General features: G+C 41.4%; 5 protein-coding genes, 1 long non-coding RNA gene and 1 pseudogene across 7 annotated transcripts; 1 reads left to right on the forward strand and 6 right to left on the reverse strand.

Moving 5' to 3' along the window:
- Window positions 1-3,092: 3,092 nt before the first annotated feature.
- On the reverse strand, window positions 3,093-12,405 carry LOC140715560 (uncharacterized). Of its 2 annotated transcripts, XR_012096158.1 has the most exons (5): window positions 10,461-12,405; window positions 9,019-9,321; window positions 4,467-4,753; window positions 3,488-3,581; window positions 3,093-3,371 (listed from the first exon to the last, which is right to left on the reverse strand). It is a non-coding gene; the product is annotated as an uncharacterized lncRNA (long non-coding RNA). The 2 variants fall into 2 exon arrangements; XR_012096159.1 differs by lacking the exon at window positions 9,019-9,321.
- An 11,951-nt stretch (window positions 12,406-24,356) lies between these two features.
- Window positions 24,357-24,723, reverse strand: LOC140715561 (histone H2B 1/2-like; annotated as a pseudogene).
- A 2,389-nt stretch (window positions 24,724-27,112) lies between these two features.
- Window positions 27,113-27,926, reverse strand: LOC140715562 (histone H2B 1/2-like). The gene has a single exon (XM_073027916.1). It carries the CDS (start codon window positions 27,899-27,901, stop codon window positions 27,530-27,532), a length of 372 nt encoding a protein of 123 aa, XP_072884017.1. The 5' UTR covers window positions 27,902-27,926; the 3' UTR covers window positions 27,113-27,529.
- Window positions 27,927-33,559: 5,633 nt separating this feature from the next.
- On the forward strand, window positions 33,560-34,866 carry LOC140715806 (histone H4). The gene has a single exon (XM_073028198.1). The coding sequence runs from the start codon at window positions 33,562-33,564 to the stop codon at window positions 33,871-33,873; it is 312 nt and encodes a 103-aa protein (XP_072884299.1). The 5' UTR covers window positions 33,560-33,561; the 3' UTR covers window positions 33,874-34,866.
- LOC140715540 (histone H2A-like) lies at window positions 34,299-34,904 on the reverse strand. Its single transcript, XM_073027894.1, has 2 exons — window positions 34,893-34,904; window positions 34,299-34,809 (listed from the first exon to the last, which is right to left on the reverse strand). Exons 1-2 carry the CDS (start codon window positions 34,902-34,904, stop codon window positions 34,432-34,434), a joined length of 390 nt encoding a protein of 129 aa, XP_072883995.1. The 3' UTR covers window positions 34,299-34,431.
- Window positions 34,905-38,198: 3,294 nt separating this feature from the next.
- LOC140715563 (histone H3) lies at window positions 38,199-38,687 on the reverse strand. Its single transcript, XM_073027917.1, has one exon. The coding sequence runs from the start codon at window positions 38,644-38,646 to the stop codon at window positions 38,236-38,238; it is 411 nt and encodes a 136-aa protein (XP_072884018.1). The 5' UTR covers window positions 38,647-38,687; the 3' UTR covers window positions 38,199-38,235.
- A 598-nt stretch (window positions 38,688-39,285) lies between these two features.
- LOC140715564 (histone H1.2-like) lies at window positions 39,286-40,200 on the reverse strand. The gene has a single exon (XM_073027918.1). It carries the CDS (start codon window positions 40,152-40,154, stop codon window positions 39,522-39,524), a length of 633 nt encoding a protein of 210 aa, XP_072884019.1. The 5' UTR covers window positions 40,155-40,200; the 3' UTR covers window positions 39,286-39,521.
- Window positions 40,201-69,871: the final 29,671 nt, after the last annotated feature.

The following is a 69,871-nucleotide window of genomic DNA, read 5'->3' on the forward strand; positions in this document are numbered from 1 at the left end:
TATGGTCGAGTTCACTTTGAAATTTGTGGAGAAGAAACTCAATTCCAATGTGTAGGTCTTTCAGTAAATTACAAGAAATCACAATGACATAAGAGTGGAACTGGCAAAGTTGACTGGAAAGGGACACTAGCAGGAATGTCAGCAGAGCAGCAATGGCTGGAGTTTTTGCAAGAAATGAGGTAAGTGATAGACAGATATATTCCAAAGAAGAAGAAACTTTCATTTGGAAGGACACTATCGTGGCTGACAATTAAGGTCAGAGCCAAAGTAAAAGCAAAAGTGGGGACATAGAGGTTTGAAAAGCTTTTAAAAACACGCAGAAGGAAAATAAGAAGGTCATGAGGAAAGAAAATATGAATTATGAAAGGAATCTGGTGACAAATATCAAAGAAGATACTAAAAACTTTTTAAGCATATAAAGGTAAAAGAGAGATGAAGGTAGATATAGGATCAAGAGAAAATAGTGCTAGAGATAGTGTAATGAGAGACGCAGAGATGGCAGAGGAACTGAATGCATCTTTTGCATCAGTCATCACAGTGGAAGACATCTGCAGTATAGCGGACTTCCAAGAATGTCAGGGAAGTGAAATATGTGCAGTGAAAATTACGACTCAGAATGTGCTCAAGAAGCTTAATGGTCTGATGGTGGATAAATCTCCTGGACCTCCTGGGAGTCCCCGTGCAGGATACCTGAAAAGTTAACCTGCAGCTTGTGTCAGTGGTGAAGGCGGCGAATGCAATATTGGCATTGCTTTCTAGAGGTATAGAATATAAAAGCAGGGATTTGATGTTGAGGCTCTGTAAGGCACTCGTGAGACCACACTTCCACACTTGGAGTATTATGTGGAGTTTTGGGCCCCCTATTTTTGAAATGTTATACTGGTATTGGAAAGGGTTGAGGGAAGATTTACAGGAATAATTCCAGGATAGAAAGGGTTATCATATGAGTGAAGTCTGGCAGATCTTGGGCTGTATTCCTTTTCTTTTTCTGAGAGGTTCTGTATTCCTTACAGTATAGAAAAATGGGGGGGGGGGATTTCATAGAACCATTCCGAATATTAAAAATACTGAACAAAATAGATTTGGCAAAGATATTTGCCATGGTAGGAGAGTCTAGGATAACAGGACATGACTTCAGGATTGAAGAACATCCATTTAGAACAGAGATGGGGTGAAATTACTTTAGTCAGAGTCTGGTAAATCTGTGCAATTTGTTGCCACAAGCAGCTGTGGAGGTCATGTCATTGGGTGCATGTAAAGCAGAGATAGATAGGCTTTTGATTAGCCAATGCTTGAAAGGCTATGGGGATAAGACAGCGAGTGGGGAATACTGGAGGAATTAGACCAGCCCATGACTGAATGGTGGAGCAGACTCATGGGACGAATGACATACTTCTGCTGCTGTATCTTATTGTCTTACTGTCTAATCACTCTATGGGCAGGATATCACAGTTGCTTCTACGGTGTATCTTTTGAATTGTTTATTTATTTATTTCTTATTTACTTATCCATCCATTCAGCATTCGTTCATTTACTTATTTGTTTGTTTATTTATTCATCTTTGCTTTATTTGTTTGGTTCTTGATGTGTGTTGTATTTTCTTTTCTGTGGCACATGGTCCGGAGTAACAATCATTTTGTTCTCCTTGACAGTCATGTCCTAAAAAATTACGACAATCTTGCATCTTGAATCCTCAATCATTCAATCTTGGAGCAGTGTCTCTTCATGTCCTGTAAAGGGTTGGTCTGTTTCTGCATCTTCCCATAATCTAGTTTGATTAAAAATATACAGAGTGTAATTTCTCCTCACTTGAGCTCATTAATACTGCACATGTGAACACTAAAACATTGCCGACTGAGAATCAGAAGCAAAATACCCTAATCTAAATTGGATTATTACGTTGCTTAATCTATTCGATGTTTCTCCTGCCTCTCGGAAAGCGCAGAGATATAACCATATACAACCCTGAACAATCTCAGTAAAAACAAGGGGGAAAAAAATCAAAATAATGAATGAAAGACTGCACCCAACAGGACTGGCAGCAACTAAGGTGGACAAATGAAGTAAACTGTGCAAATACAAAAAGAAAGTGAATTGATCATAATATTAACTATAATAATGATAGAACAAAGTTCACACTACCAAAGCTAAATAATAACACAAACCAGAAAAATGGTATCATCAGTATAGTTGACCAATGACCAAAAGTTGACCAATGGAAGTGTATAACCCTCCATGCAATACATCACCACGGTCTGAACAGACTAGATGTCAACAAGAACGCGTCGAATGCCCAGTCCACAGATGGAGACCTTGTCACAGAAAGAGAATGGTTTCTTATGAGCAATACAGGACCAGTAGTAACACACACACCAAAGGAATATACACAATTAAAGACCAACACATTGAAGGTGATAAATGCAGAAAATGTCAAGGTAAACTAGAAACAATTCGACACACGATATGTTCCTGCATCAATTTATTTCAATCTGATTAATTACGCAGACACAATCAAATGGTAAGCGTCATCAACGAAAAGCTTACTTTAAAATACAAACTCAAAAAAGAAATTAAATTTTGATACTGAGCTATGCAGGTATGAAAGGTATCAATGGTTGAATTTAATATAGGGAATATAGAGATTATACAACTTGAAATCCCTACTCTTTGCAGTCATCCACAAAATAGAGGACAATGCAAAGAATGAGGGACAGAAAACATTACAACCCCAAAACACCCCTCCCTGCTACCATATACAAGCAGCAGCATAAGATTCAACCCTCCCGCTTCCCTCCACTTGCTCTAGATAAAGCATCAACCGTAGACGACCAACCATGAAAGCAAATCTTCCGGAGAGCATGATCTAGAGTACCTGAACAGCTATCATCCATTGAAACACTTCAACTTCACTAACAAGCGCTGTCCCTCTTGCACTCACTAGCGATGGAGGTGGGGGGAGAGAGAGACGGAAGAGAGAGAGGGGGTAAGAGAGAGGGTGGAGGGAGAGGGTGGAGGGAGAGGGTAGAGGGAGAGGGGGAGGGAGAGGGGGGTGGGAGAGGGAGGGGGAAGAGAGGGGGAGAGAGGGTGGGGGAGAGAGAGAGGGGAGAGAGAGAAAGAGGGGAGAGGGGAGTGAGGGAGAGATATCTCGTTCCAATCTCCCGCGATGCTTCAGTCGGCGACATCGGCGAGTAATCGTGTCGGCCTCAAGGCCGTACCCCTATGGCGCAAATCTTGCATACCTTCCAGGCTGCATCTGGCGACATCAAAAAGTCAGGCTGATCTGAGAGATCCGAAAGCCAGAACGCACTACCCATGAGGTAGAAGCTTGATTTGGAGCTATAGATATCCGACTCCAGATCCGACGGCATCAGCTACCTTGAAAAGGAAGAAAAAAACTTGAGAAGAGATGACCATTTGAAGGGATTAAAGTGAAAAAACTATCTTCGTCTTGCTTGCTGTGCAGTTGGTTCTCATTTGCTGGTGTCACCTACCTTTTTTCCAGCAGTAAACGCCCAATACTGGAAGCATCAAGACTAGGGTCACGACGGGTAAAACTGGAATCCACGGCAGAATTGACTTTACTAAAATAGATAAATAGCCAAGATTATGTCAGAGTAGTTATTGCAGATAAATGCTTTCTGCAAGAATACAGAATAAGGTGAGGCATTGGTTAAATAAAATTCAACATTTTCTACAATCCTATCCGAGGTTGACTGTTAGTGCCGGTCTTCACAGGGTTCTGTAGTTTTCAAAGAATATGCTGAAATATTTGACAAATAGAAAGATAACCTTCTATTTTTCGGGCCATAGTTCATTCCTAAAGGAGGCAAGATCTCAGATCATTCTATTATGGCTCACATGTGTCCAGTCATTTCTTTAAAGCATTTTTGTTCACTTAAGGGAAAATAGGTTGGAATGCTTGGTAACACTTTCTAGACTGCTGACACGCTTGTCGGTATCGATAATATTTTGATTTAAAAGGAACCTTGTTATCAACCAAACCACAGCGCACTTGAGGGAAACACGCGTGACAATCCAATATAGGCATCACAGATACAGTGCAGAATAGGCCCCAAGTTGCCATAGCGTCAATCTAACCGCTACGCTACTGTGGCGTGAACGTGAAAAATAGTGGCGTGTTTGGATAGCAGATGAAAACGAGAGAGGGGAAAGTAGAGGGCAAGACAACAGTTAAAAGTATAGGTTGAAAGTCATTTAACCCTATGAAGAGTTAACTTCCCAGTAAGTTGAAGACCCATATGTTCAAGATGATGCCAGAATATCTGCCCAGATAGACCAATGGAAGTGTTGTCCTTTCTGGTTGGTGCTTGTGGAACGATTTGACTGATTTCACTGGACCAGATTAAGTCATTTACAAAAAGAAACTGGAAGTTGTTTTTTTTTTTGAATTTACGCCTTTCTGAAAGATAAAGTTTAGCTGCATGGTTGGCTTTGAATAAACTTACCGTTTACGGAGAGAAGCACAGGATTATTCGGTGCCGTTGTTTGATTATTGTCTCCTTGCAATAATTTATAGACACGTGTAATTTCCGCTAGTTCCTGGATCTACATTCTGGATGGTGAAAGTGGCTGATTTGTTCTGTGCATCTGCACCCTGGGGAACCGAGTCGAACGCCGTTCTTATATAAGAATGTTCCGACCGAGATGCTTTTCGTGGATGTGCAGGTAAATGTAACATCTTCACCTTGAACAGCATGACTGGAGGCTAGTGATATGCTTGGTCTGGACAGATCTGTCACAGAAAGAGAAAACACAGGGAAGTCAAATTTAAAGATTATCAATGAATATATACATTATACAACTTTGAGATTCGTCTTTTAATATACCGCTAAACACAAAAGAATGCATTAAAAATACCGTAAACATCCAATGTGCAGAGAGCAAAAAAAAAATGAAATGAATACACAAGCATATAGCCCTGGCATGCAACTATTTTCGTGAAACTAGATATAAGAACTTAAGACATAGGAGCAAAATGAGATCATTCGGCCCATAAAGTCTGCTCCGCCATTCCATATTGTTTATCCTTCTCAGCCTTATTTGCCTGGTTCTCCACCACAATCTTTGACTCCCATACAGATCAAATTTCTCTGTCAATACACCCAATGACTTGGCTTCCATTGACGACTATGGAAATGAATACCAGAGATACATCACTCTCTAGAAGAAGATATTCCTCCTCATATCTGTTCTACAGGCCAGTCCCTCTAGTCTAAGACTGTGCACTCTAGTCGAAGACTCTTGTATTATGGGGAACATTCTCTCCATGTCCACTCTATGCAGACCTTTCATAGTTCAAAAGCTTTCAATGAGACCGTAAACACTCATTCTTTTTAACTCCAGTGAGTAGGTCCTAGAGCCTCAAACGTTAACCCATTCATTTGCTGAATCTTTTACGTGAAATGCCATTGGGCCATCCCCAAAACCAGCACATAGATCCATAGAACATTACAGCATAGAAACATTCTTGGCTGTTCTGAACCATTTTGCTGCCTGGTCCCACTGACCTGCCTGTCAACCATATCCCTCCATACAACTCTCATCCATGTACCTGTCCAAGTTCTTTCTTAAATGTTAAAAGTGAGCCCGCATTTACCACTTCATCTGGCAGCTCAATCCACACTCCCACCACGCTCAGTGTGAAGAAGCCCCCCTCCCCCCCATGCTCCCTTTAAAAATTCCTTCTTCCACCCTTAATCCATATCCTTTCTCTTATTTGCCATCCAGTCCCAGGCTGCACCAGTATAGGAAATGTCATCTCCGTATCCAGTGTACCATAATGTGCTTGTGGTCATAGGGGGTAAATACTATGGATTACTAAAGAAAATTGGATTTAATGTGGCTTGTGATGGAAGAAAACACGATTATGAGGACTGAAGCACCTAAACAGAAAACTGCAAATGGCAGTTAACGCAAACTATTATGCATATTAGGTTTGAATTCGGAGCGTGAGGGAGATTAAATATGAATAGTCCATAAAGGAGAAATGCAGCTCAAGAATAGTGACAGCAGTTTCTTCACAGTTATTTCAACAACCTGAAATTAGCTCAAAGTGGCTGTGCCAGAAAACATAGAGAAGGCTTGACCCAAAATCAGAGCCGGGGAGACGGTTTAGCAATAAATGAAATCTTCAGCAATAGACCAGCTACCAGGGGGCACAAAACAGACTTGAACAGAATCTAAATATAACAGCTAACAGGGTAAATTTAGGCAGCAAGAGTGAAGACAACAAATGGTTGAAGTTGGACAGATCGCTGAGTGAACAAAGACTGTGAGTGAAAAGGGATTAAATAGCCTGCAGGTGATGAGCTTGGAAAGAGTGGCGGGTGAATACTATGGCTGGGTGGAGACTGAGAGGGGTCTGAATTCTTAGACTGGAAAATGCCAGCCAGAACAGACCTGATAGATATGGCATGGAAGCACATGAAAACAATCTGTGTAAACCTTTGACAGTCTTGGATTTCACATGCTTTTATCAGACTCCAGAAAAAAAAAACGGTGTATAATGAAGTTTGGATCTTACAGCATTTCGCACAAGACGTCATCTTCTACAACAATAAATGCAACAAGAAATCAGAGATGGTGTAGAGATGTGATGATCTTCTGCAACTGTCTATTTATTCTAACATTGGTCCGAATTTTCCTACCGGAGCAGCAGATCCCATGTCATTGGCTCTTCACGCAACCCAGGAACATCTGAACAGCAAAGTTGCACACATCAGTATGTTCCCTGTTGGCCTGAATACCGTTTGTGCATTTGGACCCTCAATTTCCTGACTTGCAGATCCCAATTAGTTCAGATTGGCAACAGTAACCCCCACTGCTCTACTCAGTTTACATGTATGACTGTACGGCTAAATTCAGCTTCAATACCACATTCAAGTTTGCTGATGATACAATTGTCGTAGGCCGAATCAAAAGTGGTTAGGATTCAGCATATAGGGCAGAAGTTGAAAATTTGCCTGAGGCGTACCACAACAACAAATTCTTAAACAATGTGATTAACATTAAGAAGCTGAGTATTGACTTTAGGAGGTGGACTCCAGAGGTCCATGAGCCAGTCCTTATCAGACAATCATAGGTGGAGAGGGTCAGCAATTATATATAGCTCAGTTTTATCCTTTCGAAGGACGTGTCCAGGGTCGAACAGGTAACTTTAGTTACGAAGAAAGTACTGCAGGGCCTCTACTTCATTTGCGGTCCACAACAATTCACACAACATCTTGTGTCTAGTGAGGATTTATGGATGAAACTGAATAAGAAACACATGACGACATTAAGGGGACTATAATCCAAACCATCCAACAGTCCAAGTGATTTAGAGGAACATATTTGTAGACAGATTGCAGACTGTAGCAAGAAACAAAGTTGTAATGGTGTTGTCGGACATGATGTTAACTTTCCATATATTGACTGGGAACCCCATTCTGCAAAACGACTGGATCGAAGAGAGGTTGTGAAATGTGTTCATGAATGCTATCTAAATCAGTACTTACAAATCTGAAGGGAAGACTGCACAATGCTTGCTCTGCTATAAGGAAATGAAATATGGTAGGTGACAGAAGTTTGTGTAGGGGAACACTTTGCATGTAGTGATCACAATGCATTAGATTTAGAGTAAATCTCAAACGCAGTCAGTGGGTTGAGATTCTGATTTAGATAGAGGCCAATTTTGAATGTATCAGTAAAAATCTGGCAAGAGTGGATTGGCAGAGGCTGCTTTCTGGCAAAGGTGTACTTGGTTAGTGGGCCGTCTTCAGAATTGAAAACTTGAGAGCTCAAAGCCTGTCTGTGTCTGGCAGAATAAAAGATAACGATAACAGGCACAGGTAAAGAAAACCTGTGTGGGTAAACAAAATATATTTTGATCCTGGTTAAGGAACAGCAGATGTGCATGGTAGGTATAGACAGATAGGAAGAAACAAGTTGCTTACAGAGCATAAGAAATGTAAGAGACACTTAAAAATATCAGAAACGCTAAAAGAAGACATGATGTTGCTTAAGCAGACAAGGTGAAGAAGAATACTAAGGGCTTACAGGGCAAAATGATAAGGGCCAAAATTGATTCTCCAGAAGATCAGAATAGTAATCAATGTGTGGCGCAAGAAGTGATATGGGAAATCTCAAATGATTATTTTTTTGCATCTGTATTTACTCAGGAGAGGGATACAGAGTCTGCAGAAGAGAGGCAGAATGGCACCAACATACTGGACCTTGTACAGTAGCAGAGCACGAGGTGTTTGCTGTCTTGAAGCAAATTAGAAATGATAGATCTCCAGGGACTGACAATGTGTTCACTTGGACACTTGACAGTTTTGGTAACTTGCATGCAGTAAATATATAAGTAACTTTGCAAGAGTATAGAGAACTTTGGAAGGATGTTGCCGGGGCTAAGTGATTGATATAGATGGAAAGGTTGAGGAGATCAGGCCTTTATTCCTTGGAAGGTAGAAGATTGAGAGAAGATTTGATAGAAATATGCAAAAATATCAGGGGTATAGACAGCGCAAATGTGAGCATGCTGTTTCCACTGAGGTGTGGAAGGACTATGACTAGAGTTCATGTTTTAAGAGTGAAACGTAGATGTTTAATTGGAACATGAGGGCAAACCTTTTCTCTCGCAGGGTAATGAGAGTATGGAATGAACAGCCAGAGCAAGAGCTGCATGCGAGTTCAATTTCAATGATTAAGAGAAGCTTCGAAAAGCACATGAAAGATAGGGGTATGGAGCGCTATGGACCCTGTGAAGGTCGGTGGAGGTAAACCGTTGAAATCTTCCAGCATGGAGTAGAGAGACTTAAGTTCATGTTTCTGTGCTGTAATTGTTCTGTGACTGTGTGTCTCTGATAACAACATGACCATCCCAAAGACAGGAAGGAGTATGAGAGGGCAGGAGTGAAAGTAAATTTTAGTCTGCTCTTTATCACCCATCTGTTTTCCATGACACGCAGGTATCAATACATACAACACCCTTCAATCAAGAAACTTTAAACTCACCCACAACAGTTATTTGCACCGTTTCACTTCTCTTGGACATTACAGTTCTCCCAAGCATTGTGCGTGAATAAACCCAGCAGTAGACATTTATGCCGGTCCTTGTGTTTGTGATGGTAAAATTCATACTACTTTGCCATGAATTGTATCGGGTTTTTACTGGTGTTTGTTGTCAGACTTCATAGAGCAGATAGTTCGAAATCGGATGTAGGCCTTTAGCTGTTGTACAAGTGAAAGTGATCAATTCATCTGACACAGAGACTTTTCCCGCTCGGTCAGGAGACAGTCTGGGCTTCTATGGACGAGCTACAAGCATTAAAACTGAGTGGGATTAGATTGTAGGAAGCCGACAAGTAAGAGAACATTCTGTTTCATATGGTACAGCAATCATTCAGTAAAACTGCATATTTTTCATTTCTATGTCCTTCTAGTTTGAAATATTATGTACAAAAATAGTCTTCCCTGGAGACAAGATGTGACATACATCTGGATGAATGCAGAGGGGTTGTACGTATGCAATCTGACCTCTAGGCGAATGCAGAAGGAGTCAAAAGACTGTGATAGCAATTATATTTTATTATACTTCTACATCGCACATTATATCTGCCCTTTCAATTTTTCTTTACATTCGTGTCCATCATAGCGTACTATACATATGACATTTATCAATACCATTGAACTTTTATCTGATTCTACAGTTATGCCATGCACATTGCATGTGTAAACACAGTTGTAATATTCTGAGACTGTCAATGTTGCCATGATAGTAAACGGGGCGCTGTCATGCTCAGAAGTGTATCTGGGTTCAATGGATACATGTTCCCCTTCTTAGTACAGGAGAAACCTACTGTTGAAATCTAGACTCTCCATTGTTTAAACAAGTGAAAGGGATCACTTCACCAGATACATAGACTCCATCAGCATGTGTGGGTAATTGAAATATACTGAGATCCAGGTTCAGGACTAGAGGAGTTGTATTGCAGGTATAGGCAGATGAAAAGAAAGTTTCTTCCGGAGCATAAGAACTGCAAGAGAATATGGTGGAAGTTTAAGGGGAACATGAGGGAAAACTTGATCTCTCACAGTTTCTTTGGAGTATCGAACAAGCAGCAGCGCAAATGGTGGATGTGAGTTTGGATTCAATGATTAAGAGAAGTTTTGATGGGTACATGAATGATAGGGGAATGGAAAGCCATGGTCGACAGGAGTAAGCCGTTAAAATCGTTCGGCACCCTCAAGATAGGTCGAAGGTCCTGTTTCTGTGCTGTATGGTCCTGCGACTCTATCACTCTGGGGAAGACACGCCCATACCAAAGACAGAAAGGAGAATGAGAGGTGGGAGGGAAAGTAACTTTTAATCTGCTCCTTATGTCTAAGTACCTTTCCATAACTCGTAATCATCAACACATGCAACATATCCTTGAATTTACAAATATTAAACTCACCCTTTATTGGCACTGTTTCAGTTTGCTTGGACATTACAATTCTTCCAAACATTGAGCGCGAGTAAACCCAGTAGTAGTCATTTATGCTGGTCCCTGTGTTTGTGATGGTATAAGTTGGATGACTTTGCAATGAATAGTATCGGCTATTTACTGGTATCACTTCTCCGACTTTGTACAGCAGATAGCTTGAAATCGGATGTAGGCCGTTAGATGGTGTACAAGTCAAAATAATCAATTCATTTGACACATAAACATTGACCGCTTGGCCAGGACACAGTCGGGATCTCTCTGGAGGAGCTGGAAACAGAAGAAATAAGTCAATTTAGACTGCTGTAAGCTGACATGTAAGAGCACATTCTTTCCGAAGAGTTGCAATTTTTTTTCCATGTTTGTTTCCTTCCACTTTGAAATATTATGTACAACAATAGGCTTCCCTGGAGACAAGATGTGACATACATCTGGATGTGAGCAGATGGGTTGTACTTATGCATATTGCCCTTTTGGCAAAGGCAGAAGTGGTCAATAGACTGTGGTAGATAGTATATTGTACATCTGCAGATTATATCTGTCCTGTCAAATATTTCTTCTACAAACCGCATGCGTCATTGCGTACTATTCATACTGAAGTCCATAAACATTAAACTCATTGACGACATTTATTCATACTGTTGTATTGTTATCCGATTCTACATTTCTCCCAAGCACATTGCATGTGTAAGCACAGTTGCAATATTTCTAGCCGTTCAATGTTGTCATCATAGTAAAATTGGAACTGTCTTGCTCAGTATTAGTGGGTTCAATTGATACATCTTCCCCCCTTCTTTGTACAGGGGAAATCTATTGTTCAGATCTAGACTATTTGCTGTTTTACAACTGAAAGTAATCACTTCACTGGACATATAGACTCTGTCCTCACGGTCAGCTGACAGAATAGGTTTCTCCAGATGAACTGCAAATACAGAGAAAAAAAATCAATTCAAACCGCGCAATACTGACTCAGGGAAATCTTTACATGTGTTTAGCTAATATTAATATGTTATTTAATGTCTCTTCTGAATTTTCTACAGACCCGTTATTTCCAACGCATTGTCACATTTAGTAAGCTTTCCCCGCGGTGAACATAATGTAAATGCGTCTATCGAAGATAGCTGATTAACTGTTGTAGCAAAGTGTAACCATTCTGTTGTGTTCGAATGGAATATTATCATAACGTTACTTGTTCTGTTTTCATAATTATCCAAACTGATGGTGTGAACATGATTACTTCAACTTCCAGTAACATTTTGCTCACCATTCCCCTTCTCCCTTCCTCAATTCTTCAACCTGGCCTCTTACCTCTTGTCTTTACATGTCTGTCATCAATCCTTGATGCCTCTTCCCCTCCCCTTGATCCTATAGTCCACTCTCTTCACCTATCAGAATCCTCTTTCTCTGGCCATTTACTTTTCCCATCTGTCTATAACTTATTTAGGGATTGGCAAGGAATAAGTCTTTTGGGTCCCTTCGAGCAGCTAGCTATGTTATTGTCACACACATCGGTTCTGTGATTGATTCTGCTTAGGACTTTTAAAAGCTGATCATGAACTCTACCTTGTGGATAGTAAACACCACATCTTTTAAAGCAATTTCAGTACCTTCTAGAGATCGGAAATTACATAGTGGATGTCTGTTTTCTTTCACAAGCCTGCAACAATTCAGTTTCCTTTGGGTTGGCATAAAACAGATATGCTGAAAATGTAGACTGCACAGGTCCCAATGGACCTTATACATTTCTCTTCGTGTGACGTTGATCGATTCCATATCAGCACTTACGTTGGTTGCCCTGTTATGTATAGAATGAAACTTATTGCAGCAATTCCTTTACCTGTAACTGTGGAAATATAACCTCTGAATTTGAAAGTTGATAAAAATTTGCACCCAATTTCATACTTTGAGTCGACTTTTATTAACAATCTCTCCTTAAGAAATGCACTCTGGATCTATACAATCTTATAATCTTTCCTTCCTGAAATCTATCTCCATAAAATATAATTTCTGTGAACTCAGCCAAGGAATGACAGTTGTCTCTGTTGTTTACTCTTGATAGCGGTAGGTTTATATCAATCATATCAGAGCTGTAGAAAAAGTAAAGACAACAGATAATGTTGGTTCGATCACAAAACACATCGATCAAACAGCAAGATACAACAGCAGCATTCAAGAACAATCAAAATTTATCACTGACCTTGAACATTTTCACTCTGGGCCATCACGGCCACTGTGTAGAGAAAATTATAGCAAGTTACAACAATTCTACATACTACCCCCCTCCATATTTCGTTCAAAGTAGCTTCGCAGATGAACCCTCGTCATTATTCCATGACTTCCTATTGGCAGCGCTGTCTTCCCACAAATGCCATTCCCAGTCCTTCCCAACTGTTCAAGCATCAATCAGCTTTGTAACTTCTATTTCTGTCAATCAGGCACTCTCTCCACTAGACATTATTCGTACATAGAACATATGACAAAACATTTGGAACCTAACCTCCTGGCTCAGCATAGAAAACTACAAAACTCCCTACCCTAGCTCCCAAACTTCCCTTTCATACATCTACCTGTCTGTGTATCTATCTATCCAACAATTTCTCTCTCTCCCTCTTCCATCCCCTCCCTCTCTCCCTCTCCTTCTCTCTGTCTCTCTACAATTTATCAAATTGAATAGATAGCTTGAAAATCCCTATCAAGATGATTAACTGAATGAGTTCTATAAAGAAAAGAAAATCATATTTGCAGGAAGAGAAAGGAATATTTACTTCAGTTTCTTCAGAATAATCATTTTGATTGGGATGTGAGGGTAAACACTTTTGTTCTGTGCAGTCTTATAGCCAGACAGTTTTAGACTTCTGCATATATCTCACTCGGTCTGTACCCAACCGCCAACCTTCCTTGCAGTGTGCTTAAACATGCTGGGTAATGTTGTGCACCGATCTGTTTGCTCTTTCGGAGAGCTGAAGCAAGTGAAATGGCACAGTGAGGAGAAGAAAGCAAAGTGTTAACCAAATTGACAGTTACATGGCAAATTGGTTGAATCTGAGTTGGGAGCTTGTACTTGCTGAAAACTTACTATTCTTAGAAACATCAAGTGGGCATTTTAGTCAGTCCCACGTTCCTCAACAAATGTTAAATGCAGAAGATTAACAAATAGCTATTGTGGAGGTTCAGCATTGTCTGTGTTAACTACATTTGCCTTGTCTGTGCTGATAGATTCTCTTCCAACTAATTACGTCAGATATACTTGAATAGGTTGTGTACCAATATTTAGAACAGTCTCTTTGTGCAAGAGGCTGTTGTGCAGTACCTTTCCTAGTATTGAGCCTCCTCTCAGAAGTGCAGGAACCTGTGAGTCATCTACAGGGAAGAGGGAAGTGAAAGCAGAAATTGACATTGAAATTAGAAAAAAAATTGATATGTTATGGCCCTGCGAGTAAATTTTGCCTCTCTTGAAATTGTTGTGTGTCTGAAAATGATAGAACTAAACACTGAGGGTAAATAAATTTTCTCTAACCGCGATATGTTCGCACAAAGTTTCTGCTCTCCACTGCATATATCAACCTGCCTTACTTTCTTCTATTTCTTCCTCTTTTTCTGCCTGTCTCCCTCTCTTTCTTCCTTTTATTGTTTTTTCCTCATTTTCATTCTTTCTTTTGCACTTCACTTCTTTCTCTCTTCTTTTGATATTCCTTTCTTTCACTATTTTCATCCTTCTCTCATTCTTTGTTTTCTTTTCTTTTCATCCCTCTCCAGAAAAAAACCTTTCCCCATTAATCCAAATAAGCACACACACAGAAAATGCTGCAGGAACTCAGCAGCCCAGGCAGCATTTATGGGAAAGAGTACAGTCGACGTTTCAGGCCGAGACTCTTCATCGGGACTGGTGAGGGAAAACAAATCCTTTAGAATAAGCATTTTGTTTTGTTAAAAATTACAGCAGCATCTGGAATTATGAGTAGAAATAATTTGTTCATTGTCAAGAGATAACTGCTGATTTCAGAGGTGGTGCAGCACTGTGTTTTCTGAAGGATCCTGTCCTCACACCTCTCTGCAGATCTGTAGCTCGACGTGTCACTCTTGAAGACACAGAAAGTAAGTGAAGTTTAGATGCATTTTAGGATGCACCAACTTTATTAGAAATACTCCACATGTTCTGAATTATCACACAAGTCCTCTGGACGGTAAATAGGAAATGAAAAAGCAACAGTAAAATTTTAAGGAAGAAATAAAACTTTAAACCGACAGTTTATCTGTAAAGTTAATTCAGAATGGCATGATAACGGAAATCAGTGGCTTTATCTCAGTCAATGTCTAATACAAAGATGTCAGCGCCACAGCAGCAAGATTTCACTGAGGAAACAACTGAAAACTATTTTTTAGAAATATCTTTGTCTTTAATGTATATTCGTCACGGTATAAATTGCTAGATACAAGGAAAAATTGTTCCATAGAATATTTCACAGAACTGAACATGGGAATAGTATTTGTGTCTGACATTTTTTCCAGTAAATTTGGCCTCTTCGATGATGTAAACACTGCTCCAGTTAATGAGATCTGCTGTTTGCTGGACTTTATTTCTATGCATTTCTGGCCTCCGCCTATGAACCACAGACCATTACTTCTTCATTGATCTGTGAAAGGAAGGTGTTGAAACGGAAATGTGGTTTCAGCTCAGAGACACAACATGACTGCTGGAATTGAGCAATACGTGTATTTCAACACTTAATTTGCAAAGTAAAACAAATACACACACTTCATAGTATAATTTTCTGAAAGCAATTTTATGTGTTCTTTTTTAACCAAATTTGCTTGTTATAAGATGCAGATTTACCCGCCAAATTTGTATTCATTACTTTATCGATGTGATAAAATGTCTGAATATGTGCATTTGGTGACAACGTGCTAACAGAATAATATGGGGGGGGGGAGGGTGAGCCCAGGTGAGGGGGGGCATGCACTGGGCGAAGATGAATTTGTAAGAGTCGAAGTAGCAGTAATGCAATAAGTTTAAATCGAACCACGTGATTAAGTTTTTAAGGAATACCCCCAAATATATATTTTTTTAATAATACATAATTTGAGAAAATGATTACTTCTTATAGAGCATTAAAAGAGCTGGCTGTCATAAAGTAAGAGGCAGTTTTAAACAAAAGGAACAGTTATTCAGAGAAAGAGGAACTTGTCCCCACCAGGCACGAATTTACACAGAAGAACACAGATAAATATTGAGTAAACAATCCATCCATTTCGGGGAACATCTTGTACCCTTACTTGCTGTTTGAATTGAATTAACTTTATTTCTTACATCCTTCACATACGTAAGGAGTAAAAAATTTTACGTTACATCTCCATCTAAATGGGCAATGTGCACTCATAGTAATTTATAATAAATAGAATGTACAATGTAAGAAAGAGTACACTCAAGTCAGCTTCAGTCTGATAGCCTAGTGGAAGAAGCTGTCCCAGAGCCTGTTGGTCCTGGCTTTTATTCTGCAGTACCGCCTCCCGGATGGTAACAGCTGGAATAGATTGTGTTTGGGAAGGCTTGGGTCCCTATTGATCCTACAGGCCCTTTTTACACACCTGTCCTTGTAAATGTCCTGAATCATAGGAATTTCACAACTACAGATGCGCTAGGCTGTCCACACCATTCACTGCAGAGCCCTGCGATTAAGGGAGATACAGTTCCTATATCATGCAGTGATGCAGCCAGTCAGGATGCTCTCAATTATGCCCCTGTAGAACATTGTTAGAATTTGCGGGCCTGTATCAAACTACCTCAACCGTCTAAGGTGAAGTGCTCTCCACATGCACATCTTCTGCCGTCATTGACCAGTGGTAAATTTTAACAGTGTTTTATGAACCATATTTTGGAATTTAGATTCACCACTAGGCATCCCTCAGTATTTTATCTTGCAGTAAAAAAAGTAGTGTTTTTTAAATTCAGTACAGCATATATGTCAAACTCAAGGCCCGTGGGCCAAATCTGGCCTGCGGTGGAATTATCTTTGGCCCGCGAGATAATATCTAATTACTATTAAAGCTGGCCCCAGTAATCGAAGCGCCTATGGCGTATGATATGGCTAATGCTGAGTTTATTCAGGTACCAGGTTTTCAGGGTTTTTAGTGTTTATTCAGCAGTCTTGCTCGGCAGTCTTCTTCATAAGAAACGGAATTTGTAAAGTGAAACACTTTGTAGTTATAGCAGAGACTGAGACACATGAGAGCAGGCTGAAAAAATGGAGGCAACGAAAGCTGCGTTCACACGCGTCCGACTGATCCGGCCTGCATGAAGCTGCATTTTGCTCAATCCGGCCCGTGACCTAAAATGAGTTTGACACCCCTGTGTACAGAAACACAAATAGCAGAAGACGGCAACGCGGTTGTGAGACGAACACAATAAAACTGAAACAGCTAAACGTTTCTATATTACAGAAAAGCCTAACAGCATTAAAATGCCTGTTGGCAGAACAGCAGGAGGAGGAATTCCATAAATCTGTTCTGAAATGTTGGTTATTTCCCTACCTACATGAACTACCATAGTTTACACGGAGATTTAACTCTACACAAGCTGACGATCCGGGCAATTTGCTGGTACTGAGTACAGCCGTCCGATTATAGAATAATTTCATGAATCACTAAGTAACAGAAACAAAGCGGTGGTGCTTTTGATTGCGTCTGTACTGTTGTTCTGTGCAGAGAAGATTCTGAGACTGTTGTTATTACCAGGAATTGTTAAGAATAGGATTGCAGGAGGGAGGAGCTGAAAGAAACACTTGACATATTAGTATTTGAGTCTGCTCCACCATTCCATCATGGCTAATTTATATCTTTCAAACCCATTCTCCCCGTAACCTTTGACACTGTTACTAGGGAAGGAGCGATCAACATCCAATTTAAATATACCGAACATCTGAGCCATGACAGCTGTGTGAATCAATTAATTCCATAGATTCACCACACTCTGGCTAAATAATTTCCTCGTCATCTCTGTTCTAATGTATTCCGAGGCCACGCCCTGTGCTCTAAGTATTCCTGACTATATGCAAATATCTTCTCCACGTCCACTCTACCAATGTCTTTCTGTATTAGAGATGTATTAGAATGAGATCCCCCTCATTCTTTTAAACTCCACCCAATATAGCCCGAGAAGCAGCTCACGCACCTTTCTTTCCCGGAATCATCCTCCTAAAACTCCTCTGAACCCTTTCTAAAGCCAAAACAGTTTTTCTTAGATAAGGGGCCAAAGTTGCTCAAAATACTCCAAGTATGATCTGGCCAATGCTTTACATTCTTGTTTCATTCCATTTGGCTTCCTTCCAAGCAACTCAACCTGCAAGTTAACTTCAAGAATTCTGCACGAAGACTTCAAAGTCTCTGTCTCTCTGATTTGTGTATGTGATTCCCATTTAGAAGATTGTCTACTCCTTCAAAACTACAAACACCACTGAACAGATGACGCCATTGCTATCACAGTCCATCTGGCCCTAACCCACCTGGACAAAAAAAAGACACATACGTTCGAATGCTGTTCATAGACTTCAGTTCAGCATTCAACACAATCATCCCTCAGAAACTGATTGGAAAGCTGAGCCTACTGGGCCTGAACACCTCCCTCTACAACATGGATACTGGACTTCCATACTGGGAGACCTCAGCCAGTCCGGATCAGAGGCAGCATCTCCAACACCATCACACTGAGCATGGGGGCCCCCCAGGGCTGTATGCTCAGTCAACTGCTGTTCACTCTGCTGACCCATGACTGTGCTGTAACACCCAGCTCAAACCACATCATCAAGTTCGCTGATGACACGACTGTGGTGGGTCTCATCAGCAAGAACAATGAGTCAGCTTACAGAGAGGAGGTGCAGCAGCTAACAGACTGGTGCAAAGCCAACAACTTGTCTCTGAATGTGAACAAAACAAACGAGATGGTTGTTGACTTCAGAAGGGCATGGTGCGACCATTCCTCACTGAACATCGACGGCTCCTCGGTAGAGATTGTTAAGAGCACCAAATTTCTTGGCGTTTACCTGGCGGAGAATCTCACCTGCTCCCTCAATGCCAGCTCCAGAGCAAAGAAAGCCCAGCTGCATCTCTACTTTCTGCGAAGGCTCTGGAAAGTCCATCTCCCAACCCCCGCCCCCATCCTCATCACATTCTACAGGGGTTGTATTGAGAGCATGCTGAGCAGCTGCATCACTGACTGGTTTGAAAACTGGACTATTTCAGATGTTACAGATTCAGCAACAATAAATATATAAGTGAGGCAGGGATTTTTATAACAAATAAAACATTTATTAAACACTGAAAAACAAACCCCCAAAAGTAAAAAAAACCACTAACGTAACCGGAAATCAGCTGCTGTGCGGCAGCTTAAACAGTTCTTAAAGCAATGAAGCTTAAACAGTTCTTAAAGCGATGTTGCAAAAACAGTTCTTAAAGCGATGTTGCAAAAACAGTTCTTAAAGCGATGTTGCAAAAACAGTTCTTCAAAGTAGTATTGCAAAAGTTCAAAATGCTTACAGTCCATTTAAGGGAGAGACTTTTTAAGACGATTTAAATTCTCTTTCATGTCGTGTTGTTGCGATTCCCAGTTGAACTACTTTTCCCACGAAGAGTTTACAAAGATGGAAATTGAAACGGCTTAAAGGCACTGACCTTTCCTTTACAAAACTGTACTCAATCCTTTCTGCTATTTCACAGGCATTAACATGAGCACAGTCAACGAATTCCTTCCGAATGAGGATCAAACAAGGTCGAACCTGTTTCACCGTCGAAATCGACTTTCCTCGATCTTTTAACTCCCGAACTCCGATCTCCACTGTTTTTTAACTAGCAGTATCATAAAGAAACTGCTGGCAATGACCTTTTAAACTTTAGGCATTAAATAAAACTCCATCTTTCAACTAAACTGCGTCATAACATTAAATCACGCAGTGGCATGAAGCTAACATGGCAAATCCAGCCACGAACTGCCCCTCCTCACAGGGAGGGGTCCTCCTTTTATACCCTGTAAAAAAAACCTGTCACATGACCTCTACTGGCGGGAAAAATGATGTCACTCCACCATCACAAGACCATTACCAAAAGTCCAGTATAGCTTCAACACCTGTCACGTGACACGGGTACGTAACACAGATCACAAGACCCTGCAGCGGATAGTGAGGTCAGCTGAGAAGATCATCGGGATCTCTCTTCCCGCCATTATGGAAATTTACACTACACGCTGCGTCTTCAAAACAAACAGCATTATGAAGGACCCCACACACCCCTCATACAAACTCTTCTCTCTCCTGCCATCTGGGAAAAGGCAACAGAGCATTTTGACTCTCATGACCAGTGCATGTAACAGTTTCTTCCCCCAAGCTATCAGACTCCTCAATACCCAGATTCTGGACTGACACCAACTTACTGCCCTCTACCTATTGTCTTGTTTATTATTTATTGTAATGCCTGCACTGTTTTGTGTACTTTATTCAGTCCTGGGAAAGTCTGTAGTCTGGTGTAGTTTTTTTTCTGTGTTGCTTTCACGCAGTTCAGTGTAGTTTTTGTACTGTTTCATGTAGCACTATGGTCCTGAAAAATGTCTTGTTTTTACTGTGTACTGTACCAACAGTTATGGTCAAAATGATAATAAAGTGACTTGACTTGACTTATGTTCTGAGGCAAATCAGTGTGGAGAAATCCACAGAGACTGACAAAGTTTGGACCCTATGGGAGGCAAGTGCAGAAATTGCCAGGGCTCTGGCAAAGATATTTTGGGAACAGGAGAGGTACCAGAGGACTGGTGGTTAGCCAAAGTTGTTCTGCTGTTTAATAAAGGCTCTAAACATAATAAACATAATCCAGGAAATTATAGGCTGGAGAATTTGATATCTGTAGTGTGAAAGCTATTGGAAAGTATTCTAAGAGACTAGATAGAAACATAGAAAATAGGTGCAGGAATATGCCATTCGGCCCTTCGAGCCTGCACTGCCATTCAGTATGATCATGGCTGATCATCCAACTCAGAACTCTGTACCTGCTTTCTCTCCATACCCCCGATCCCTTTAGCCACAAGGGCCATATCTAACTTCCTCTTAAATATAGCCAATGAACTGGCCTCAACTGTTTCCTGTGGCAGAGAATTCCACAGATTCACCATTCTCTGTGTGAAGAAGTTTTTCCTTATCACGGTCCTAAAAGGCTTCCCCTTTATCCTTAAACTGTGACCCCTTGTTCTGGACTTCCCCAACATCGGAAACAATCTTCCTGCATCTAGCCTGTCCAATCCCTTTAGAATTTTATACGTTTCAATAAGATTCCCCCTCAATCTTCTAAATTCCAATTGTATATCTTCTAGATATACAAGCATTGTGACAGACATGGACTCATTAAGGATAGTCTGCATGGCATCATGCATGGTAGGTCATATCTAACCAATCTTATAGAATTTTCTGAGGAGGTTACAAGGAAAATGGAAGAAGGTAAGATAGTGGATGTTGTCTACATGGACTTTAACAACACACTTCTCAGGTCCACCTTGGAAAGTTGGTCAAAATGTTTCAGTTACTCAGCATTCAAGATGAAGTATTAAATTAGATTTGACATTGGCTTTGTGGGAGAAGCCAGGGAGTGGTAATATATGGTTGCCTCTCTGACTGGAGACCTGCCGCAGGGATTGGTGCTGTTTCCATTGTTGTTTGTTATTTATATCAACAATCTGCATAAAAATGTGGTTAACCAGATCAGCAAATTTGCAGATGACACCAAAATTTGTGCTGCAGTGGACAGCAAGGAAGGCCATCATGGCTTGCAGAAGTATCTGGATTTGTGAAAAAAATGCTGATAAATGGCAGATGGAACTTAATGCAAACATTAAAGATACAGGACATGACTGCCAGCACAGAGCAGACACATATCTAGGGTGTGGAATGGTAGTGGTTGTGTTTTATAGGTCTGTGTACATAAAGTACAGTGAGTGGGTTGTCTTAGACTATAAGACCTTAAGACATATCAGTAGAATTCAACCATGTTATGATTGTAATGGGAGATTCTAACATGCAAGTCAATTGGAAAATCAGTTTGGTGAGTAAGTTTGTTGAATGACTGTGAGATGGCTTTTTAGAGCAGTTTGTCATTGAACATACTAGGGGATCAGTTATTTGCAGAATATTGTGTGTTATGTAGTGAACCGGAGGAGATTAGGGAGAATAAGGTAAAACTGCCCTTGGAGCCAGTGATCACAATATGATTGAGTTCAACTTGAAATTTGAAAGGGAGAAAGTAGATTCTGACATAGCAGTATTTCAGTGGAGTAATGGAAATTACAGTGGTATGAGAGAGGAGCTGGCCAAAGTAAATTGGAAGGAGCTGCTGACAGGGATGACAGCAGAGAAGCAATGGTGTGAGTTTCCTGGGGAAAAAATGAGGCAGGACAGATCTATTCAAAAAATGAAAGAAATACTCAAATGGCAAAATAGTACAACTGTGGCTGACAAGGGAAGTCAAAGCTAATGTAAAAAAGAAAAGAGAGGTCCTACAACAAAGCAATGATACAGGATTGCAAAACTTTAAAAAATCTATAGAGAGCAACTAAAAGATCATTAGAAGGGTAAAGATGAAATATGAATGAAAGCTAGCAAACAATATTGAAGTGGAGATTGAAAGTTGTTTCAAGAATGTAAAAAGATAAAAGAGAGATGAGAGCTGATATAGGACCGAGAGAGTATAGGAGTTGAGAGGGTCCAGAGGTGCCTTACAGGGATGATTCCAGGAAGGAAAGTCATGATATGAAGAATGTTTGATGGCTCTGGGTCAGTGCTCACTGGAATTTAGAAGGATGAGGGGGAGATCTCATTGAAACCTTTTGAACGTTGCAAGGCCTAGACAGAGTAAATGTGGAAAGGAGGTTTACAACGGTGGGGAATCTAGGATAAAAGGGCACAGCCTTAGGATAGAGTGGTATCTATTTAAAACAGAACTGTGGAGAAACCTCTTTAGCCAGAGGATGGGTATTTGTTACCACAGGCAGCTTTGCAGGAGAGGTCATTGGGTGTATTTCAGACTCTTGCAGTTTCTCTATGCATCCATTAGAGGGAGCGGTTCTGTTGACTTGGACTTTACTCTCTGGAACATAGAAGACTTGGGGATGAACTGATAGAAGTATACAAGATCATGTGGGGCATACACAGGGTAAAAGTGCATAGTCAATTTTCCAGGGTAGGTGTGTGCAAATAGCAAGAGATTATTAGCTTCTGATCAGAGTTGAGAGATATAAAAGAGACCTCTGAGGCAACAGTTTCTTTATAAAAAGGCTGCTGTTTGTTTGGCATGAGCTGTCAGAAACAGTGGTGAGGCAGGCACAAGAGCAACATTCTAAAAACTATCGAGATCAGCAGATGGAAAGGGGAGGTTTAGAAGCTGTGGGCCAATCATTGACAAGCGGGACTAACTTTTCTCTCTCCACCATTCATGAACTGAATGAGCACTTCCAGGTGAGGCTGAGATCGTCCACCTGACTGTTTCTGTGGCTCTGGGCATTTTGAGAAGAGCGACACGTCCATGAGCTGATATGTTTCCACAAAGAAACAGAAATTCCTGAATTCAGTCGTGGAACAATTAGTTTACGTTACATATGTGCAGAAACGGAGTAGTCACGTAGGGAATCCGTGTTCATACGGAGATGTGTAATTAATTTATATTGTAGACTTTTTATTCATTTTTGGCGGGCTTTTCAAATTTCATAATTTTTGGTAATTGACAGCTATTTTCCGCGCTTCTCTAGCTTCCGCTGATCATTGGAGAACCGGACAGCTCGCTCATTGGGTTATTTCAGATAACCAATCCGAGAAAGCGACGCAGCACCAATCGTAAGTATCCTTCCTCATTCCCCCAGGAGCTAGAAAAAGGGCGAATCCAGAAACTTTCCCTATTCTTTGTGAAGTGTTTTGCAAGAATGATTGGACGAGGGAATACCGGTGGTAAGGCTAACAGCAAACCTGTCTTGCCTAGTCCCGGGCAGCACTACAGTTCCCGGTGGGCCGTGTTCACAGGCTCATGAGAAAGGGAAATTAATGAGCAAGTTCTCCTGGGCTCGCCCCGGCACTTTCTGGAGCAGTGCAGAGCGCTTAATTCCGCGAACGAACCTATTAACCAATGATCAGGTGATAAAAAGATTCTCCAAACTAAATTCATTCGCCACAATATGTAAATGCCGCCAAGACTAACCAACCCATTAGTCAAAAATAAAGATAATATTGTGAACAGGATTTCACCGTCAGAGTCCACACTTATTTACGATAAAGACCGTGCGTGGATTCATCACATGAGATATTTAGTGTTTCTACACTTGCCAAATCCACTTGTAATCTAGTGGAATAAAGGATGATTCACCGAATGCAACCAGGTTAGTCTAATATGTAGAACACATCAGCTTGTAGTCGGGTGACCACTTACAAACTGCAGTCGGAGCAGAAATTGTCGGTTCTGTGAAACGACTCGAGTGAATCTATTGTGATTGCGAGTTGAGATACAATTCAAACCATTGATAACACGGGGTGTATTCACAACAACTATATCACTTCAGCAACAGCTAACATCTTCACCTCAAGAGTAAACACGAGGAAATCCACCTCAACCCGCTGTGTGAAAATCGCGACAAACTGACGGGAGTGAGCAATATGTCCGTGTTAGAAAAGTGGGCAGGAATGGCAACGACGGGATTATACAGAACACAAAGAATACTCAACATAAAAATAAATAAAATTACCTGTAACGTCAAACTGGCAGCCATCCAATATCAAATCATTAGTACAACTCTTCAACGGAAACCGTGAATGGCTCTTAAAAGAGCCTTTGGGCTTGTCTTAACATTCGGCCGCTTCACTTAGAACTAGTGTACTTGGTCACCGCTTTGGTCCCTTCCGACACAGCGTGCTTGGCCAGTTCCCCGGGCAGCAGAAGGCGCACGGCGGTCTGGATCTCCCGGGAAGTGATAGTCGATCGCTGGTTATAATGAGCCAGGCGGGAAGCTTCACCAGCGATGCGCTCGAAAATGTCGTTCACGAATGAGTTCATGATACTCATTGCCTTGGAGGAGATGCCGGTATCAGGGTGAACTTGCTTCATTACCTTATAAACGTAAATAAGTCTCCTTCCTCGCCCTCTTGCGTTTCTTGCCTCCCTTGCCTTGCGCTTTGGACACGGCTTTCTTGGCGCCCTTCTTGGAAACTTCCGACGGCTCAGACATTTCTTTATTCAGGTTCAAACACAGAAATAAACGAGACGACCTGGAGCGCGGCTTAAATAGGCAGTGTGGTCCCCGCCCTATGCTAATGAGGAATCGGGAAAGTTAGGTTCCCATTGGTAGATTTTGACGAATGAAAATTAGTATTTCAATCTAACGTTTTGATTGGGTAATGTGAACTGGCGAAACACCCATCCCAGGGTGACACAATTCGCAAGGTTTATTGGCAATAAGAGGACTTGCCATTATTGGCAACAGTAATAGAGTGTTGGGAGCAGTTCATTCCTGAGGTCTTTCGTTTTGGGTGGAAACGAAATGCATGGACACAAAATATTGTCTTTTCATTAATGGAATATGATCATTGTGTATCTCTTTCTATCATTCCATGATTTTTCCCCTTTGCATGTGGTTCATTTCAGCTTTTGAGAAAAGATCAAGATGAAGAATGATTGTATATCAGTAGCACAGGTAGTACAGTGATAGGTGAAGACATTGTCGATTCTTACACTGTACAAAGATAGTTTGAAAGATCCAGAGACCCATTGCTTTTCTGTTTATGTTCTTAAATTTCAGGTGACTATTAAGAAGATTATCAGTTTAAGTATTCAAATTCATGCCTGAGATATCTTCTATCATTTTAGTCTTGAATAGGTTGAAGAAGTATGCCCTGATTCTGTACATCTGTGCTTTGATTAGTTTTCAATTTTGTTCATTATGCAAAGACACACATGGCATTAGCGATCAGTCTTTCCATGATCATGACTGCTCTTAGCAATCTTTTCCACAGCAGTAGACTACCATTACCTTCATCTGGGCAGTGCCTTCACAAATTTTGGTTTTGACATCTATTAAAACAGGTATACCGAAGTATAGGCCAAACATTATTTTTGGTTTCGTTGAGGTTGCAGGGTGGAGGCAGCTGTATATAATTGTTATGGGTTGCTGCCCATGTTGGAGTTGAACAAAATGAAGTAGCAGATATTCTAGCCAACCAATCAGTTAATTTTAAGGATATCAATATCATAGTGCCTTTGCATATAGGGGAGATGAAACCTATAACTAACTAAAACATCAATTTGATCACTGTAGCAACAATGCTTGGATAAAGAAACTAAAGGATGGCAATTATATCAAATTGAGATGATGGTGAAAACTCAGATAATGTGTATAAAGTTATAGTTTCACATTTACATTTTGGAAATACTAGGTTGAATGACTCCTTGTTCACAATTAATATGCACGATATGAGCATTTGTATGGAGTGCACTTCACAGGAACTTGTGCAAAATAGATTGATTAAATGCAATTCCCATGAAATGCAAAGGAAGCATCTAAATTTAACATGGAAAGTTTGTTAGGATATCACTGCTGTTGTAATATATGTCTGTATTTGATGTTCTGAAAAGTAATAAACATTTTGATATTTTTTTGAGGGAGAATTTAATTGGTATTCTTCCTGTCTCTTTCCTCCACACTCCAGTTCAGGTGCTGGTAATGCACCTCGTGTTACTCTGCCAACTGCCATTAAAACTTACAAGAAGAACAAACAATTAGAAAGGATTTTTTTCCTTTAAATCTCATCAACTTGATTTCATTGGATATTTTTAAGAGGTAAATATATATACTGATGAGGGTAGTTTCTGTGTTTGACACACCACCTTCAGGGAAAAGTTCAAGGTAGATGTATTGGTATTACTGTGGAGTAACAGGAATTACAAAAACATAAGAAAGGTGCTGACCAAGTTGACTGAAAGGAGAGGCTGGAGTTTTTGGTAACAGTTTGGAAGGAACAAGATAGATACATTCCAAAGTTGAAGAATTTCGCTCACAGTTTACTTTGTTCCATAGATGCTGTTTGGCTTGCTGAGTTCCTCCAGCATTTTGTGTGTTGCAAGCATGGATAGAAGATTGGCTGATTGGCAGGGGGCAAAGAGTGTGAATAAAAGGAGCCTTTTTTTCTGGGTGCCCTACTCTTTTAGTAGTGCTTTCAATTGTTAGGAAAATTATTAATGCCTTTGGGTCACTGGGTCAGTTTCTGTTGCTGGCACCGCCGGTTTTCTTGGGCAACATTACGGCCTGGAGGAATGCTGGGGGAATGTTGCGGATTGCTGTAATAACCTTTAACTTCACTGGATTATTAGTTAAAAAAGTTATCTCCGATCGGAGAGCTGCCTTATTTACCAATCAAAATTAAAACTAAAGCGCGGAAAACAACCGTTTCCCCTCCGAAAATCAACAGAAGTTTAAAACAGCCCGCCAAAAATCTTCAGTTCAAGTCTAATCTAAAATCAAATCATTGCAGATCTACTTGTTGGGTTATTCTCCGCAGTAACCCATTACTGAAGTCCGGCAGATCTAATCTTTCAGTGCAGCTAATATTGCAGAAGTGTCTGGGGATTTATTTCTACAGAGAAAATCGGCAGACGCTGGAAATCCAAGCAACAGACACAAAATGCTGGAGGAACTCAGCAGGCCAAGCAGCATCGATGGAAAAATTCTGCCTGGCCTGCGATTCGTCCAGCGTGTTGTGTGCTCTGTGCGGGAGCAATTCACCGATCTCTTTACACAGAACAAAAGTCCTCGCAGTTGCGGTCCCCAGTCAGTCTTTGTGTGAATTGCATATGAACGAGTTGCTCTTCTCAAAATACGATTTAAGTTTTGCCTGCAATTTTAACAAATGATTCGTGAAAGAACCGTCTTGCATTGAAATGGGATTGAGACAATATGAAAAAGAAACAGCCCTATTAATGAAAGATTGAGTGGCTCTTAAAAGAGCCTTTGGGTTTGTGGTTTGTTTTGGCGGCACTCCTCACTTTGAGCTGGTGTACTTGGTCACGGCTTTTGTCCCCTCCGATACGGCGTGCTTGGCCAGCTCACCGGGCAGCAGCAGGCGCACTGCTGTCTGGATCTCCCGGGAGCTGATGGTCGACCGCTTGTTGTAATGGGCTAGGCGGGAAGCCTCTCCAGCGATGCGTTCAAAAATATCGCTCACGAACGAGTTCATAATGCTCATGGCCTTGGAGGAGATACCAGTGTCGGGGTGAACCTGTTTCATTACTTTGTAGATATAGATGGCGTAACTCTCCTTCCTCACCCTCCTGCGCTTCTTGCCGGACTTGCCTGACGGTTTCGGCAGCGCTTTCTTAGCGCCCTTCTTGGGAGCAGTCTTCTGATCGGGCATTTCTTCTGTCGAGTTGAAACGCAACAATAAGAATAACCACCTGCGGAATGCGGCTTAAATAGGTAGCGCTGACAGCGATATGCTAAGGAGGGATAGGGAAGTTAAGCACTTTCATTGGCTGCTTAGAGAGACGAATCACCCATTGAATTTAATTCGACAAATCTTTTCATTGGATATCAGAGGGAACGAATTACAATCGCACGCTCCACCAAAGAGAAGCCTCGCCCAGTCTGCGGACAGGGAACTTTGCCAGACTGTGGCGGTTCTCGGTGCCACTTAATAAGACAAGAGGGTAGAGAGGGGGTTGGGACTGAAATTACACAATGGGAAACGTAAAATACAATTGCAGAAGGAAGAAAAACACGTTCAGATGAAAAGTTAAGCAAATTCATGATCAAAGTACATAATGTCACTATCAACAAGCATGATTCATTTTCTTGCGGGCATACTCAATAAATCGATAGGAGAATACATACTAGACTTGACAGAATAAATGGAAGACTGATCCAACTTGGAGATTCAACCAGTGTGCTAAAGACTCAACATATGCAAATAAAAGTAAAGAAATAATAAATAAGCAAAATCTGTTGAGAACATCAGATGAATAGTCCTTGAAAGTGAGACCAGGTTGTAAAGACATTTCAGTGATGAAGAGGATGTTCCTTTGGTTCAGGAGCCTGACGGTTGAGGGATAATAACCATTGCTGACACTGATTGTGGGAGTCCTGATTCTCTTTTACCTTCTACCTGATAGCTGCAGTGAGGTGGGGGGGGGGGGAATACCTGATGATAGCTACCAATTTCCTCAAATACTGTGCTCATTCTAGGGAAGACTTTGCCCGTGATGTACTGAGCTGTATCCACTAGGTTTTTGTAGGGCTTTCAATTCAAGGACATCTGGCATTTCCATACCAGCTGTGCTGCAGGTGGTCAATATACTTTCCAGCAGACATCTATAGAAGTTTATAGAATATGAAATATTGCAATATAGAACATTAAACATATTGAACATAGAACGATACAGCACAGGAACAGCCATTTAACCCACAGTGTTGTACCAAACAAGCTATAAAACAAATCATAAACATGCAAACACTAATTCCTTCTACCTGCACCATGTCCATATCCTCCATCATCCATAAATCCATGTGCTTATCCAAACATCTAATATAAGCCTCCTATTTAATTGCATCTACCACCATTCCAGGCATCCATGACTCTGGGTAAAAAAACACACATCATATTCCCCTTGAACCTACCTGTGTCACCTTCAGTTCATGCCCTCTGAAACTTCAACCCTGGGAAAAAGGCTCTCTCTGTCCACTCTATCTATGCCTCTCATAATTTTGTAAACCTCTATCAGATTTCCCCTCAGCTTTTAATACTCCAGAGAAAACAAGCCATCTATCTGAACACACACTACTCCACATGGCATCTAAACCAGGCCGCATCCTGGTAAACTTCTTCTAAACTCTCTCCAAACCCTCAACATCCTTCCTATAGTGGGGCAACCAGAACTGTAGGCCATACTGTAGATGCAGCCAAACCAAAGTTGCAACATAACCTCCTGACTTTTGAATTCAGTGCCTTGATTAATTAAATCAAGCATTTCATAAGCCTTCTTAATGACTTTTTCAATCTGTGTAGCCACTTTCAAGGAGCTATAAACTTGGATCCCAAGATTTCTCTGCTCAGCGACACTGTTAAGGACTTGTACTGTAAGTCTCTTATTTTATGACCATTGGCAGCAGGAGACAAATGAAGAAAGTTCAGATATCAGAGGTGCAAAGGGACTCATGCAAGTTTCCAAAAGGTTAATTTACAGGTTATATTGGTAGTAAGGAAGGAAAATGAAAAGTTCATATCCATTTGAAGAGGATTAAAATATAAATGCAAGGAAATAATATTGTGGCATAATAAGGCATTGGTTAGATGGTACTTGGGGTATCATGAGCAGTTTTGGACCCCTTATCTAAGAAAGGATGTACTGGCATTGGAGAAGTCCCACAGGATCTTCACGACAATTATCATGGGAATGAAAATGTTAATGTACGGGAAATGTTTAATGGCTCTGGCCCTGTGTGCACTGAAATTTAGAAGAATGAGGGGAAATCTCATTGAAACCTATCGAACGTTAGAAGGCCTAGTAAGTGTTTCCTGTAGTGGGGGAATCTCAGACCAGTGGGAATGACCTCAGCAGAAAAGGTCATCCCTATAGAACAGAATTGAGGATGAATTTCTTTATCCAGAGAGTGGTGACAGTACAGTGACAGGCTGAACCAGACCTTTGAGAGCTGGACTCCCCTTGTGTAGCTTTTCTTTGTATAGAAGTTCAGTCAGGCCCCAGTCAAGATGACAAACTGCCAGAGACAGTGTGCAGTCATAGTACAGTTATCCAAGCTGAACATGGCTCTTGAAAGCATAACTCTCCTTTGTACAGCATTTCTGAACCACGGATACCAAGTATAGCAAAATGAAGTTGGAAACAAATTAATCTAAGGCAACACCTGCTACTGGTCTATTATTTTCCTAATTCTCAAGCCTTATTGACCTATGGCATGTAGATATAATTGATTCTAATACCTGAAATATGTATTATGATTGATACTTAGACAGGAAATTTATGGAATTCAAAAGTGCATTATCTACTGGACCAATATCTGTATACAGCTAGTCAATTTCTGACTAAAGATAGCATTGATTTATTCAAATATCAGAACAATGTGGTGACAGGGCCAAGCTGTTCTCCTTGTGCACAATAAAGTAGAGTGAGATTGAGGAATAATGCAAGGTTTCAGAGTTCGGTTAATTGTAGAAGAGACTCTCAGTACATCATAGACGCAAGAGATTCTGCAATTGCTGGAAATCTGGAGCAACACATACAAAATGCTGGAGGAACTCACCAGGTCAGACAACATTGATGGAAATGAATAAACAGTCAACATTTCAGAACAAGATACTTCCTCAGGACCAGAAAAAAAGGAGAAGATGCCAGCATAAAAAAGTGGGGAGATGGGAATAGCTAGAAGGTGATAAGTGAAGCTAGGTGTTTGGGAAATGTAAAGTGCTGCTAGAGAAGGAATCCAATAGGACAGGAGAAAGTGAAGGAGGAGGGATATCAGGCGGAGGTGATAGGCAGACAAGGAGAAGAGGTAAGAGGCCAGAGCAGGGAATAGAAGAGAGAAGGGTGACAGAAAAAATTACAAGAATCCACATGTATCAATCCCTGAGTTCATCCAGGGAGAGTAATTCAAAGCATAAATATGTTGAAGTAGTACAAAAAGGAAAATAAAAAGAAATGTGGAATACAACATTATATATAATCAGAGAATGTGCAGTGCCAGGATATACAGAGAGATGTTGGAGTTCAATTTCACAGCTCCCTGGTGCTGGCTGCATAGCTTGTTAAGGTGTTAAGGTGTATTACACATTTGACTTTATTAAATGAGGTGACTGCATGAGTCTGGAAGTTAAGTTGTAGCTTTAGTTTGGAGTCTATTGAGGCTGCCTGTAGAGTACTGTCTCGGCTTCCTCTGGCATACAGTCTACTCCTCTGGAGTAGAGTTGAAAGGTCTAGTTAGGCCTACACTGGAGTACTATCCAGGCATCCTCTGCAAAAGAGCCTGAAAGACTAGTCAGGCTTCATCTGGAGTAGAGTTTAAAAACTAGTAAGGCTACCTCTGAAATTCTGCATTCCATTCTGATTGATGCATTATAGGAAAGGATTGAAGACTTTGGAGAGGAATCATAATAGATTTAGACCATAAGAACAGAAATAGGTCATTCAGTCCATCGATTTTGCTCTGTCATTCCATTATAGCTGAGTTATTATCCTTGTCAATCCCATTCTGCCTTCTCACTGTAATCTTTAACAACCTGACTAATCAAGAGCCTATCATATTTCATTTTAAATATAATAACTTGGCCTCCACAGCCCTCTGTGACTGTGAATTCTACTGAATAACTACCCTCTGGTTAAAGAAATTCCTCCTCACCTCTGTTCTCAATAGAAATCTCTCTATTCAGTCATTATACCATTTGGTTGTAAACTCACCCACTACAGGAAATATCCTCACCACTTTGACTCTGTCTAGGCCTTTTAATATTCAATATGTTTCAAGAAGATCACCCCTCATTCTTCAAAACTGCAATGAGTCAAGGCCCAGAGCAATCAAATGCACAAAATACATTCATACTTTCATTCCTGGAATTATTCTTGTGAAACTCCTCTGGACTCTCTCAAAGGTCAGCACAACTCTTCTTAGATAATAGGCCAAAAACTGCTTACAAGACTCCAAGTGCGGTCTGACCAATGACTTATATTAAAAAAAAAAGCCTTGGCTTTATGTCCTTGCATTTATGTTTGTGTCATGTCAAAATAAAAGCTAACACTGAATTTGCTGTCTTTACTATTGACTCGACAGACAAGTTAATCTTTACAGAATCCTGCACGATTATTCCCAAGTCCCTTTGCACTTCTGATTTTTGAATCTTCTCCATCTTTGGATAATAGTCTACGTTTTATTCCTTCTACCAAAGTACACGACCATACACTTCTATGTACTGTATTGCATCTGCAACTACATTGTCCATTCTCCAAATCTGTCTAAGTCCTTCTGCAGACTCCCTGCCTCCTCAAAACTTCGTACCCCTCCAACTGTTTGTATTATCCATTAATCTGGCCCGAAAGCCAACAATTCCGTCAACCAAATCATTTACGTATAATATGAAAAGGAGTATTATCAACACTGAACCTGCAGTATACCACTAGTCACTGGCAGCTGACGGGAAAAGGTCTCCTTTATTCCCAGTCTTTACCTGCTGCTAGTCAGCCAATCTTCTATTCATTTTATTACTTTTCCAGTAATACCATCGGCTTTTGTCTTCAGCAACTTGTGCAAGACTTTCTGAAAATCCAAATAACCAACATCTGCTGACTTTTCTTTGTCTATTCTGCATGTTCTTTCCTCAACAACAAGCAAAATAGATCTCAGGGCACTTGCAGGTCAATGATAAAACAGGCCGCGGAGTCAGTATGGTTTCCTCAAGGGAAAATCTTGCCTGAAAAATCTATTGGAATCCTTTAAAGAAATAATAAGGATAGACAAAGGAGAATCTGTTGATGTTGTGCACTTGGATTTTCGGAAGGACTTTAGCGAGGTGCCACACCTGAAACTGCTCAACTAGCTACGAGCCCATGGTATGACAGGAAAAATTCAGCATGTACAAAGCAGTGGCTGCTTTGCAGAAGGCAAAGAGTGGGAATGAAAAGGGAGCTTTTTCTGGATGGCTGCCGGTGAACAGTAGTGTTCAGAATATTAGCATTTAATTTTCAGAGAATTGAGCATAAACTGATGAGGTTTTGCGCCAGATATCCAGGGGTTTGTGTGATAATGTTACAGTTTGTGTTCCGTTGTGGTAACCGTTGAAAATCGGCGGATAAGGTAAATGAGCGTCCGGTCTCTGCTCTGGCTGTCCCTCTGACTCAGTCTTCACCCCTCCCCGCCTCTCTCTCCCCACACAGTCATTTGCTCTGTCTCCATCCCTTTCCCGCCTCTCTGTCTTTCAGCGCCGTTCTCGGGCAGGACGGGGCGCTTTGTATAAAATGAGACAGCAGCAGTCAGTTCGTAACTGAGCAGCGTCTGCAGTGAAGCGGTAATATGTCTGGCAGAGGAAAAGGAGGCAAAGGACTCGGCAAAGGCGGAGCCAAGCGGCACCGTAAAGTGCTGCGGGACAACATCCAGGGCATCACCAAACCAGCCATCCGCCGTCTGGCTCGGCGTGGCGGCGTCAAACGAATCTCTGGTCTAATCTACGAGGAGACCCGCGGTGTATTGAAGGTTTTCCTGGAGAATGTGATCCGGGATGCGGTCACCTACACGGAGCACGCCAAGCGCAAGACGGTCACTGCCATGGATGTGGTGTACGCGCTGAAACGCCAGGGCCGCACTCTCTATGGCTTCGGTGGATAAATATTTCTGCATTCCCCTGAACACAACACAAAGGCTCTTTTAAGAGCCACCCACCACTTCAAAGAGGGAGCATAAACCCGGACCCGAAAGAGATATCCTTTGTTTATGAGGTCAGCTTTGTTTTTCCGTAGTTTATTTAATACAGGAGGTGAGGGCCCTGCACGTTACGATACGACATCGGTCGTATCTACACTGTACTACACTGTCCCCACTCCCCCGTTGTTCTGTAAGGGGAGGATGTTTGAATTCGATAACGGACACGAAGCCAATCACACCGCCGGGGCCCTATAATAGACGCGATCGCGGCGGACATTCATCAACAACAGTCGGCAGAGGACCCTGCTTTGACATTTCAGACTGTGCAACTACCATTAACCCTGTGAGTTGCATTTCACACCAGTAAGGATTTTCAATGCACCCTGCATTAGTACAACAATGTAATCTGAACAAGAGCCCTTCCCCCACCCCCGCTTTCAGCATATCCGCAGAGCAGTTCTTCACAGACACTGTAGCGGCTCTGAAAAGAGCCTTTGGGTCACTGGGTCAGATTCTGTCTCTTCACTTGCTGGCTCCGCCGGTTTTCTTTGGCAACAATACGGCCTGGATGTTGGGCAGCACCCCGCCCTGAGCGATGGTCATCCCTCCCAGCAACTTGTTGAGCTCCTCGTCGTTGCGGACGGCCAGCTGCAGATGCCTGGGGATGATGCGGGTCTTTTTGTTGTCCCGGGCCGCGTTGCCGGCCAGCTCAAGGATTTCAGCCGTCAGATACTCGAGCACAGCAGCCAGATAGACCGGGGCTCCGGCACCCACCCGCTCAGCATAGTTACCCTTTCTCAGCAGCCTGTGAACACGGCCCACCGGGAACTGCAGTCCTGCCCGGGACGAGCGAGACTTGGCTTTGGACCGAGCTTTGCCACCGGTTTTTCCACGTCCAGTCTTTTTTTTTATTAAACAAAATATACTCTATTCAAACATAAAATTATACACGATAAACCATTCAATGACTTTCAATTCATTACAGTTTTTTCCATTACTGTCTTTACATTTTCAAAATTTTTACCACCCACGTGGCACTCTGTTCTTTCATATTTACATTCGGGGGTATACAGTCACTTTAACAAACTCAGCAATTCTTTCACAGAGAATGAGGAAATGCGTCGGGCGCTCGCCTTTCTTGTACCTTTTGGGGAAATGCACGGTGAACGATTATGATCGGTGCAGCAATTCTTATGTCATAGGAGGGAACAAATAATCCAATTAGAGAGTTGTTTTATTCACCAATCAAGAAGCAACACAGCAGAAGCGCGGAAAATAATCACTTAAATACACAATTAAAATAAACTGAATTTTGAAGCAGCCCGCCAAAATATATTTGAGAAACCTAATCTTAAATCAAATTATTTCAGGTCTGTTTGTTGGTGTGGTCTCCGCATTAACTCATTTCTGAAGTCCACCAGATCAAATATATTGTAACAGTGTTTGCGCATTTCTTTCAACAGATACAAAACTCAAAACAAATATCGACTCTCAGTGTCTGTGCCCGGTCAGTCATTCTGCGGGTCGGATCAGAATTGCTCTTCTCGAACGGCAACTGGAGTTTAGCCTACAGGCTCTGCAATGTGAGGGGGGCAAAGGAAGTCAAAGCCAACAGAAAAACAACAGAGAGGGCATATAATGGAGCAACGATTATTGGGTAGTTACAAAATGGAAAGGTTTTTAAAAACCAACAGAAAGCAAGTAAAAATCATAGAGATGGAATATGAAGGTAATAGTCAATATTATCAAAATATTAAAAAGGATACCAAAAGCTTCCTTTACATAAAGAGTAAAACAGAGTTGAGAGTAGATGTTGGACCACCGAAACATGACTGAAAAGGTAGTGACGGGGTGAAGGAAATGAATGAACTGAATAAGTATTTTGCAATAGTTTCACTGTGGAAGATACTAGCAGTACTTTATACCAAAACTTTGAGAGTATCAGGAGGCAGAAGTGAGTGAAGTTTCCAATACTGTGGAGAAGGTACTTGGGAAACTGAAAGATCTGAAGATGGATAAATCATGTGGAATATATCCCAGCGTTCTGAAAGAGGTGGCAGAATAGATTGTTGAGGCATTCATAAAGATCTTTCAAGAATCACTACATTCTGGAATAGTTACAGAAGACTAGAAGGTTGCAAATGCCACTCCACTCTTCAATAATGGAGTGAAGCAGAAGAAAGGAAATCAAGTCGAATGATGTTGGAGTCTATTGTTAAGATGTGGTTTTGGATGCTTGCAGCCCATGATAAAATAGGCTGAAGTCGGGATGGTTGCCTTAAGGGAAAATGTTGCCTAACAAATCTGTTGGAATTCTTTGAAGAAATAACAAACAGGATCCAATAAAGGAGAATCGGTTGCTGCTATGTACTTAGATTTTCAGAAGGTCTTTTACAAGGTGACACACATGAGGCTGCTTAACAAGTTAAGAGCCTATGGTATTCCGAAAATAATACTAGTATGGATAGAGCATTGGTTGACTGGCAGGAAGCAAAGAGTGAGGATAAAGGGAGCCTTTTCAAGATTGCTGTCCGTGACTCGTGGTGTTCCACGGGGGTCTCCGTTGGTACCACTTTTTATGTTTTATATCAATGATCCAGATGATGGAATTGATGGCTATTTGCTGAGTTTATAAATGATACAAAGATAGGTGCAAGGTCAGATACTGTTGTAGAAGCAGGGAGTCTGCAGAATCACTTAATCATATTAGGAGAAGGGGCAAAGAAGTGACAGATTGAATACAGAGTTGGGAATTGTACATTCACACACATTGTAAAAGAAATAAATGCGTTCACTATTTCTAATTGGAGATAAAATTCAAAAGTCCGAGGTGTAGAGGGACTTTGGAGTCCTTGTGCAGGATACCTTAAAGGTGTATTTGCTTGTTGAGTCGGTGGTGAGGAAGGCAAACACAATGTTAGCATTCATTTCAAGAGGACTAGATATAAAAGCAAGGATGCAAAACTGAGGTTTTATAAGGTACTGATAAGGCCTCACTTGGAGAACAGTGAGCAGCTTTTGTTGGATGTGCCGACATTGCACAGGTATCAAAGGAAGTTCATTAAAATAAGTTCAGGATAGGAAGGCTTGTCTTATGAACAGCTTGGTGATTTTCCGCCTCTGCTCATAGGAATTCTGAAAATGGGGGTGACCTTATTGAAGTTGATGGAAGGTAAAAAGGTCCTGATAGAGAGAATGTGGAGAGAATATGTCAAATGATGTGGAAGTCTAGGACCAGAGGTCACAGACTGAGAAAAGAGGGACATCCATTTAGAACAAAGATAAAAAAAAACAATTTATTTTGCTAGAATGGTGAATCTGTGGAGTTTGTTGCCACAAGTGGTTGTGGAGGCCAAGTGATTGTGGGTTTATTTAAGGCAGAGGTTGATATATACTTGATTGGTCAGGGCCTGATGGTTTATGGGGAGAAGGCAGGAAGCTGGGGCAGAGAGGGAAATACATCAGCCATGATGAAATGGCAGAGTAGACAATGGACCAAATAGCCGTTATCTGCTCCTATGTCTTATGGACATAGATTTAAACCAGTATGGAAAAGTCCAAGCAGAGTAGCTATAACTTCATCCCTTTCGGATGCACATCTCCAAAGGGAAGTAAACTTGTTCTGAATTCCATAAATGTCTCCCCTTCAATTGAATTTCCCGCAGTCCTTGCCAGATTGAGAGAATGTGACCCTTAATTAAAACCTTTGCCTCTCTTTTACTTAGTGGAATGTCAAGATGAACAGCACTGCCCTTCATAGATTGCTTAACAAACCTATCAACTACTTCACTTCCAACATGAGCTGTGATCCAGAAAAGCAGACTGTTTGTCTAACTTCCAGTAAAATGTTTGGAAAACTATTGGACGGATCCACCTTAAGATAAGAAAAAATACAGGGAAGGAATCAGAACAGACAACACAGTTCGACTGTATTCCTCTATCCAATGCAATGATTGCCACTATTTCAATAGTTTGAGCTGGAAAATCATGAGATAACCTTTTTCTAATTGACACTTGAAACTGGGTGTACATTGACTGCTGCACCAGTGTTCTGAGAGACTGGGTCTTTAGAACCTTCTGTAAACAATGGAACCATTCCATCATGTTGATAAAACACAGATGGAATCAACACAGCAGCTGAGTTACACAGCGGAAACACTTTGCCAGCCAGGCTTAACGTCTGTGTTGTGGTGCAGTTATGACACAAAGCACACAGTAAAAGCTGGGGAATGCAAAGGTTACTGAACAGAAAAAGACAGCCCTTTCCATTGTCGGATTGGTGGCTCTTAAAAGAGCCTTTTGTGGTACTTGGTACCGAGGCCGGACTCAGGCGCGTTCCCCGCGGATGCGGCGGGCCAACTGGATGTCCTTGGGCATGATGGTGACTCGCTTGGCGTGGATGGCGCACAGGTTGGTGTCCTCAAAGAGTCCAACGAGGTAAGCTTCGCTGGCTTCCTGCAGAGCCATGACGGCCGAGCTCTGGAAGCGCAGGTCGGTCTTGAAGTCCTGAGCGATTTCTCGCACCAGGCGCTGGAAGGGCAGTTTGCGGATGAGTAGCTCGGTGGATTTCTGGTAGCGCCGGATCTCCCTCAGGGCCACAGTGCCAGGCCGGTAGCGATGGGGCTTTTTCACTCCCCCTGTGGCTGGAGCGCTCTTCCGCGCAGCTTTGGTGGCCAGCTGTTTGCGGGGAGCTTTTCCTCCAGTCGATTTCCGCGCTGTCTGCTTGGTCCGGGCCATTGTCCTACAGCAACCTTAAAGCGGGCTCAAATTCTAGGTTGAAACAATCGGAACACGTTCGGGGACCGGATTTTAAAGAATTGATGAAGGAGCACCCCTCTCTCTCTGATTGGTTACAAGGGAGATTGCAGCATTGTACCGTTGCGATTGGCTGTTTTTCCATCAGCAGTTTGAAGCTGACCAATGGAGGGGCTGGAGGGAGGTGTGGAATCTTACCTCTGACCAAATATGGAAACTGGAGACAGTCACGATTCAGCCAATCTGACTCCAGTGATTGGATGCGGCTCAATTTCAAATCGCCCGCCAAATCTAAGGGCAAAAGGGTTTCTTACATCAAACAGAATCATGAATTCTCAAATTCCACCTTCAATTAAATCGCCATTTTCTTTCCTCAATTCGCTGAAACTGAATGTTTGCATTTTGACTGAACAGTTTCTCAAGGTGAGCGAATTCAGTCCTGCCGTAAACGGGAGGACAGAGAGGATTTCGATTGATTTTACTTTACTGTGTTTACTAAATGGTTCTGCGGGAAAACAGCCGCAAGGTTTTCAAAAGGACCACCGAAACCAACACTGAAATGAAATGCTGCTTAATATATCAGTAAAATATTTATTACAATCAAATAATTAAATTCCTTATCTCTTCCCGCTCCAAATCGCTGTTTAAAGGCAAACCGACGGCCGCTGTTTCCTTTTATAACATCGCCCTGACCTGCCCAAGAGAGACGGCATCAGAGTAATAGAGCAGAGACAGACCTCTATCTTCCAGCTCCCTCCCGACGTTACTACAAAAGTAAATTGTCTAACTCTTTCGTGGGATGTGAGTGGCTCTCAGAAGAGCCGTTGGTTTCAGGTATTTAAAGGATGTATTTTTATTTACTTTTTGGCAGCCGTCTTCTTGGCTTTCACGGATTTCGCCTTCGGCTTAGGTTTTGCTGACTTCTTGGGCGCCTTCGCCTTCGGAGCTGAAATCTTCTTGGGGCTCTTGGGCTTCTTCGCAGCCTTCTTGGCCGTAGGTTTCTTAGCTGCCGCTTTTTTAGCCGCCGGTTTCTTACCACTTTGTCTCTTGGCGGGAGATTTCTTTGCTGCTTTCTTGGCCGCAGTTTTCTTGATCGCTGGCTTCTTGATCTGAGAAGTCTTGGCCGCTGGTTTCTTAACCTTTTTCGCGATTTTCGCCATACTGTCCTTTTTAGCGGCCTTCAAGGAGCCGGAGGCACCTGCGCCCTTGGTGTGAACCAGGGAGCCGCTTTCCAACTTCCTTTTAATGACCATCTTGATCTGACTTTTCAGCTTTTCCACATCTACGCCGTTGGCGGCCAACCCTTTCTTTATCGCGACTATGGACACCCCTCGGTGACTGCGGCAATCCGCCACAATCTTGTCGATCTGTTCGCCCAGTTTGGGACCGGTTGGCTTGGTCCGGGCGGCCGCCGCCTTCTTCTTGGGAGCCTTGGTTGCAGCGGCAGGCGCCGCTGGAGGAGCCACTTCAGCTGCTGCCGTCTCGGTCATGCCGTTTACTCTGCGAAAACTCTCCCAAAACTCAGAACTGAGTGAGAAATGAAGCGAGAGGCAGCCGTGGGGAGCAATTTAAAGGCAGCAAGCGGACGGGGCGGAGTCATCCTGCCCCCGGCCGCTCCAACTCTGTTTCTTTCTCCTCAAAAACCCTCCAGCGGAATTCAATTAAAATAAGGCATCTCCATCACCCAGACCGCTCTATGATTGTGTCCGAGGCCGGATTCTTTGCTGTAAAACAAGTCTGGTCCGAATTAAAGGCAACAGATTTCATATTAACCCGTTTACCTGCTACACTAAAAGTCGTTCTCTCCCGCAATCACCGGCATGTTCGCCGTTTTCCGCCCGAAATACTGCAACCAACTAAAAATATGCAATAATTCCCACTTCAGGGCTGAGCTGGGGAACTGGGCCATCTCGTGACAGGGAAATCTTTGTATTTTTCCACAGGAGGGCCGGCGAAATGCGGCGACGTGATCGGATTCACAAACACAGCCGCGTCGCATTCAAACTGTCACTAGCTTAACAGTTCTGTATCTTGCAATTTTTAACCTACGCTCATTAGTTTGTTTATTTATGTGTAATCTATCTGGAAATTTCATCCTTTACATTCATGTTCGGAGAAACGTTTTCTCGTTTGCCGGTACGTCTTCATGTACATTGTAAAATGGCAATAAACTTGATTTGCCCGACAGTGACACCAGCTTGAGCCGTCGAGTCCTTTAACACTGTTCGACACACCGTTCATATCAGCATAATTACAGCACAAACTGGGGGCCCAGTGCACAGGGTTTCCTCTCCGCTCGCCTGTTACTTGTAGAGTAAGCCCAGCTCAGTAACATCTCAGCCAATGGCAGAGCATTCCTAAGATTCACTTCTGTCCAGCTACAAAAATTCCCCCTAGTCTCCGTTCTAAAAGGTCGTCCCTCAATTTCCACGATGTGCCGTCTAGTTCTCGATATCCCAACATTAGAAACATCTTCTCGACATTCACCCTATCTATTCCTTTCAATGAGACACACCGCCCCTCCCCCATTTTTCTGAATTACAGTGAGTACAGGCCAGAAGTTGCCAAACGCTACACATTTGATAACCCCTTCATTTCCGGAATAATCCCCGTGAAACTCCTCTGGACTTTCTCCAATGACAACGCATCCTTTCTGAGATATCGAGCCCAAATCTGCTGACAATATTCTAATTGTGGCCTTACTAGTGTTTTATAAAGGCTCAGCATTATCGTCTTGCTTTTTTTATTCTATTCCCCTCGAAATAAATGCCAACATTCCATTTGTCTCCTTTAGCAGAGACTCAACCTGTAAATTAACCACCTGGGAGTCTTTTAAGAAGACTCCCAGGTCCCCCTGCACCTCTGATGTTTGAACCTTCACCACACTTAGCTATTAGTCCGCACTATAAGAACATCCATGCCCGTATCTTTCCTGTAACATCATATGATTTTATCTTGTTAAGAAGCTCTATGTATAGCACCTTATCAAATGCCTTCTGAAAATCCAAGTAAATGACATCCACTGTCCCTCCTTTATCCACCCTCCTTGTTACTTCCTTGAAGACATCCAACAGTTTGTAAGGCAAGATACCCCTTGATAGAAACCAAGCTGACTTTGACTTATTTTATCATTAGTCTCCAAGTTTCCCAAAACCTCATCCTTTATAATGGACTCCAACACATTCCCAACGACTGAGGAGAGGAGAGGGGACCATAGGAAAAAAGGGATGGAAAAGGGGCACCAGGGAAAGCTGATGCACATGTGAGAAGAGGTAAGAGGCCAGAGTGGGGAACAGAACAAGTGGGGAGATGAAGGGATTGTTTTTTTTTTAATCAGAAAGGGTAATTGGAACTCATGCCATTAGTTTATGAGGCTAGTCAGACAGAATATGTTGCTCATTCACTCTGAGGGTGGCCTCATTCTGGTACAAGAGGAGGCCAGGGAACCGACTAGAACTAGCAGACATTGCCTGAAGATTCAGGGGTGAAGATTTAGGACAGAGAAGAGGAGAAACTGCTTTTCCCAGAGAGTGGTGAATCTGTGGAATTCTCTGCCCAGGGAAACAGTTGAGGCTTCCTCACTATATATATTTAAGAAACAGTTAGATAGGTTTTTACAAAGTAAGGGAATTAAGGGTTATAGGGAAAAGGCAGGGAGATGGATCTGAATTTACAGACAGATCAGCCGTGATCTTACTGAATGGCGGGGCAGGCTCAATGGGCTGGATGGCCTACTCCTCCTATTTCTTATGTTCTTGTTACGACATGTTGGAATTGGAATTGGAATCGTATTTGAAAACTTAGGCCACCAGTTCTTCCCACTTTTGGTTGATCGAGCAGAGGCGCTCGATAAGCAGTACCCAAATTTATGAGAAGTGTCACCAATGTAGAGGAGGCCACTTTGGGCACACTGGGTACAATAGACAACACCAACAGACTCACAGATGAAGTATTCCCTCAACTGGGGGGATTTTCTGGGGTCCTGAATGGAGGTAACAGAGAATGCAGATAGACAAAGGGTCTATTTCCATGTTGTACAAATCAGGGAAGGTAAACCAAGGCAGGAAGTACACAGTGAATGGCAGGGCCCTGGGGAGCGTTGCTGAAAAGAGATCCTGTGTATTCCTGGCTCCACCACCAACCTCTGGCCACTCATTCCATATGATAATTATTGTTTGTGAGAAAAATATACCCTTCAGATCCATTCAAACATCCATACTGTCACTTTAAATCAGAATCAGGATTATTATCACTGGCAAGTGACATGAAATTTTTTAACTTAGCAGCAGTTTAGTGAAATACCTAATCTGGAAGAAAAAGCCATAATAAAATAATAATAATAATAATAATAATAATAATAATAATAATAATAATAATAATAATAATAATAATAATAATAATAATAATAATAATAATAAATTAGAAAATCAATTACTGTATATGTATAGTGAATAGATTAAAAATTCTGCAAAAAATCAGAAATATATATAAAAAAAGTGAGGTAGTGAGTAATCAGATGGCAGAGGGGAAGAAGCTGTTCCTAAATCGCTGAGTGTGTACCTTCAGGCTTCTGTACCTCCTACTTGAAGGTAACAGTGAGAAAAGGGCATGCAATGGGAGCTGGAGGTCCTGAACAATGGACACTGCCTTTTCTGAGACACCACTCCTTGAAGATGTTCTGGGTACTTTGTAGGCAAGTACCTAAGACGGAGTTGACTAAATTTACAACCCTCTACAGCTTTTTTTCAGTCCAATGCAGTAGCCCCATCACCCCCCCATCATACCAGACAATGATTCAGCCTATCACAATGCTCTCCATGGCACATCTATGGAAGTATTTGACTGTACATGTTGAAATACCAAAACTCTTCAAAATCCTAATGAAGTATAGCTACTGTCTTATCTTTGTAATTGCATCTATATCTTGGGACCAGGTTAGATCCTTAGAGATCTTGACACCCAGGAACTTAAAACTGTTCAATGTCCCCACCTCTGATCCCTCTATGAGGATCGGTCTGTGTTCCTTTGTCTTACCCTCCGGTCCACAATCAGCTCTTTTGTCTTAATGACATTGAGTGCCAGGTTGCTGTTGGGACACCACACCACTAGCTGGCATATCTCATTCGTGTACACCCTCTCGTCACCACCTGAAATTCTACCATCAACAATTGTATCATCAGCAAATTTATAATGGTGTTTGAGCTATGCCAAGCTACATAGTCATGGGTACAGAGGGAGTAGAGCAGTGGGCTAACAACACACCCGAGGTGCACCAATGTTGATCGTCAGTGAGGAGTTGATTTTATCAGCAGTCTGCACAGAATGTGGTCTTCAGGTTAGGAAGTCGAGGATCCAATCGCAGAGTGAGGTACAGAGGCCCAGATTCTGCAACTTCTCAATCATTGTGAGAATGATAGCATTAAATGCTAAGCTTTAGTTGATGAACAGCATCCTGACATAGGTGTTTGTGTTGTCCAGGTGGTCTAAAGCCATGTGAAGAGCCATTAAGATTGCATCTGCAGTTGACCTATTGTGGCGATAGGCAAATTGGAATGGGTCCAGGTCCTTGTTGAGGCAGGAGTTCAGAATAGTCATGACCAACCTCTCAGAATATTTCATCACTTTAGATGTGAGTGCTACTGGGTGACAGTCATTACGGCAACTCATGTTATGCTTCTTAGGCACTGGTATAATTGTTGCTTTTTTGAAACAAGTGGGAACTTCCACCTGCAGCAGTGAAAGGTTGAAAATGTCCTTGAATGCTCCCGCCAGTTGGTTGGCACACATATTCAGAGCCTTTTCAGGAACTCCATCTGGACCTTCCACCTTCTGCCTTGCAAGGGTTCACTCTCTTTAAAGACAGCCTAACATCGGCCTCTGAGACAGAGATCACAGGGTATCAGGTGGAGTAGGGATCTTCACAGCTCTAGCTTTATTCTCCCTTTCAAAACAGGCATAGAAGGTGCTGATTCTAACACTCTCTAGCTTTCGACACCCATCCCATGTGTAACATAGTTTGTCTATTTATCCAATCTATTCCACATATCACTCTCCATACCTCTCATGACACCTGTTTTCTTCACTACAGCAAAGTCAAACAGAGCTTCATCACATCACGTCTGTATTGTGGTGACAAGGACTGTACACAATATTCCAAATGCAGCCAAACCAACTCATTGTACATCGAAAACATGATGTCGCAACACTTGTACTCAATCTTTGGCTGATGAAATAGGCAGACCACACACCTTCTTCACAACCCTGTCAGCCTGTGATGCCACTTTCAGGAACTGTGTAAAAACACCTGAGGCGCCTCAATGAACAAGGCACAGAGTGATATGGAATTAATGCAGGCAAATGGGATTAGTATAGGTGAGCAGATGTAATGGGCCAAAGGGCCTGTCTCTGTGCTGTACAACTCTATGACTCTACGACACTCCACATTGCCTGCAGTGTCTTCGGCTGCCTTGGACCTCAGCTCTGAGTTTGCCTCACTGAACCCCATGTCCTCTGAGATGATACAGGGAGCCTCACACTGTAATTGACCTGTCAGTTCTCTCTCTTAATATTATCCATTTCCATCTGAACCTTCCCTTTCGACGTACCTATCTAAATGCCTTTTAAATATTGTAATTCTACCCACTTCTACCACTTCCTCTTGCAGCTTCTGTGTAAAAAAAGTTATCCCTCATGTTCCCTCTCTACTTAAATCTCTGCCTTCCAGTTTTAGACATCAGACACCTGGAAAAATATTACTCACGTTATCTATTTACTTATATCTATATCTCTAAGTGATTCTATACACTTACAGAATCACTTTGAAGGTCTCTACAAATCATGTTACCAGATTGATTGATTGATTTGTGCAGTTTCTTTTGCACATTGGCTCTTTGTCAATCTTTGTTTATGTGTAGTTCTTCATTGATTTTATTGTATATCTTTGTTCTATTGTGAATGCCTGAAAGAAAATTGCAAGTGAGTATATGATGACATTCATACTTTGATAGTAAGTTTACCTTGAACTTGTGAACTGATGACTGGGAGATTGTCGAAGGCGTAAAGAACTATCTAAGAACACAGTGTGATATGGAGTGGAAGGAGCGAGATTGGCTTAATTGTGAACATGGGAATATAAAGGTACTAGAGTGATATAGATGATAGACAAATGAGCATGCCATATAAACTGGCATCAAACTTAGCACAATATCAGGGGCCAATCACAAACAAGAGAAAATCTGCAGATGCTGGAAATCCAAGGAACACACACAATGTTGGAGCAACTCAGCTGGCCAAGCAGCATCTGTGAAAAAAGAGTACAGTCAATGAAGTGCCGGAGGACTGCCGAGATCACAGAGGGGGAGCAGTGAGAAAGGGTTTCACTGACCTCCCTTTTCCATTCGTCCCAGCCCACTGATCTCCCTCCTGGCACTTATCCTGGAAAGCGAATAAAGTGCTAGACCTGCCCCTACACATCCTCCCTCAGTGCAGCTCAGGGCCCCAAACAGTCCTTCCACGTGAGGCGACACTTCACCTGTGACTTTGTCAGGGTCATATACTGTGTCCAGTGCTCCCAGTGTTGCCGCCTGTATAACAGTGAGACGCGACATAGATTGAGAGACCGTTACGCCAAGCACCTACGCTCCAACCGCCAGAAGGAGTAGGATCACCCAGTGGCTACCCATTTTAATTCCACTTCCCATTCAGATATATCAATCCATGGCCTCCTCAACTGTTGTGGTAAGGCCACACTCAGGTTGGAGGAACAACACCTTATATTCCATCTGGGTAGCTTCCAACCTGATGGCATGAACATCAATTTCTTGAACTTCTATTAATGCCACCCCCCTTCACCATCCCCCATCCCCTTTTTCCTCTGTCACTTTATCTCCTTACCTGCCCGTCACCTCTCTCTGGTCATCCCCCCCACCCCATTTTCTTTCTTCCATGGCTTTCTGTCCTCTTCTATCAGATTCCCCCTACTCCAGCCCAGTATCTCTTTCACCAATCAACTTCCCAGTTCTTTACTTCATCCCTCCCCCTTCAATTTTCACCGATCACCTTTTGTCTTTCTCTCACCTCCCCCTAACTTTTAAATCGACTTCTCATCTTTTCTTTCTCCAGCCCTGCCAAAGGGCCTTGACCTGAAAAGTTGACTGTTTACGCTTTTTCATAGATTCTGCCTGGTCTGCTGAGTTCCTCCAGCACTTTGTGTGTGTTGCTTCAATATCAGAAGCTGAATGGCCTGTACTCCTCTTCATCTGTTCTGTATTCCAAGAGCTCAAAAAGGGAACATGAAATATCATGAGGAAGATTAAGAAAATTTTCAATAGTTTTTTATACATATGTTTAAAAGAAGATTTTTTCTATGGAGAACATATACCTCTCAAGGATAAATGACGGAATTTCTGTCTGAAGCCAGAGGGTAAGATTATAAATGAGTACTTTGCATTTTTGTAAGAGCAGATAGAATTGAATGAAGACAAGTGTGAAATGTTGCACTTGGGGAGGACAGACCAGCGTAGGACTTATACAGCGAATGGTACAGCACTGAGGACTGTAGTGGAACAGAGGGATCTGGGAGTATAGATGCATAATTCCTTTAAAGTGGCATTGCAGGTAAAGATGGATGGAAAGAGAGCTTTTGGTCAATTAATCCTTATAAATTATTTGCAGGAGTTGGGATGTTATGTGAAGTTTGTAAGACATTGGTGAGGCCAAATTAGCCATTCTAATCACCTATCTGCAGGAAAGATATCAATAAGATTGAAAGAGTGCATAGAAAAAGTGCAAGGATGTGAGGACCTGAGTTATAACGAAAGGTTGAACAGGTTAGGACTTTATTTCCAGGAGTGTAGGAGAATGAGTGGAGATCTAACAGAATATACAAATTTATGAGGAGAATCAGTAGGGGGAGTGAGTGCAGGCATTGAATTGTGTTGTGACAAATGTGTTTGATCTTACAGCTATTGCAGGGACATGGTGGCAGGCTGCCCAGGACTGAGAACTCAGTATTCCAGCATATTCAGTGTTCCACAACTCTGCCATGGATGGCCTCAAGCCCGGTTGCAAAAGGAGGGTTGGACAAAGGGCTAGTAGCCCCATCTTGTAAAAACACAAAGCTACAGAAGCTCCATGGACCTCAACCCAGGAAGAGAATGGATCCTCCAAGAAGATGGGCTTCACCTGAGGTCCATGAAAGACTGACCCAGGACAGAGGACTCTGGTGAGCTATTGTCAATGGCCTCTGTCACAGTAGGGGTGATGGCCTCAACTAACTAACAATGTTCCACACAGATTGGGACAAGGGAAAGGAGGAGGGTGGCCTTGTTCATCATGGCGTGGTGAGGAGATATGTACAGTATGAACAGTAGGAGCCTCTGCACCCTTAGGTGTTACCTCTTCATGAGATAAAACTAATCAAACTGCAAGGTAGAGTGGAAGAGGAATTTGTGGAGTGGTCAGGGACTCTTTCTTACAGCAGTCTGTTACAGAACCTAACCAGGAACAGGTCACTTTAGTTGTAACTTGCACAATGAGGTGAGATTAATAACAGATCTTCTGTGAAGGATCATTGGTGGAAAATTCCACCAGCACCCCCCACCCCCCAACATGACACAGTTTAGACCATAAGATATCAGAGGAGAATTAGGCCACTTGACTCATCGAGCATACTCTGCCATTTCATCATGGCTGATCCAATTTTCCTCTCAGTCTCAATTTCCTGCCTTTTCCCCATATCGCTTCATGCCCTGTTCCATCAAGAATCTATAAACCTTTGCTTTAAATATACATAAAGACTTAGCCACCACAGCTGCCTGTGGCAAAGAATTCCACTTTCGGAAACATCCTCTCCATATCCAGTCTATCACAAGGGCTTTCACCATTTGATTGGTTTCGAAGAGGTCACCCTCATTCCAGTGAATAAAGGCCCAGAATATTCAAACGCCCAACATATGACAAGCCATTCAATACTGAAATCATTTTCGTGAACCTCCTTTGAAGCAATGTCGTCTAACTAAATATGGCCAATTACACGGATGTGAGGATGGTGTTGTCTGGAGTGGATGGGGTGTTATGCCCGCAGCCCCCTCCTTTGTTTTTTTTATATTAGTTTTATCTATATATTTTACAAATTAACAAACCCCAAGTCACAATAAGGAACATTAATACAGTGCAAAATTAAGCATACAATGACAATATGCTACAAAGGAAGAGAATTTAACAAAAAAGCACCTAAATTAAAGACAAGTAAACTTAGTATCCTCCCCAAGCCCCACAACACAAAAAAACCTCCAGACCAACCACAACACAATATAGAGAATATAAATCAGGACAATCAAACTCCCAGACTGTGAATACACTTAGCAACAGAGGATAATAATGCCTACTACCAGAAAAAAAAGGGAGCAGAAAGCAAGGGACCAAAAAGAAAAAAAAACCCTAGTCAAGAGGAAGGTTATGAAAGTACTCGATAAAAGGTCCCCAGACCTTATGGAACTTTAGATCTGAATTAAGAACTGAATAATGAATTTTTTCGAGGTCCAAGCAGGCCATAATGTCGTTAAGCCATTGCGCATGAGTGGGCGGGGCAACTTCTCTCCATCTAAGGAGGATCATGCGTTAAGCCAGGAGAGAGGCAGAGGATAATATTCGGCATTTGGTCGGACTCAGACGTAAATCTGTCTCGCCCCAGAAACCGAACAAAGCAATGAAGGGGATTGGTTCTAGGTGCTGATTCAGAATACATGATAACGTAGTGAAGACATCTTTCCAAAATTTCTCCAAGCTAGGACAGAACCAGTACATATGAATGAGAGAGGCCACACCCCTCTTGCATTTATCACAGAGCGGACTAATGTTAGGGTAGAATCGAGATAGTTTAGATTTAGACATATGGGCTCTATGAACAATCTTAAACTGTAAAAGGCAATGGCGAGCACAAAGAGAGGTTGAGTTAACCGATTTGAGAATCGAGTCCCAGCTCTCATCAGATAAGGAGGTATTTAAATCCTGCTCCCAGGCCATTTTAATTTTATCCACAGGGGCCAGTTGAAAGGCTGCTAATTTATCTCGAATAATTGATATTAAACCTTTACCTAGTGGATTAATGGAAAGAAATAAGTCCATAGCATTTTTCGCAGGCATTTCAGGAAAGTTAGGAATTAAAGGAGGAATAAAGTGTCTAATTTGGAGATATCTAAAAAAATGAGCATTGGGCAGATTGAACTTAACAGAGAGCTGCTGAAAAGAAGCGAAGCGATTATCAATGAAAAGATCTTCAAAATGTCTAATGCCCTTCCTATACCAAACATGGAATGCTGAATCGTACGTAGTAGGTAAAAAAATGTGATTATGTACGACAGGGCTGGAAACGGAAAAACCATGGAAACCATAGCATTTCCTAAACTGAGCCCATATACGCAAAGTGTGTCTAACAAGAGGATTAGCTATTAATCTGGGCAGACTACTAGGGAGTGCAGAGCCAAGAAGTGCAGAGATAGATAATTCTTTAGTGGAGCTCAACTCCATTGCCACCCAATTAGGGCACTCGGGTTGGCCGTGGAAGAAAGACCAAAAGGTAGCACAACGTATGTTAGCTGCCCAATAATAAACGAAAGTTAGGTAAAGCCATGCCACCCTTTTTTTTTTAGATTTTTGGAGATGGATTTTATTAATTCTAGAGCGCTTATTCTTCCACAGATATGACAAAATAATAGAGTCTAAGGAATCAAAAAAAGATTTAGGAATAAAAATTGGGATAGATTGAAATAAGTATAAAATTTGGGGAGAACATACATTTTAACAACATTAATACGACCTACCAAAGACATAGATAGAGGTGACCATTGTACTAGACTCTGTTTTATAGTATATGAAAGATTGGCAAAGTTTTCACGAAAGAGATCTTTAATCTTCCTTGTGACTGTAATTCCAAGATAAGTAAATTGATTATGGACTATTTTAAAAGGGAGATCACGAAATGTTAGTTCTTGTGCTTCTTTATTAGTTGGGAAAAGTTCACTCTTATGTAAATTAAGTTTATAGCCAGAGATCTGGCTAAACTGGTCAAGAAGTGAAAACATTAGAGGTAAGGATGTAGACGGATTTGAGAGAAAGAGTAATAAGTCATCAGCATAAAGAAAAACTTTATGCTCAACACCCCCTCTCCAAATCCCGGTCAATTCAGGACAATTTCGAAATGCTATCGCCAAAGGTTCTATAGCCAAATCAAAAAGAAAGGGACTTAAGGGGCATCCCTGACGGGTGCCACGTTTGAGATTAAATACCTGGGATTTCTGAAAATTAGTTAAAACAGAAGCAGTAGGACACAGGTACAGCAATTTGATCCAAGAGATGAAACTTTGACCGAGGTCAAATTTTTCTAAGACTGCAAAAAGGTAGTTCCACTCTATACGATCAAATGCTTTCTCCGCATCGAGGGAAATAACACATTCAGGAATCCCAGTTTGAGGTGAGTATAAGATATTAAATAAACGCCGAATGTTAAAAAAAGGGAGACGGTTTTTAATAAAACCTAATTGGTCATCGGAGATAATGGAGGGAATAACTGTTTCTAATCTATGAGCCAAAACTTTAGCTAAGATCTTTACATCAACATTGAGCAAAGAAATCGGCCTATACGAGGAACACTCTGTTGGGTCTTTGCCCTTTTTTAATAGAAGAATAATAGATGCCTCATTGAAAGAGGGTGGCAATTTGCCATAGTTAAACGAGTCAGATAATACTGAAAGTAACTGAGGAGAAAGAAGTGAAGAGAATGATTTATAAAATTCTACAGGGAACCCATCAGGTCCAGGAGATTTCCCTGAGGACAGTGCAGAGATTGCAAAAGATATTTCTTCTGATGATATAGGCGCATTAAGTTTGGCTTTAAAATCAGATGAAAGTGAGGGAATGCTCAGATTCTTTAAAAATTGATCAACAGAGATATTGTCATTCAAAGATTCAGAGGAATAAAGCCGAGAATAAAAAAATTTTAAATGCGTCGTTAATTTCTAAATGATCCGATGTAAAGTCTCCGTTCTCCTTCCGGATCTTTGTAATATGTTGTTTGGCTTTGGAACACCTCAGCTGGTTGGCTAGAAATTTACCAGACTTATCCCCACGAATGTAAAAGCGACTCTTGCTTTCAAGAAGTTGGCGTTCAACAGGTTGAGTAGACAGAAGATTAAATTTAGTTTGGAGTTCAGCACGCTTCTTGTATAGTTCAGGGTTCTTAGTTTGAGCATATAGTTGATCCAATTCTTTAATCTGGTTAATGAGGTCTAATCGATCTGCACAGGATCTTCTGTTGAGATTTGCTGTGTAAGAGATTATTTGACCCCTCAGATATGCTTTCATGGCATCCCAGGCAATCTGGGATGACATTTCAGGTGATGTATTAGTGTTAAAATAAAAGGTTATCTGATCCTTAATAAATTTTAGAAAATCATCATCCGATAGTAAAGTTGAATCAAACCGCCAGTGTTTATTCCTCTGAGGGAGACCAGGAAAGTTCAGAGAGAGAGTAATTGGGGCATGCTCAGAAATCAGTATACTCTGATAGTCACAAGAGTAGGCAAATGGAATAAGTTGGTTATTGAGTAAGAAATAGTCAATTCTAGTGAAGGTATGGTGAACACGTGAAAAAAAAGAATAATCTCTCTCAGTAGGATGAAGGAAACACCATATATCTGAGATACCAAAATTAGAGAGAAACAATTGGATAGCTAAGGCAGATTTAGTAGGTGATCTGGTAACAGAGGACGATCGATCTAGATTAGGATCTAACCAACAGTTGAAGTCACCACCCAGTATAAGAGAGTATGAGTTTAAGTCTGGTAGTGAGGAAAAAAACTGTTCAAAAAAGTTAACATCATCAAAGTTGGGGGCATACAGGTTTGCTAGTGCAACTTTAGTGTTATATAGTTTACCAGAAACAATAATAAAACGGCCATTTGTATCAGATATTTTATTATGGAGTTCAAAAGGAATATTTGAATTAATAAGAATGGAGACTCCCCTAGCTTTAGCAGCAAAGGATGAATGAAAATGCTGACCCGCCCACTTTGACAGAAGCCGGGAGTTATCAAAACAACGAATATGAGTTTCTTGAAGGAAAGCAATGTCAGCTTTGAGTTGTTTAATATGTGAGAATACCTTCCTCCTTTTAACAGGGTGATTCAATCCCTTTACATTCCAGCTCACGAATTTAAGTACACTAGCCATTATCAATTACTAATGCATAAACGGCAGCAGGCATATAAAAAGTCAAGCAATACAATAGCAGTCTGGGAGCAGAAATGTAAAAATAGATTCGTAAAATCAAAACATAGACATTTCCTGAGCAATAAAGAAAAACAATAACTACAGTGAGTGATGTTGGAACTGGAAAATCCACCCCATCCACACAACCCAAAAAAAGCAGCTAGCTCTACCAAAAAAATTAACCCAAATATAACTTCCAGATCTGTGTCATTAACAGCAGTTCCGTATAAATACCATAGCAAATAGCAACTAGTTTATGCACTAGAAAACATAACTACAAATTGGAACATCTTCTGCAGAAATATAAAACTTAATACAGAGAAAATCGTAAGAAAACCAAAACTAACCTACCCGCGAAAAATTATGGAAGAATAAAGTAAGAGAAAGGGAAAAAAAGTAAGGGAGGAAGGGGAAAATTATAAATTCAAGAAGAGTACTTATCAACCATTTACAGAGAGGAGAAAAAAAAACTCAAAGATTAAAAAAAAGGTGGAAAAAAAATAATAAATAAAAAAATAAATAAATCAGCAATTAAGCTGTGAACCAACAAACAGGGAGGCCTTCAATAAAGACTTCAAACCTCCAAAACAAGTTAGAGTCAGTTGTAGAACTCTATAGATAAAGTTATACAAGAATAAAATAGATTACACAAGTACTATTTAAACATCCATAGGGAAACATTAAGCACAGAATGTCTATTTAAAAAAGACACACCAAATCCAGGGAGAGATTGTCAACAGCCCTTAGAGTTTCAATGAATAATGTCTGAGTGATTCAAGTAAAGTCTGAGTCCAGAAAAAGTAATTTTACTACGAGAAGTACTTATCCATCATTTTAGGAGGTCCGATCGGGTTCCGAAGATGACTGGATAGCCGGAAGACTTGCAACAAATGCCTCAGCCTCCTTCACTGACTTAAGCCACTTATATTTTCCAATATTAAGCGTGATTCGTAAATCGGCAGGAGTGCGAAGAGAGGGTTTAAAACCACGATCATAAAGCACTTTCATTACGCCTTTAAACTCAGCGCGCATCTTTAAGGTCTGGGGTGCAAAATCTTCCACAAAGCGAATGATCGTATTTTGGAAAGTAAAAGTACCTCTGCGACGTGCCTCCATAATCAGATGGTGTTTTACCTGGTATTGATGAAAGCACAAAATTACCGGTCACGGGCGGGAGCCCAGAATTCCGGGAGAACGTAGACCCTGGGTGCCCTTTCGAGCTCAGGCAGGTTCGGAAGCAAATCTTTCCCGAATATCTCACAGAGAAACTCGGCAGAAAACTTCACAGTTGATCCCTGTTCGGTGGCCATGGCAACCCAAGAATTTGCAGGTTACGATGTCTGCTGCGATTTTCGAGATCCACCATTTTGGAAAGGAGTTTGTTACATTTTTCCTCTAGGCTGGAACAGAGAGTCTCCAAGTATCGAACACGACTTTCTAAATCTTCAGAAGTCGAATCGATGCGAGATAAGTGTTCAGCATGTTCGTCCACTCTATCGTTGATCCGATCCAGTTTGGCTTCCAGCTGTTTGAAAGCGGTTCTCAATTCCTTTAAAATATCATCTCGGAGTTGCTCCAGCGCAGCGAGGGTCTCAGCCAGCAGAGCCGGAACTTCCTTTCTCCCGGATTTAGAACTCTTGCTAGACATTGTAAGGTAGATGTGTTCACAGGCAAGTAAAAGAAACCAAAATAGTTCCTAACTAAAGTTTAAAAAATGGAGACATTTAGTGCAAAGATAGCGACAATAACTGAACAAAAGTTCAGAGCAGCTAAGCAATCGCCATCTTACCGGAAGAGCCCCCTCCTTTGTGAGAATTGCAAGAGCACTAGGGGGGGTGGGTCAGTGGACCCAGGAAATGGGAGAGAGATGTGCCGGATGCCTCGTTCCCCGGCAATGCAAAATAACGCGACATTGGCTATTGTCTCTTGGAGACACATTTGTAGATTGGGGACGAGGCTACGTGCAAGCCCTCGGGCAAAGTGAGCTGTTTGAGAGAGAGATTGCATCACCCCCAACCTGATTGACATCTACTACCCTGTGAGTCAAGATAAAAGAGGGGCTGTAGAGACGGCCCCTCAGACGCACCAGAAGAAACGCTAGCGATCCCGTAATAGCGGGAAGCCATTTGAAGGAAGCCACGTGCGTTCGGTTCCCTTGCCTGGCAGCCGGTGGTGGGTACCACAGAAACGATTTTCTTGAACTAACAACGGGGAACCAACTCCCCTGACTCAACGGATTGGCCTCATCAAAAGACCCGGGCAAGTTTTTTTTCTTACAAATCTCTCTCTCTCCAACAAGTGAAAACCCAGCGGTCCCCAAAGGCTGAAGCCTGCAGGAACTGAGTAACTTTTATATTTCCATCGGACAATATATTATCCCCTAGACAAATGATAGAGCTATTTCTTATTGATGATTATTACTATACCCGTGCTTTTAGATTGAGTATTGACGACGTATATTATCTGAATGTTTGTATTAATCTTATTTTTGCGCTCCTTTATAAATAAAGACTTTTAAAAATAGTACCATCAGACTTCAACGGACCTCTCTATCTTTGCTGGTAAGTGACCCAGTTACGGGGTACGTAACAGGGGTAATTAGGCTCAGGGATCAGATCAGTAGATGAAGTGACATTGACACCAATTAGACAGAGGGATCCAGGAGAAAGTTGAACATCTGTGGTCAACAAACAAGGTCAAGGGAAATATTAAATCAAAGACTAGAGCACAGAGGGTGACAAGGGCTAGAGGTAGACCAGCAGACTGAAAATCCATCAAGAACCAACGGTGAGACACTCAAAAGCTAAAACAGGGAAATGGCAATAAATTAAATTCAGTACTGTCAATAGTGTTCATATCAGAAACACAACAAACATCCCAACACTGCAATAATTTACAAGAGTCATCAACATGAGAGGGAAAAAAAACTAATGGGATTAAAAGCAAAATGTCACCAGGTCCCAACGACCTGCACATGATGGTTTTACATGAATTTACAAAATAGAAAAGTTCCTTTCCGTTTATCTCAGTTTCATAAAAAGATGCTTTTACCTTGGTCTATGATTTACAGTTTTTCTCCTCATGGTTATTTTATCTGGAATAGCCACAACATAACTTATAAGAATATGTCTTTGTTTTATAAAGGTTGGTTTGATAATAATATTTTGTTAGTTAAACAGTTATTTAATTAAAGAGTACTTTATTGAGTTATACCGATTTTTTTATCCACCTTTGAATTTCCTGTGACTCCAAAAGAATTTGCTGTTGTTATGGATGCAATTCCCTATGGTGTAATTATGCTGTTTAGAAATAGTGGGTAGTTGAATTGCCCAGCTTGCATCCATCCAGTACAGCTGTAGAAAAGATTTGTTTTCCTCTGTCTTTTAAAAAAATAATATAAGTATTAGAAGTTTGTTTCAAAAAGACATTACTTCTATTCCTACAGCTGTTAGTTTTTGGAATAGTTGCTTGGGGAATCTGAGGTGGAGGAGTATTTAGGGCTAATTTAATTAATTTTTATTGAGGAAAAAAATTAAAGAAATTTGTTTCAAATTATACATAGATATTATCTAACTAATGTTTATTTGACAAGGTTTAATTCTGATATTTAAACTAACTGTTCTTTTTGTAGTTTATATCCAGAGGATTTATTTAATCTGTTTTGTGATTGTGAATGTGTTAAAACATTTTGGATTGATGATTGTGAATTTATAGATCAATATATTAATGCGGATTTTACATTTTGTTTTGAAAATGTTTTATTTGGGTTTACTAATAATATCAAATCTCATAGGGATCATTTTTTATCATAAATCTTTTGTTAATTTACAGCAAGTTTTATATCCATAAATGGAAATACAGCAATGAGAAGCATTCATTTATAGTTTATGTCAAATTTCAAACTATACATTAGTACTCGGAAAACTTCCCATAACCAGAAAGCGGTAAAGACTGTACAAGTTTGTCAACGTTTCGGGTTATTTCTCTAAATGTTTTTGTTTTGTGACTCCTTTTAAAAATAGCTCCTTCTGTCCAACAGTATTTAGAGTGTTTTTTTCTTTATTTGTACATTTAAAGTTAATAGTTATATATTTGTTGCTGCTTAAGTGTGATTCCCTGGCTTTGTTAGCATATATTCAGTGTTTTTTGTATGTGTTCAATAAAAATTGAATAAGAAATGTTTAAAAAGATGGTTTTACAGGAAGTGCCTGGAGAGAAAGTGGAGACGTAAATTCAATTTTCTCAAAACTCACTGTGTTCCAGGAAGGCCCAGGAGTCTCAAATGACTCTCCATTATTCAAGAAAAATTCAGCCCCGGTCCAGACCGTTGCCGGGGAAACGACGTCACGAAACGTGCTTCTTTACGAAGCACCACCATCTGTGACGTCAATGCGCTCTGGGGGAAGGGAAAAAGGCCGCCTTGTCACGTGACTGTGAGACAGCAGCCCGGGAGGAGGGAAAGAGGGAGCTGTCAATCAGAGGAACCGCTGGGAACCTTGTGAGCGTTGTAAGTAAATCACTGGACCCTTCATGAAAACAAAGAACGTCACTGAAAAACATTTGTCAAAGTCAAAGTAAACTGACTATCAAAGTATGTACATGTCAGCATTTACTACCTTGAGAATTCTTCCTTTGCAGGCATGTGCAGGAAAATAAATGCAATAGAATTTATGAAATCTATAAATGACAGGGATTGACAAACAACCAACGTGTCAAAATGACAAAACGTGCAAATAATAAAAAAATGAATAATGCTGAGAACATGTGTTGTTGAGAACTTGAAAGTGAGTCTGCATATTGTGGAATCATGTCAGTGAAGTTATCTATGCTGTTTGAAAAGCATGATTGGAAGGAGGCTCCTGTATCTCCTTCCTTATGGCAGAAGTGAAAGGAGAACACAGCATGGATCACGGATGTCCTTGCTGATGGATGCTGCTTTCTTATGGCAGAACTCCTTGTAACTGTTTTCAATGACTGGGAGAACTTTGCCTGGGATGAACTAAGATGTATCCATCTCTTTTTGTAGACCTCCATTCCTGGGCATTGGTGTTTCCAGACCAGGCTGTCATCGAACCACTGTGAATCTACAAAAGTAGTCAAAGGTTTAGATGACATGCTGATTATACTCCAAGATAGTTTGCTGATGCTACTTGGGAGAGTTTTGTAGAGGGGTGTGAACCAAAGCACCAGGTCAGCAAGGTAAGGATCAGAACAGAAGGCAGATGTTAGAGAAATTATTGAAAGGCAAAATCAACATAACAGGTATGATGGGCCAGATAGTTTGAAGACTGTATGTTTTAACAGCATAAGTATTGTAGTTAAGGATGATGCACTTAGGGCATGCAACTGCAATGTTGTAGCCTTTACTGAAACTTAGTTGAGAGAGAGGCAGGTTTTTGAAGTTTTAGAAAAAAATAGATATGCCCGCCTTTTTATTGTCCACGGGGATCAGTTCATATTGCATCTTGGATCCTTTTCAATCTTGTCAAAGTCATACAATAGTTAGCTTTGTAGCACAGTTTATTTGATCTTACTGCTTTAAGCAAGAGATTCGGCAGCTGCAGTGTCAGGCCTCTCCTGTGTTCAGTGATTTGTTACCTAAATGAAATTAATGTTATGATAACCCCGCTGTTTAAATTATAATATTACCATTCCTGTATTTCTCTTGCAACTTGTAATTAATCGAGTGTTTTGTTCTTGCAATATGTACCACTGAGGGATCCTCAGTGGCGAGTATCCTGACTGGTTGGATGATCGCCTAGTCTGGAAACACCAATGCCCAGGAACACAGAAGATGACAAAAAAGTGGTAGATACAGCCCAGTTCTTCACAGGCAAAGCTCTCCCAATAATTGAGCACAGTTACAAGGAGCTCTACCTCATCAAGGACATCCCTCATCAATGCCATGTTGTTTCTCACTGCTGCCATTGGGAAGGAGATACAGGAGCCTTAGGTCCCACACCACCAGGTTCAGGAAGAGTTATTACACTACACCAGTCATGTTCTTGAAACAGCAGAGATAACTTCACTGAACTGATTCCAGAATCTGCAGACTCGCTTTCAAGTTCTCTATAACTGATGTTCTCAATATTATTGATTGTTTATATAATTTGCATGATGCTAATTTTTTGCACATTGGTTGTCAATCTGATTTACTTGTTTATTTATTACTGTCTTATTGTATTTATTATCATTTTTTTTCTCTCTGAGAGATTGTTTTGCATTGAACTGCTGCTGCTAAGAGAACAAATTTCACGTCAGATTCCAGTGATAATAAACCTGATTCTGATTTTGTGCCATTTATAGATTTCATAAATTCTATTGCATTTATTTTTCTGTAAGTGCCCACAAGAAAATTAATCTCAAGGTAGCATATGGTTTGATAATAAATTTACTTAGACCATGACAAATGTTCTTCGGTGACGCTCTTTGTTTTCATGAAGGGTTCGGTGATTTATTTATAATGTTCACCAGGTTCCCAGCGTCTCCTCTGATTAACAGCGCCCCTTTCCCCTGGCCGGGCTGTTTCTTCACCATCACGTGACAGCCTGCGAATTGCGACCCCTGGCGCGTTGACGTCACAGAGAGGGCTCTTCACCGACGTCGTTTCCTCGGCAACGGTCCGGTCAGCCCCGGGCGGCAAGGACAAAGTGGGCAGACGGATGGGGATTTAAGCTTTCAATAGCTAAAACTCAAAACATGTTTCACAAGAAGGATTAATAGACCTGCACTTGAATGGAAATTATATAGTAGCTTACTTGAAGAACTGCCGGCGGTAAGATTTGTAGGCATGTGGATGGATAGTAATCTGATGTAGAAGCACCATATCAGTAAAATAATTGATAAATATTAAATATTTAATGTTTTCAGGCATCTTAGTGGATATTCTTGGGATGCTACACGAAAATCCTTATTGGCAATTTATCTTTGTTTAGATTTCTTGTTTACGGCTGTATGGCATATGGTCAGCTTCATCGTCAATTTTAAAAACGTTTGGATGTGATACAAGCAAAGGATTTAAGATTGTGTTGTGGTGCAGTAAGGTCGTCCCCTCGTCCGGCTTTACTAGTTGAAGTGGAACAATTACCCTTACAATAGAGGTTGAAGTTGATATTAACATACTGGATTAATTTGTCTGGGCAGAGGAATGATCACCCCGTTAAACGTGTGGTGGAAATTGTTAGGAACACCAGGAGAAGTGTTCTTACTTTTGGGTGGCTGGGTTCTTATCACACCAGGAATAAAATGTTTGTTGGATTACACAATATGTTCTGCAGCTTTCTTGGTAACCCCACCTTGCTTTTTCCATTGACTTCAGTTGATTTTAGATTACACGTTTTAATAAGGTCTAAGGATTCTGTTTTGCCTGAGGGTGTATTGGTTCATCAATATATTAAGAAAAATTATTACGGTATGTTAACGATTTTTACAGAAGATAATTTAACTGGGAATGTTGGTGTGCTGTTATTGTGCCTGAATTCCAGGTAACAATAACAAAAAACAACTTATTAACTATTTATCAGTATATACCACAGAACTGGTTGCCATCATCTGAGGCTTAAAGTGGGTGGAGGAAATTTGTCCATGTAAATTTGTAATTTGTTTATTTCCTTTTCAGTTTTGATGAGTCTTAAAACAGTTTATTCTAGCAGTAGGTCAGATTTACTGTTGGAAGCTCATTAAACATTATTTTGTATACAAATTCTTGGTTTATATGTTGGCTCCTTAAGGGTCCCAACACATAGAGGTGTTGAGGGGTATGAGTGGGGTGATTGTTTTGCTGAGAAAGCCATTAAAAGTTCAGGAGTGGATATAAACCTCCCACTAAGCAAATCAGAAGGGGTTCGTAGGATTAAGATTTAGGGGGTTCCATAAAGATTTGTGGGATAATGGCCATAAGGGGAGACACTTTTACGGAATACATAAAACTATAGGGGAAGAGGGTAAAAAAGAAGGGATTTTTCCAGCATTTTTCTTAATCTTCTTCACTTCCTGCCTGCTGTCCTGGGGACAGTAAGTGTCTGTCAATTCCTTAGTGTCCCAGCTCCCTACCTGATGTTTTCCATCCGATCTTCGGGCTCACATCCCTCCTGGGTCCTCACCCCTCACTCTCTCTGTAACCTCCTCCCATCCTGATAAACTCTCATAGATCTGCTCTCATCCCTCTGTGGCCCTTCTGCATCTACACATCCGCTCCCTTTTCATATTGGAGACCTGTGACCAGTGGTGTGCTACAGGGATCCATGGCTGCTCCCCTGTTGTTTGTCATTTACATTAATGATTTGGATGTGAATTGTTGATAAATAAATTCACTGATGGTTGCAAACCTTGTAGTAAGGTACAAGAAGATGTGGATAAACTAGATGGAATTTAACTTACAGAAGTTCAAAATGTTGCATTTTTACAAGTTAAATGAGGACAAGACTTAGACAGTAAGTGGCAGGACCCAGGGAGTATTGTAGAACAGCAAGACCTCAGAGTACATGGTTTATTTAAAGTGATGACAGTGGAGACTGGTTGGTGAAGAAGTCCTGTGTCATAAATCCTTCAAAAGGGAACTGAGTACAAGAGTTGGGGTGGATTGTTACAAGTGTACAATACACTGATGAGGCTGGAGTTGAATTGTTGCCGAGCAATGGAAAGGAAATGATTCATCTGGAGGGGATGCAGGAAAAGTTCACAAGGATGTGACTGGGACTGAGTTCAAAGGAGAGGCTGAAAATACTGGGCCTGTTTCCCCAGAATGTGGAAAGCTGAGTGTTGAGCTTATGTAGAGAACATTGTCCCTCATCGCTCTGTTCTCAGCCTTTCCCCATTCAAATATATGCCCTCAAGTTTTAGATTCCTTTGTGCTTGGGAAAGTCTGTGACCATTCACACTGTCTATGTTCCTCATGATTTTATGCTCTCTTTAATTTTACCCCTCATCCTCTTATGCTCCAGGGGAAAAAGACCAACCTATGCAGCCTCTACATCTAACTCAATCTATCTTCCCACATAATATCATGGTGAATCACCTCTCCAGTGCAATCTCACCCTTCCGAAACTGTGCACTATGTTCCAGCTGTGGCCTGATTAATCTTTTTAAAAGTCCTTCCAACACTTCTTTTGTGAACCTCAGCTAATGAACACTGACATTCTTCACTCTATCTGTTTCTGCCACCTTCAGATATTTCTGTATCTGTACATCAAGATCCCTCTATTTCTCAGTACTCCCTCAGACCCCACCATTTGTTGAATGTCCTACCCTTATTTAACTGAAGGTAAGTGTTGCCTCACAGTTATCAAGATTGAGTTTTTTGTGGCCATGGCGATTGAAGTATTTCAGCACCCCAACAGTCTCTGCTGTTGTCACCCACAGTAGCCTGACATATATCTAATCAGGCACTGGGGATTTATTCACCTTTAACCATGCTAAGACATCTAATATCGCCTCCTTTGTTAACCTTCATCTGCTCTGGAATTTCAGTGCACCAACTGAAATCTCCAAATGCAATGCCTTTTTCTTGGTGAATATAGCGGAGAGCTATTCATTTCGGACCCTGTCCACCTCCTCTCCTCCCATACACAGGGTGTCACTTTGCTCAACAACAGGCCCCACTCATTCCCTGGTTACACTCTTGTTCTTAATATCCTTAAACCACTCATTAGTATGTATATATTATTAACCTCTGTTGAGCATACCCTTAATCTTTCTTTCCACTGGTAATTTGTGACTTGTCTTTGTCCTTCTAATTTCTCCTTTCAAACTCTCCACACACTCTCCCCATGATGAGTCTTTCTCTTTTACATTAGGAGAGTTTTAGACTCCCCTAAACTTTTTGCCCCTTTCCAGCTTAATGACATTCTTCCTATAAGTGGGTGAGTAGAACCACACATAATATATTGTGGTCTCACCACTAACTTGTACAGTGACAACATGAAGGCCCAACTCCTGAACTCCAAGCCACAATTGATACAGGCAATGTGCCAAATGTCTTCACCACCCTGTCTACACTTTCAGAAAACTATTTACAGTACTTGTCCTTTTTGGCCTTTTTGTTCTCCAACTCTCTCGAGGACCTTACTCATTGCCGCAGATACACCTGTGTGTGCCCCTGGCTGAAGAGTTTTCTGTCACCGTTGCTCACCAAGAGCACAGAACAGTACAGATCAGGAACAGGTCTTGCTTCCCACGATGACTGTGCTGAACACAATGCCAAATGCAACTGAATCTCTTCTGCCTACATGTGATTTATATCCTTTCATTTCATGTCTAAAAGCCTATTATCTACTTCCCCAGTCTCCATGGCAGCCCACACCAGACCCCACCACTATAAATAAAACAAAACTATTACTTGCACTGCCACCAGCTTTAAATTCTCACCATGTCATCTGAAAGTTATCTTTCCTCGTATTTGACGTCTCCGCCCTGGGAAAAGGATTCTGACTCTCTACCTTATCCACACACTCATAGTTCTATAAACTTCCGTCAGGTCTCCCCTTAGCCTCCTTTACTCTGTGTAAAACAATCCCAGCCCATCCAATCTTTCCTTGCAACTCAATCCCTCCAGTCCAGTCAATGTTACTGTGAATCTTTTCAGCACCTTTCTGGCTTAATCACATCCTTCCTATTGTGTGGTGACTAGAACTGCACAGGGTGCTCTGAATGATTTGTACAACTGTAATGTGATGTCCCAACTCCTCTCAGTGCCTTTGCTGATGAAGGTAAGCATACCATGTGCCGCCTTCTCGACCTTGTCTACCTGTGCTGCCAAATATGTACCTGTATCTGAAGATCTCTTTCTTCATTCACACTCCCCAGGACTCTCCCATTCACTATGTATGTCCTGGACTGCTTTAGCTTGCCAAAGTCCATCACTGTAACAATGATTCAAGATTCACAATTGTTTACTGTCATTATTCCGTACATGACTGTAAAGGAGAACAAAATGATTGTTACTCCAGATCTGATGCAGCATAAAAAAACACAATAAGCATCAAGAACACAATTTTTTTAAAAATCTAAAGATGTAGAAGTAACTATAAGACAATGTAATGTAACTTTTATACATCGATTGTACTCTGTACATAAAGTGACGCTTGGTGATGTGAATGTAGTGGTAGTGTGGGGGTTAATGGGCGGAGGTGTTGATCAGCCTGACGGCTTGGGGAATCTAACTGTTCTTGAGTCTCCCGGTCCTGGTGAGGATGCTGCGTAGCATTTTCCTGATGGGATTGGAACCAAAAGTCCATAGGCATTGTGGGTAGATCCTTCATGATATTGCTGGCCTTTATCCAGCACCTTTCTGTATATATACAGTATTTTGTTGATAATGGGTAGGCTGGTACTGGTGATGTGTTGGGCAGTTTTCACTTCCCATTGCTCAGCTTTCCTGTCCATTGCAGGGCAGTATCTGTACCATACAGTGATACAGCATGTTAGAATGCTCTCTACTGCACGCTTGTCAAAGGTTCTGAGTATTGATGTGCACAGATCAGTACTCCTGGGCCTCCTCAAAGTAGAGGAATTGGTGAGCTTTGCTGACTGTGGAGATGTGCTGTGGGACCATGAGAGGTTGTGTGTGATGTGCACTCCCAGGAGTTTAAAACTGCTCACTCACTTCAGTATTTGTCTGCACCAACCAGCCAGCAATGAATGTCAATGCACCGTTCACTTTCCAAACATCGCACTGCTCCTGTCTGCTGTTTTGTTGTGTAGGACAACACATGGATCCCTCTCTATTTCTCTCACTGTCAATTTCCTTTTACATAAATAGGAATCTGCCTGTTGATTCCTTCTACCACTGTACATGCCGTCACACTTCCCCACATAAAGCTCCATTCAGCAGGTTTTCACCCACTTTGTATCCGATTATAGAGACCTGGGATACTCCAATCCTCCCTGCCTGAAAAAGGACTGTTTATTCTGTTTCTGTCTTTATGTGATAACCAGTCTTCATTCCATGTTAACACACTCACCCCAGTATGATGCGCTCTGGTCTTGTGCACCAACCTCTTTTGTGGCACCTTGAAAATCCAAACACACAACTTCTTCAGCTTCCCCTGTAAAGTCTTGAAGATCTCTGGCACATTTGACAAACGTGCCAGACAAACCTTTCACCAAACCAGCTGACTGTTTCTCAAACTGGGTCGCAGGAGGACAGGGTAGCGAAGGAGGTCTTTGGAATTCTGGCTGTCATCGGTCAGGACACCGAGTATAAAGTTGGGATGTAATGTTATAGTTGTGCAACATGGCACTGTGGCCATATTTCAAGATTCAAGCTTGTTTAATGTCATTTCCAGTACATAAGTGTAAGGGAAAACAAAATAGTTTTTCTCCAGATCTGATGCAGCAAAAAATACAATAATAAAAAAACACAAATATAAATAGACAGATAGTTTATTTCCACAGATTGATTGTATGTCCATAAAGTGATGCTACGCACAGGACTGTCTGTACATAAGGACATTGACAGGAAATGAAGAAGTAGAGGGGAAGGTGAGCAAGAGTGGGTTAGTGGTTAGATGTGTTGATCAGACTTATTGTTTTGGGAAAGTAACTGTTTTTGAGCCTGGTGATCGTGGTGAAGTTGCTACGTAACCTCCACCCTAATGGGAGTAAATCAAGCAGTCCATGAGCTGGGTGACTAGTATCCTTCATGATATTGCTGACTTTTTACCAGCACCTTTCTGTATATATGTCCTTAATGCTGGGTAAACTGGTACTGGTGATGTGTTGGGCAGGTTTGGATACCCATTGCAGATCATTCCTGTCTGCCGCAGTGCAGTTTATGTATTACGCAGGAGGTTAGGATGCTCTCTAATACACATCTGTAGAAAGTCGCGAGCATTGATGTGCATAGTCCAGCTCTCTTCAGCCTCTTCAGAAAGTAGAGTTGGTGATCTTTCCTGATTCTGTCAGATGTTTTCTTTGACCATGAGAGTTTGGGCGATATGTACATTCCCAGGAGTTTGAAACTGCTCGCAGTTTCTACTGAGCAGTTTCGGTAGCTGAGCGAAGGGCGCTGAGTAGGCTACGGTCAATTATGGAAAACCCTGAACATCCTCTACATAGCACCATCCAGAGACAGAGAAGCAGTTTCAGCGACAGGTTACTGTCGATGCAATGCTCCTCAGACAGGATGAAGAGGTCAATACTCCCCAATGCCATTAGGCTTTACAATTCAACTGCCAGGACTTAAGAACTTTTTTAAAGCTATTATTAATGCTTTTTGAGTTAGTGTTTTAGATGCATATCTTATTATTACTGAGTTAAGTATTGTATGTAATGAGTTTTTTGCTATAACAAGTGTATGGGACATTGGAAAAATGTTGAATTTCCCCATGGGGATGAATAAAGTATCTATCTATCTATCTATCTATCTATTCTGCAGCCGATGTAAAGAGCAGTGTGAGTGGTGTGACTTTTGAAGTCGATAACCATCTCCTTTGTCTTACTGATATTGAGGGAGAAGTTATTTGACTGGCAGCAAGCCTTCAGCTCCTCCACTCCTCCCTGTAGACTGCCTCATTGTAGTTGGTAATGAGTCCCTCCTCTGTCGTGTCATCAGCAATCTTGACAATGTGCTACCTTGCATATTTGGCCATACAGTCTCTTGTGAGCAGAGTGTACTGCAATGGGCTTATCATGCAGCCTGGGGGTGGCAGGTGGGTGTCATGTGCGTTGAGGATGATGGGAGACAGAGGAGCAGTTGTGTGTTCTGATGTCTGTGGTTAGGTAATCCAACATCCAGTTGCACTGTGGTATATTTAAGCTGTAGAGTAAGAGTTTGTTTACCAGGTCTGAGCAACAATAATGTTGAATACCGAACTGAAATCCAGAAACAGCATTCTGACGTAAGTGCCCTTGTTTTCCAGTTGGAACATTGTATTTAGAATATGGTAACACATGCAAAATGCTGTAGGAACTCAGCAGGCCAGGCAGCATCTTTGGAAAAGAGAGCAGTCAACATTTCGGGCTGAGACCCTTCAGCTGGACTTGCCTGCTGCGTTGCTCCAGCATTTTGTGTGTGTTGCTTGAATTTCTAGCATCTGCAGTTTTTCTCTTGCTTGTGATTTGGAATGTGGTGTTTAGATCTGGTCACCCTGCTGGAGGACAGGCACCATAAGCTGGAAAGAGAGCAGAGGAGATTTGAGGATGTTGCTGGGTCACGAACAACTCATTTATGGAGAGAGTTTCAGCAGCTTTGGCCAATTGTCATGGGAGTGTCGGAGAATGTGTGGTTATATTATAGAGGTGTATAAAATTATGAGGGGCCTGGTTAGGATCAGAAAACAGTCTTTTTTGCCAGGGTTGCAGAATTAAGAATTGGAGGGCATTGGTTTAAGATGAGAAGGGAGAGATTTAACTGGAACCTGAAGAGCAACTTTTCTACACAGAGGGTGGACAATGTATGGAATGGTCTGTCAGTAGAAATGGTTGAAGCAGGTATACTAATGATGCTAAAAAGATATTTGGACAGGTAGGTGGAACAAAAAGGCTTTGAGCAATATGAGCCAAATGCAGGGAAATGGGACAGGCTCAGTTGGGAACCTTGGTCAGCTTGATCATTTGAACTATTGACTCAGGTTGGTGACATTAAAATTTTCTAAATGGCTTGCTATTTCTTTGTAGGTCACATATTCCAGCACATTGCCAGCAACAGATGAGAAGTTAACAGGACTTCAGTTACCCACTCTTTGTCTTCCACCCTTCAACAATAGAGTCACATTTCAGGTTTTCCAACTCACTGGGATCTTCCTGGAACACAGTGAGTTTTGACAATCTTCAAATAATGTCTCCACTTTCTCTCCAAGCCCTAAGGTGCAGGTCATTTGGACATTGTGTTGTTTGTTTTAGATTTTCCCTTGAAATAGTGATTATTACTGATTATTGCATAGTGTTGAAATGTCACTTCTGAGATAACTATGGCAAGTTTGCTGTGTCCATACCATGAACATTGATCAAATTATTTCTGTACTGTGGGTTACTACCAGCACTTGCCTCCTTACATACTCTTTGATTGTATATTTACCTTGCCAATCTTCGTTGATCACAGATGATTCATCTTTCTCCTGGATCCCTCTGCCTAATTGGAGTCAATGTCTTGTGAGCATTATCAACCAGCTGTTTAAACAACTGCCATCTACTGATCTGTCCCTGAGTCTATTTTCCTCAGCCACCCCATAAAACTACACCCTCATACCCATGTAATTGCCCTTATTTAGGTTGACGACATCGGTTTGGACACAGGTGTTTGTTCTCAAATTGTGTCTGGAATTCTCCGATGTTGTAATCACTTCTTCCTCGGGATCCTTCACCACAATCTTTCTTTTTATTCTGACCTCCTTACACAGAACCACGTATGAAATAGCCTGTTCCTGGGTGGGCTCTGTAACATACTGCTGCAAAGAACCTTCCCCAACCACTGCATAAATTCCTCTTCCTTGTACCTTGCCAGTTTAATTAGATTCATCAACACACAAACCAGAATCAAGTTACAACTTTGCTGTTGATCACTTTTTCTCTTCACTGTCAGCCTTACTTGAGTCACTGGGGACCATTAGTTTCCTAGAGCAGAGTTTGAGAAGTAGGTCAAATAAGAGAAAATCTGCAGACATGGGTCCTGATGAAGGATCTCGGCCCGAAACATCGACTGTTTACGCTTTTCCATGGATGCAACCTGGGCTGCTGAGTTCCACCAGCATTTTGTGGGTGTTGCTTAAAAAATAGATGCTTCCCTGGTTGAAACTCCAGCAGAGGCATCCTTGCAGCATGATGAGCAGTATCGCCCACTTGAAGTCGCGCTTGCGCTTTCAGACCTTGATTCAATTTGTTTTTGAGCGCTGAGCAATGCACACTGATTGAACTAAGAACACAAGAGATGCTACAGATACTGGAAATCCAGAGCAACACAAATTATTGAGATAACATATCTGCCTTTTCTTCATTAGTTTTATTTTTTGTCTCTTCTCACTGCTTCCTGAAATATTTCTGTACTGTGGCCTACTACCAGAGTATGTTGAAACACAAGTTCCTCCAGCATTTTCTGTGTGAATTCAACTAAATTACTGCCTTGGTCTTTCACTCATTTGGTTAATACAAAGATTTGCAATTTAGACATTTTTGTCATAAAGAAATACAGCATAGAAATAGGGCATCCTAGGGCATCTAGTCCATGCTGAAAACCTTTAAACTGCCTACTCCCATCAAACTGCACTGGGTCTGTAGCCCTTCTTACCCTGACCATTCACTTAAACTTCTTTTATACATGGGAATGCACCATTTGTGCTGCCAGCTCATTCCACATTCCTATGACCCTCTGAGTGAAGATGTTTCCCCTCATGGTCCCTTTAAACTTTTCACCTTATACCCATAACCCATGGAAAAACTTCAGTGGAAAAAGCCTGCTTGCGTTTGCCCTGTCTATATCCCTCATAATTTTGTATACCTCTATCAAATCTCCTCTTAGTCTTATACATTTTAAGAAATAAAGTCCTAACCTATTCAGTGTTTCCTTATAACTCGGGTCCTCCTGACCCAGCAACATCCTTCTAATTTTTCTCTATACCCTTTCAACCTTATTAATGTATTTCCTGTAGGTCAGTGACCAAAACTCCACACAATACTCCAAATTAAGCCTCACCAATGTCTTATACATCTTCAGTATAATATCCCTTCTCAAGTACTTGGTACATTTCATGAAGACCAGTGTGCCAAAAGCTTTCTTTATGACCCTATCTACCCGTGATGCCACTTTCAATACATTACAAACCTGTATTCCCAGACCACACTCCTCAGTGCCCTATTCAAGTGTAACACTTTTGTTGGTTCTACTGGAGTGCAACACCTTGCATTTCTCTGCATTAAATTCCATCTGCCATTTTCACCCCACTTTTCCAACAGATGCAGGTCCCTTTGGCTATCCCATGATAGCCTCCCTCGCTGTCCACTACAT

The sequence above is a fragment of the Hemitrygon akajei genome, chromosome 24, assembly GCF_048418815.1.
Source record: "Hemitrygon akajei chromosome 24, sHemAka1.3, whole genome shotgun sequence".
Taxonomy (NCBI): Eukaryota; Metazoa; Chordata; class Chondrichthyes; order Myliobatiformes; family Dasyatidae; genus Hemitrygon; species Hemitrygon akajei.

Coding starts and splice junctions, on each gene's coding strand:
- LOC140715564 (XM_073027918.1), bottom strand. CDS start 40,154: ATGACCGAGACGGCAGCAGCTGAAGTGGCTCCTCCAGCGGCGCCTGCC.
- LOC140715563 (XM_073027917.1), bottom strand. CDS start 38,646: ATGGCCCGGACCAAGCAGACAGCGCGGAAATCGACTGGAGGAAAAGCT.
- LOC140715562 (XM_073027916.1), bottom strand. CDS start 27,901: ATGCCCGATCAGAAGACTGCTCCCAAGAAGGGCGCTAAGAAAGCGCTG.
- LOC140715806 (XM_073028198.1), top strand. CDS start 33,562: ATGTCTGGCAGAGGAAAAGGAGGCAAAGGACTCGGCAAAGGCGGAGCC.